We start from the raw sequence: 70,916 nt of genomic DNA on the forward strand, positions 1-70,916 counted from the left end.
GCAACTAATATATACTAGAGTCAACAAAGTCACCTCAGAGCTTGGTTCGGCTAGTTCTCGTTTGCTTTATAGCTTATCCCTGAGGCAGGGGATGGGTGGGCTCGAACTCAGCTGGGCTAGCTCAGCTCCTGGCCTAGTTCGGCTTTGGGCTTTAAATAACAGTTTAGTAGGAGATGACAACTCGGAAAAAAAAAAGATAAAAAAAAAAAGCAGTTTGAAATAAATAACAGGAAAAATTAAGAGTTATTTAGATACTTTAGTAGGTTGTTGTCAATAGTAGGAGTCTAGGAGAATATGGTAGACTTCATACAACTGAATTTTTCATTTTTTTTTTCTTTTTTTAGAATTTTATTTAGGTTGTTAGAGGATGTTAATGAGAATTCAAGGTCTAGCTAGTGTGTTCCTAACACTCTTCCTGATCTCTTGTGGCAACAGTTGGGTTTGCAAAAGCATCAACCTTAAGCTGTGAGAATGTTTATGGGTTGCAGAGTGGCGATACATGCTTCCTGGTCCAGCAATCATTCAACTTGACCGCAGAAGAGTTTAGTCGCATTAACCCTAATCTGAACTGTGATAAGCTTTTTGTGGGTCAGTGGCTTTGCGTTGAGGGATGAAGGGCTCTACTATTTCTACAAGAAATGGAATATTTGCATGTTAGTTATGAATAAAAGGATAGTGGTTTCTCTTTGAGAAGTACTTCCTTCGTTTGTATTTCTTTCAATGAGTAATGAATTCTATGCTGGTCTTGTTGCCATGGTTCCCAAGTAGTTCCTTTACGTGGGTTCAAAAAAATTATTGCCGAGCCTTCCATTGATCTCTCAGAATTTTCCATTCAGTATTGGAGAGTCTCTCTCTTTATTCGTTTGAACCTGCAGGTCCAATTTCTTAAATGAAAGCCCACACTCAGATCACAACTAGAAATGCTAGACTTGAAGGGTCCAATTTTTTAAATGAAAGCCACATAGACTAGTGGAATAAAACATTAGATATCCTCTTATAAAAGTAAATGTTTGTTACTGGAGCAGCCCAGAGACGACTCCCGAGATACAACTGGGTTTGGTGTTCTTCCATCATGTTGGTTCTCCACTTATATGAAAGAGATGGAAGCCACTAGTCTTACAATCCTCTATTCCTGTCTATAGGCACAGAGATCTCTTCTCCATTCTTACGAAGCCGACGTGTCACGAGGTGATGTCAAACTTTTTCAAGTCCAAACTTTTTGCGTGATTACAACGCATTTCCACGTCACTTCATTCTTATCCATTTTTTTATCCACAATCCAACTGGATTTGGGGAGGACGGGTCAAGCAAGCAGTTTATATTGAACCTACGCTCTCAAGCAACTTTTTTCTCCCTTCTCATTGGAAATGCGTGACAAACAACTCGCCCGTCATAGGTTTTTCATGAACTCACATGTAAACAAAAATCCGTGGCCAGAACTTGCGGTTTGACGTAGGAAAATTGGGGCCTTCTAAATATTAGGTGTGACCATGCATGTTTCTCTTAATTAAAAGGACGTCACCTTCACAAGCTGCTCTATAGACTGTTAGAATCATTGTAGGACCATTGATTGCACCAAACATAGTCCATCTTACTAAACTTTATCTTGATTGATTGTGCCAAACTTAGTCGGTCTTACCAAACTTTGTTAGCCTCCAGTATTATATAAAAGTTGCTCCTGTACATTGTAATTGACGTGCAGAAATATAATTCTCTTCTCTTATTCTTCTCTTTCAACGTGTTATCAGAGCCAAACCAAAATCAAAAAAAAAAAAAAACCCCTTCTTGTTGGTGGATTCTCTGGGTTTTTTTTTTGGGTGGAGAGGAGGGACTGCAAGCAAGCTCGTCCACTCGGCGGCGACCCAGCCACCTTTCGTCCGCTCTGATCTTTCTTAGAGCCGATGCGATTCATTGGATTCAGGCTTCCGCATAGAAGAAAGGAAAGTCGTCGGGATCTTTCTATGGCCTTCAACTTCTTCTCGTATTCCGTAGCCTTGTCATTAAATTGTCCTCAACTCTTCCTCTCTCTCTCTCTCTCACGAACTCTTTACCAACCATACACACAGCTAGAATCCGTCTCCTCCTCTCCTCTTCGTGCTCCTTCCTTTTCCTCGAGGAAGATGAGTGGTGGCGCCTCGCCGCCTCTCCATGCGCCCCATCTCCGATCTCTTCGACGAAGACGGGGACCGCGCTGCTACTCCACGGTGCCACCAGGGGCGGCCCAAGCCTTAGGCGACCGGGAGCCTCGGTCGCCTAAGGCCTCGGCCCAAAGGAAGGCCTCCGGGAGTCTCCTACGAGCCAGCATAGCTGCCTACGAACCAAGTCGAAGTCGGAACTCGGAAGCTTACGAGCTGCTCCAGCATAGCTGCCTGCTGCCTACGAGGCTACGATCCAGACGTCTTAGCCCGTTCTCTGTCCTCCTGCCGGCTGCCGTCCATAGCCCATAGGACCACCATAGCCTGTCTTCTCCATCCGCCGTAGTCACCAGAATCCCAGTCTTCCCAGATAACCAGAGTCCAGGGCCCTCTAAAGTTCTAAACTCTTCTTCTTCAATCTTCGGTTCTTCCTTCCTGTTCCTACTATCTAGTTCTTCGGTTCACAGTTCACTTCCTCCTCCATCCTCCTTAGTTCTTCACTTCTTCCGTCCTTCGTCCGTTCGCCGTCCTCTCCAGCCTCTAGGTGGATTAGGATTTATTATTGCTGAAGTAGTTCTCCGCCAGGTCTAGGGCCCTAGACTAGCCGGAAAAGTCTGAAGTAAACTAGTCTCAGGTTGTAGCGCTGGCATTATCACAGTGCAGGATAAATTGATAGCGAAATGGCACCGCTAGATCGCGTAGCAAGTAAGAAAGCCATAACAGAGAGCAAGCAGGGAACCTCTCGTCAGGTTGGTTGGGTTGGCTTGCTTCTTAAGATAAGAGGGAATTCCCAGATAGGTAGTTTACTAAGGACTCCCCCCGAGGGGGTTGGGGGGGAAACGTTCCATAACCTAGTCCTTAGATAGCTTTCCGACTTAGATGCAAATGCACCACTTGATACAGTCACAAGTCTAACTGATTCCCCCCTAGCTGTCTAGTTTATCTATCTCTCTCTGGCAGGTGCTCTTCAGATATTTCCCTGTAAAGACTTCAGTACATGCTTTCCTTATTGTGCTACAGCAACCCAAGTTCCTTGATTAACTTGTTTCATGTTTATGAAATTCAAGGTTTTTTGTTTTTTTTTTTTTTTGTTTGAATTTCATATGCGTGTACTGGTGGTATCGGAATGCCTGTTGGACTTTTTTGGAGCTTGTTATCTGTTAAGTTGTTGTCCCCGTTTTGATGGCACGCCATCTGTTTGATAGTTTGACTGTGAGGATTTGGAGCTTGTTATCTATTAGGCTGTTATCCCCATTCAGTACTTTTGATGCCACGCCATCTGTTTGACAGTTTGACTGTGAGGATTTGGAGCTTGTTATCTGTTAAGCTGTTATCCCTGTTTAGTAGTTTTGAAGGCACGCCATCTGTTTGACAGTTTGACAGTGAGGATTTGGAGCTTGTATGAACATGTGAATGTGAATTTATCCTCGCTGTTCTTTATGAACCAAAAAATAGAATGCTAGCTTTGGAGAAAGTAAAGAGCTTCATAGGTTATGATGTTGGTTTTTCGTCATAATATAAATTGCTACTGCCACTCAGGCAATACTAATGCAGATCCAACAAGAAGGTCCTTGCTGATTGAGAAGCTAGCTAAAGCTCCCAAAGTTCCTAATTACTCTAGATTTCACTTAGAAATTAGGACCTTAATCTTCATCCACACATTAGCAGCTTCAGCCATTATTTGACACTATGATTATTGTCATATATTCAATAGGTTCTGCAATTGCAGTTAAAACAATTCTTCTAGGTTATAGCAAAATATTTGTTCCAGTTTTGGTTTGTAGTTCTGACTTGCTTATCTTGTTTAGGTTTCTTTAAGGCCCAGTACTTTGTCATCTAAATTTGGATTGTGGTGCACTGTTATTTTCTAACTTCTAGTCATGAAAGCCTGCTATCATTTAATGACTTCACATTTTGTTAAGCTCTCGGGAATCGTAGATGGGACCCTTGCCCTATGTTCTTTTTGGCGCATTGCCTTCCCGCGAGTAAATGCTATCATCCTTTCCAGCAGACCCATCAGTAATCCAATCTGTCATCGCCTAGAAATGAATGTAAGGAAACTGGAACCATAATTCAATCCCAAAAACTCTAAAGCAGGCTGAATCCTCTCATTTGTTAAGGTTCAAATATCATCAATATTGTAAGATTCTTCTGTTGCACTTACAATCTGTTAAAGATTCTTCAAATATCATCAATATTGTAAGGTTCAAACAATCTGTTAATTTCTTCTAGAGTCTGCTCTTTCTTTTAAAGAATGTTATCTTTTCTATGTTACAGTTATAACGGGTTGTAAATGTGCTTGTAACTCGTACTGCCAAATTTTGTAGAATTAAGTGTAGTTGGTAGAATTAAGTTTGGTTAGTAATTTTGCATCTTGAAGAATTATTTTTAAATAAAATTTTAAAGTATTTTACACTTATTAAAATTTTTTATTATTATTTTTTAAAAAAGGTCTTTCTTACTGAGTTCGCCTTAGGCTTCCAAATGCATTGGGCCACCCCTGGGTGCCACTCATCCCTCAATCAGTGGTGCTTCATCTACTATGACGAGTTTGTCGACCTCAACGTCCGCACGGTTGACGACTGCGCTGCCCTCGAGGATCTCCATCACGCCTTCTCTATCTTTGACCTCGATCACAACGGCACCATCTCCGCCGACGAGCTCGCTCGCATCCTTCTTTGTATCGACAACACGCCGCTGGGGAGCCTGCCGATGATGGTGAAATTGAACTTTCTGAAGGCCATGAGCAACACACTGGGACACAGCTTAATTAACCGGCAACACATGCATCACGACCGGCTCCGATATATTGAAGCAGCAAGGGATTGCCGACCTCAGCAAGTGGAATTGTTTAATTGTGGATAACCGGGGCCTGGGGGTTCTTCTTTAGAGTGCTCTTCTACTTCACACTGCTCGTGGGGAGCAAAAACAAGAGGAGAGCCAACTCTTCACCTCTTCGTTCTCTTCTCAATTTCCTTGATCGGAGTGTTGGTTCGAGGTAAGGATCCTTGGATGTGCCATGGCTACGGGCGATTCTACTCGGGCAATGGTGATCAGGTGAGCGCGGGATCCAATCTCTCCCTATTGCAGAGCACAATTTTACTGCGCACCTTGATGGGGTTCAAAAGGTGAGGGAGTTAAGCTTCCTGGGCACCTGCTTCCGATGCTCATGTTCCTCTAGAGATTAGGGAGTTAAGCTCCCCCAGCACCCGCTTCCGATGCTCATATTCCTCCAGAGATGAGGGAGTTACGCTCCCTGAACACCAGCTTCCAGTGCTCCTGTTTCTCTGGAGATGAGAGTGTTAAACTCCTTTAGCACCCGCTTTCGGTGCTCCTGTTCCTTCGAAGATGAGGGAGTTAAGCTTCGTGAGTACCTGCTTCCGATGCTCCTGTTCTTCCATTTAGGCGATGGTAATGCATGCCACGCTGTACCGTCAAAAGCTTGACGAAGGTAAACTCGGTAGGTGCGGTCCCGCTCCAAACTCCAGCAATGCATCACACTGTCTTATCAAAAGATTAGTAAAGGTAAACTCAACTGGCACAGTCCCACTCTTGATCATGGAGGCGTATATCTGTTTGGCGTTGCCCCAGTCCTCAATCTCCAATTTTATTTGCTGCATTCGGCTCCATCATCCAGTTCGAGGTCTCTTGCTCTTCTTCTATGGAGCTTTCGTCTATGAGCATTGTTGAGCTTCGGTTGCCTTTTTTTTAGATCTGTCCTCGCTGTGGACGTCTTCACCAAAGCTCATCCTCCTGTCATCTTTCGATCTCTTGTTTTCAAACTCAAGTTGGTGTCCACTTTACCACCTTGAGTTTGAGGGGGATGTTAAAATCATTATAGGACCATGGATTGTGCCAAACATAGTCAGCCTTACCAAACATCACATTGGTTGATTTGTGATTGTTTGTGCTAAATTTAGTCGGACTTACCAAACTTCATCAGCCTTCTAGTACCATATAAAGGCTGCTCTTGTACATTGTAATTGACAGACAGAAATATAATTCTCTCTCTCATTCTTTTTTTTCAACATAAACCAGATGTGTGAATCTAAACCTAATTAGCTGCATGATAAAACCGTATCCTTATCGAGAAGGCTAGAAGGAGAGCATAAAAAAGGAGGAAAAATAAAAGAAAGCAAATAAAGTTGGGGGTGAAGAAAAAGGATATGTAAAGGATTTCATCGGAACACGGGGAATACAATTCCATTTATTACGAGAAAGGTGGCCAAGAACCTTCATGGATAGGTATGTAACAAGGTGACTTCAATTGCGGATTAGGTTTGCCAGCGGTAGAGCGGCATGTCCTCTCCTATAGGCTGACCATGCCCCATGTTTTACGTAATACGTGAGCCTGCATGGTTATGCATGCAAGTAGATGTCATGCACCATAACGGGATTATGTGATACGTGTGGTGCCCAACCTGCCAAGGAGCAAACACATTTTGTTATACCGAAAATAAGCCAATCAAAACATTGTATTTGCTTAAAGCATTCATTGATGCTGCTTAAAAGCTTAATGATGGTTTTGGTTTCAGTATTCGTTGCAGGAGACAGACCTACGAGTCATAGTTGTGTGAGGGAAGCTGCAGATTACAAGGTGAACCACATTGGTATCAATCTAGTGTTTTCTCAATTTGATAAAATCTTGACAAAGGGTGGGCATAGAGCAACAAAGGCTTCAGGTTGTATCTTCCGTGCGAAAGACTAATTCATTTTTTTTTTAATATATATAACATCAAATGTTGGATTGTGCAACAATCACTTCGAGATATGTATAGGCCAAGAAAAGAACAATCACTCTTTCGCACCAAAGATGTAATCTAAACCCAGCAACAAATAAGTCATACCGACTACTTCCTAAGGTAAATCAATCCTGGTGAAGGGTGAGGGAACCGAATGAATTGGACCGTTTTGGAGCCAAAAGAATCATAGATTGGATAGCTAAAGCTTGGATTATATGAAAAGAAATTTGAGAGATGCAAAACAAGATTGCCTGATCTTTGACTGTACTCTTGAATGACAAATCTGGAAGCAGAGATCTTTACATGGGATCCGGTTGGCAAAATTCTCCATTGGGTAACTTCATAATCGCTAATAAAGCAAACATGTGAATTAGCTGACTAAGATATTCATCTACAACACCACAAAACGGAGAGTGCTGGTTGAAAGCACCCTTCTATCCCGGCATGAAATTTGGCGGACTTGGATAATAAAAATAAGTTGGTAGGACGGGATCGACAAAAAGTTGGCCCAATTTGAAAATCGGGCCCGGCTTGAAAAATTATAAATCAGCCTAGATTGGGCCAAAATAATCATATATATTTAATATATTTTATATATTACTAATAATAACTAATTATATATTACAATAACAAAATCTTACGCATATATCAATATTGGGTCTGTTGGGCGGGTCTCGTATTGGCTTTATAGAAATGGGCTGGGCTTGGACAAAAATAGAGGCCCAATGTTTGAGTCGGGCCGGGCTTGGGCCTAAACATCAGGCCTAATTTTTTGCTATAGAGCTCGGCGCAAGTCCGGCCCGGCCTGGCATTTGATCAGCTCTAGTCAAAAGAGCCCATTAATTAAAATGTAGAATTTGCTATTTTAAAATGCGACTTATGGAGAAAGAATAGGTATAAAATGGATATAATGTATTGCCCGTTGATGTTTTATTAGTAAGTCATTGAATGATTAAAAATGTACTTTCATTCCTTAATGTACGAAAACATATATTGTGGTTTATAAATTTTGACAACTTCAAGTACTAACTTGGTAGGTTCTGGTCCAGTCACTCAATTTCCATACACTAATCTATTTTAAGCGATTGCAAAACAGCCAACTCTCATCAGCATCTCTGTTTTCTTTAATTAACCATAGGAAATTGATCCATAATTAGATGAGGGTTCTTGAATCGGATCCCAAGTGAATAATTGCATTCTAGTATATTATCGGTTTATTCTATAGAGTTTCTAGTGATTGATAGCAAGGATTTGAGATCAGTTCCATCCTTATATCCCGATTTTGTCATGGATTATTTCTCCCGTCATAGTTCTTAAAAGAACAAACAAAATTTATATCATTATAGTCCCAGCATGTTTGTGAAGCAAAATGATAAAATCATCTCGGCAAACTAATTATGTTATAGTATTTAGACTTGGGGCAGACAAAATTATTATGATATACTACTAGAAATTTGCTGTCCCGAGCATTCCATGACAAGAAATTGACAAACACAATCAAAGACCATCTTGGGATCTCAACTTGGACAAGCCCGTCCTTACGTCACACAAAGATCTCATGCTTAAATTAACATAGCAATGTACATATTATTGAATCAAGTGTCCAGAATTGAAGCCGGCTTCTTAAACGGAGGTTCCAAAGAGCACCTTTTGGTTTCTTGTTAGCTTATCCCTTCATAGGAGCTCACTATATAAAGGATGAGACCTTGCTCTAACGAACATAAGAATAAACGGGGCTTCAACTTGCGAGGGGAGAGGGAGAAGAAAGAAGATGGCCAAGGCAAACAACAAAGTTGCTGTATTCGTTAACGTGGCCATTATGGTCTCTCTCCTTCTCGCCATCAACATGGCCTAGGGGAGGCTGTTTGACTGTAAGTTTTAGGAGTACTCTTATAAGCAAATAATACTAGGGTCAACAAAGTCACCTCAGAGCTTGGTTCCGCTAGTTCTCGTTTGCTTTATAGCTTGTCCCTGAGGCAGGGGATGGGTGGGCTCGAACTCAGCTGGGCTAGTTTGGCTTTGGGCTTTACTTGAATCCGGATATATTCCCAGGTCACATAGGAGATGACAACTCGGAAAAAAAAAAGATTAAAAAAAAGCAGTTTGAAATAAATAACAGGAAAAATTAAGAGTTATTTAGATACTTTAGTAGGTTGTTGTCAATAGTAGGAGTTTAGGAGAATATGGTAGACACCATACAACTGAACTTATCATTTTTTTTCTTTTTTTTTTTTTTAGAATTTTATTTAGGTTGTTAGAGGATGTTAATGAGAATTCATGGTCCAGTGTGTTCCTAACACTCTTCCTGATCTCTTGTGGCAACAGTTGGGTTTGCAAAACCATCAACCTCAAGCTGCGAGAATGCTTATGGGGTGCAGAGTGGCGATACATGCTTCATGGTCCAACAATCATTCAACTTGACTGCAGAAGAGTTTAGTCGCATCAACCCTAATCTGGACTGTGATAAGCTTTTTGTGGGTCAGTGGCTGTGCGTTGAGGGATGAAGGGCTCTACTATTTCTACAAGAAATGGAATATTTGCATGTTAGTTATGAATAAAAGGATAGTGTGGTTTCTCTTTGAGAAGTACTTCCTTCGTTTGTATTTCTTTCAATGAGTAATGAATTCTATGTTGGTCTTGTTGCCATGGTTCCCTAGTAGTTTATTTACGGGGGTTCAAAAAAATTATTGCCGAGCCATGAGCTTCCATTGATCTCTCAGAATTTTCCATTAAGTATTGGAGAGTCTCCCTCTTTATTCGTTTGAACCTGCAGGTCCAATTTCTTAAATGAAAGCCCACACTCAGATCACAACTAGAAATGCTAGACTTGAAGGGTCCAATTTTTTGAATGAAAGCCACATAGACTAGTGGAACAAAGCATAGATATCCTCTTATAAAAGTAAATGTTTGTTTCTGGAGTAGCCCAGAAGCAAATCCCGAGATACAACTGGGTTTGGTATTCTTTTATCACGTTTGTTCTCCACTTGTATGAGAAGTTGGATGATAACCCTGGATGGTTAGTCGAGTCCTTGTACTAATAAAAGAAAGGACAATTTACCTGTCTTACAATTCCTTTGGTGTGTAAGTTCTCTCTTTGTTCGCTTTATCGGTAGGGGAAGTTGGAAACCATTACCAACTTTCAATGATCACGACGGGTGAAGCCTTGGTTGCTGATGAAAGAGATGGAAGCCACTAGTCTTAACAATCCTCCTGTCTATGTTGGAAGTCTCCTTCCTTTTGGTAGTTTGTAATGTTGAGAGAAGTTTTAGTCCCACATTGCTTATGTAAAGTTTTTTAGATAGCTTTATAAGCATTTATATCCTACACATATTAAAGTAACTTTTTGGTGGAAAGTTGTGGAGAAAAAGCCAATAATTATATTAATCAAAAATTAGCACTTGGCACTTCAAGATTGGTTTGCTGGATCATCAACCTCAACATAGTAGGGGCAAAATTCGTTTTAAGGATAGTGTTAATTCACGCTTCAAGACCGGTTTCAAATACTAGAGATTCCTCTGTATATATCTCTTCAACATTCTTACAGAACATTCTTATCCATTTTTTTATCCACAATCCAACTGGATTTGGGGAGGACGGGTCAAGCAAGCAGTTTATATTGAACCTATGCTCTCATGCAACTTTTTTCTCCCTTTTCTCATCGGAAATGCATGATAAACAACTCGCCCATCATAGGTTTTTCATGAACTCACATATAAACAATAATCCATGCCCAGAACTTGCGGTTTGACGTAGGAGGGCCCTCCAAGTATTGGGTGTGACCATGCATGTTTCTTTTAATTAAAAGGCGTCACCTTCACAACCTGCTCTATAGAGACCATATGTGGTGAATCCAAACCTACTTAGCTGCATGATATGACCGTATCCTTACCAGAAGGAGAGCAGAAAAATGGGGGAAAAATAAAAGAAAGCAAATAAAGTTGGAGGTGAAGAAAAGGATATGCAAAGGATTTCATCGGAACACGGGGAATACGATTCCATTTATTACGAGAAAGGCGGCCAAGAACCTTCATGGATAGATGTAACAAGGTGACTTCAATTGTGGATTAGGTTTGCCGGTGGTAGAGAGGCATGTCCTCTCCCATAGGCTGACCATGCCCCATGTTTTACGTAATACATGAGCCTGCATGGTTATGCAAGTAGATGTCATGCACCATAACGGGATTATGATGCGCGTGGTGCCCAACCTGCCAATGAGCAACGACATTGTGTTATAACGCAAATAAGCCAATCGACACATTGTATTTGTTTAAAGCATTCATTGATGCTGCTTAAAAGCTTAATGATGGTTTTGGTTTCAATCATTGCAGGAGACAGACCTACGAGTCATAGATGTGGGAGGGAAGCTGCAGATAATTACAAGATGAACCACACCGGCATCACTCTAGTGTTCCATTCTTGCATGAAATATTTTCTCAATTTGATAAAATCTTGACAAAGTGTAGGCACAGAGCACCAAAGGGTTTGGGTTGTATCTTTCACGCGAAAGACTAATTCATCATTTTCTTTCTTTTTTATGACATCAATTGTTGAATCGTGCAACAACTACTTCGAGACTTATATAGGCCGAGGGAAGAACAATCATTCTTTCGCGTGAAAGATATAATCTAAACCCAGCAACAAATAAGTCATACCGGCTACTTCCTAAGGTAAATCAATCCTGGTGAAGCGTGGGGGAACCGAATGAATTGGACCGCTTTGGAGCAAAAAAAAATCATAGATTGGATGGTTAAAGTTTGGATTATCTGAAAAGAAATTTGAGACATGCAAATCTAGATTGCCCGATCTTTGACTGTCTTCTCGAATGACAAAATCTGGAAGCACAATGATCATTACAGGGGATCTGGTTGGCAAAATTCTCGATTGGGTAACTTCATAATTGCTAATAAAGCAACCATGTGAATTAGCTGGCTAAGATATTCATCTACAACACCACAAACCGGATAGGGTACAACGTTGCGAATATTGGAAGGGAAACTAGTAATTACATCTCCTGGAACGTAGAAGCAAAATATGGTGCATGATTAGAATAGACGATAATTGAAAATTACAAAGCCTGAAGCCTAGAACTCATTTACAAATATCCATATACACTATGCTGCCTGCTCTAATTAGTCTCATAAGAAAACGAAAACTCTAACCAGAAATTTCTCCGCGGGAAACCTAACATTACTTTCAGAAGCGAAAAAGCTAATCATTTGGTAGCTCAAAGAAGAAAAAGGGAAAAGCAAAGCTAATATTTTGAAATTCTTATTATAAAGGTTCAGAAGAATGACACAATTCTGAAGTTTGGAGGTTTCAAATAACTTTTCAATACCTAACTACCAGAGTAGAACCTTAGCTTGTTAAAGATTCAAAGGTAATTTTGAAGATCAGCATAATAATAAAGAATATTTATTAATAATAGATGATAATGGTTATAATAAGTACACATCTTGCCTGACAGGGTCTACTACAAGAACCATGTAACTTACTAACTTACAACACATTCTTGGTACCACGACAAGAATTCTTCCATGTGCAACTACTTTTTTGATTTTTTTTTTTTTTTTTGGTGTATCGGCGTCTCAATACATACGGCCGTGAATACACTCGAAATAGTTACCGTACAAAATACGCTCTAGTGTCGATGGCACATGCTCTAATGCCTCCATGTAACGGCTCCAGAATGATGTGCTGTAAAGGAAGCAATCCAATCTGTCATACTGTTCGTCTCTCGAAATACATGTATGACACTAAAGAATCAGACTCCTCCAAAAGATGGCAAATATCACTGACTAGAGAGTGGAGAAGAGCAGAAGAGAAATAGGAGCAGAAGCGCAGAAAACCCTTCACATCATCATAACAATAATATAATGATCCAAGCTTTCCTGAGGTCTCTTAATCCTTTCAACATTGATTGATACCGTACATAAGATCAAAAAGAAACAAAAAACTATATCATTAAAAAAGAAATTGAAAGCAAACAACTAAAGTCCTGGTTGAAAGAATCAGACCACTAACTACCACCTATAAGTTCAATCCCTCTGATTTCACGTTCATCACTTGGACGCAGCCTTTGGCATGCCATTGCCCATCTCAATGCCGCCGCCGACGTGGATGTCTTCATCAGCAATGAACTTGCCCCAGAACCAGTGAGCCTTCCAGACCAGAATCATCTCTTCAATTGGCACATTCTTAGTCTCAGGAAGGAAGAAGGCAACAAAAGTGGTCATGATTAAAACCCACCCACCAAAGAAGTAGAACAAGCCAAACTTCATGTGGCAGAGCATCGTTAGGAAAGCCTGGGCGATCATGAAGGTGAAGAGCATGTTAACAGAGACGTTGATGCTTTGCCCAGCTGACCGAATCTCTAGCGGGAATATCTCACTGGGTACCAGGATACCTAATGGGCCCCAAGACCATGCAAAACCAGCAACATAGACACAAATGAAGAGCACCACGAAGGCTGCATAGGTCTTGGAAGGATTTGCCTCCCCACTAGTCCCAAATTTGATTGCAATCAGTGTCCCCACAATGATCTGCACAAAAAAACAACCATGTCTTAGTATATGCACTGAAAAGAGATAATGTGTGCGAATTATAACTTGCCTGCGTGTGGAATCAAAACAGAGTTGGTGTTAAGATACTAATTTCTCTCCAAATTCCAGGAAATTTATTTTTGAATGATCCACATTATGTCCATGACAGTGATGAATAAATAATTGGGTTAATCCAAATAGCATGGCCTTAGATAACAATGATGTTCTGGTTGCTCATGCAATAGATTAGACTTATACCAGATCGCAAAACAAATATTAAAATTGAGCTTCGACAATCATATCTTTATATACAAAACTTTTCAGAAACAACAGTCCAGAACTGGTGAGATGGAAGGACTGAAAAAGGGGGAAGTTAACTATCCATCTGACCGTGCCTTAACTTTTAACCACCATGGACTGGTTTTATAAGATCCAAGCCATAGACAAATGAGTCCTTAAGTTCCTGTCCCTGGAGGATAAAAATGCCTTCCAATCCCCAACCCCTTTTTTCCAAATCATTGGACTCTCCATCTTCCCCAGTTGCATTCCACCACGCGTCCCTCCCCTCACTCTGCCACCTCCCTCCACCCATCCGGCCTCTGACTTGCCGCCTCTCCGGCATGCGTCGATGTAGTGGCCTCACATTGTCCTGGCCAACTGCCTTCGTCCCACCGTCTTCGTCCGCGGTGGTGCGTCCTCCCCTCACTTTGCTACCTCCCTCCACCTATCTAGCCTGCTAGTACAGTCTCCGGCGTGCATCTCCGGCGAACCATGTTCGTTTGCGGCAGTGCATTGACGCTCGACAAAAGGAAGGTAAAAGCCTTGATCAACACAGAATTTTTTAATACATTATCATTATGTAATACATAATTAGCTGAATGCTGCAAAGACTTGATCATTATGTAATACATTATCGTTTTTTTAATGTTTGTTCAATTGTTGAGAGACTTGGTGTTGACTTGGAGGTGTTGTTTCGGGTGTTTGCTACATGGTGTTTGAGGCCTGAAGGCTACTTCCTAAGGCTGTATGAGGGCCTGAGGTTGTTAAAGATGGAGGAGAGGCAGCTCAATGATGAGATGTCAAAGGCAAAGGAGAGATGGATGAGGGAGAATGGTATTAGAACAGCATCTGAGGCAGAAAAAAATAGAGAAAATAGGGTATTTGTGGGTTGATTTTTTTTGAAAAAGGGAAAATGGAGGAAGTAAGACACTTCACGTGGTATGATATCATTCATTCATTAAGAGCAGAATAAACTGACAGCAGTGTTATAAGTTTGAAATGTTCAGCTGGTAAGTTGTTGTACATGGGTCGATGGCTTCCCAAATATGACTTTTCTTCTAGTTCTTTTTCAAATTTTTAAATATCTAAGCTTGATGTCATTTTGTTTATTTTGAAAAATGTAATAATCTTCATAGCTGAATCTTAGCTTTGGTGTGTATGCAATTGTATTAAAAAAACTCTCCCCCACCACCTTGTGCTCTTCAATTGCAGAAATGAATGTTATGCTATTATCTGATGCTAGATGATGTTAACATATTAACTTCCCTAAATTGGAGTGTTTTTCCATTATATTGTCATCTATGCCAAATCTACAAGTTACTGAAAATCCTAGAATTGTCACCAGCAAAGTCAGATGAGGCATTGATGATGGGTAAATGCTTTTGAAGCACTAAGAGTTAGACTGCAACGAGAATGGACTAGAGAAGTTCATGACCGTGCACAGCAAAAGGCTGATAGTATAGACTGCAGGGTATATGTGCTCATGTTTGCAGAGATATTGACAAGAGGAAGCTCGAGACCATTACATGATAAATTTAAGGATCTCTCATTGTATAGGAGCTGGGTTGCAGCACATATTTTGTTTAATGGCCACTGTTTTACCTATGACAGGTTATGGGCATGGTACGAGCAGAGGTTACCCAGCATGAGAAATTAGAGCATGTTGTATAACATAGCAAGTAACTTTATGTCTCAACTGTGTAATATAACATTGTAATAGATTGAGTACGTTATGTAATATAACATTATAACTTTACATCTCATTTATCTTATAAAATACTTGTTACATTGATATAGTTTGAGTATTATTGTTCCAAATGGTATGTTGACGAAGGATTCACTTATGTTGCCAATGTTTAGTTGACAAATGTATATTGACTGTACCGGGATACTTTGCCTTGATAAAGGCATGTGTTAGTATCTTAACTGTGTACAACCAAAATGTAAATATGTAGAAAGAGAAATTAATGTGCAGGTTACTTTTAACTATGTTGACAATAGATATATTAACTGTGTGCACGTAACTACTAATTTTGTGCTGGGGGATATTAGAAAAGAGAATATTGAAACAAAGTGGGAAAATATTTTAATATATTTTCAATGATATAGGAAAGGAGAATGAAGACATAAAGTTGGTATTAAGATTCTGCAGATTTTTTTTAACAATAGATGAAAAGAGAATGATGAAATAAAGTAGGAAGAACTGTTCTTTAGGGATATTTTTTAGGAATTGATGAAATAAGCAGAGGGATCTTTCTGAGGACTTCTTTCAGAGAAAGAGATAACCAAACGCAGAAGAAGGGATTTGGGCATGCATGGGCATGCGTTATTTCCTTAATGGAATGCTTGGATGTTATGCTCCTGTGCAGAATCGCAAGCTGGGGGTATCGTTCCTTAATGGAATGCCTGGATGGTGCGCGCCTATGGGGAACCGGAGGCTGGGGTATGGTTGGCATTTTAACAATTACATCACGTTCTCGGTCTAACCGTGAATTACAACATAACATGCCCTATGGACTGGAAATAGAAATCCCAGTCAACAGGGATTTTTTGTTACGCCGCAATCCATGGCGGGACCAGAAAATAAATAGTCCCAAATGAACTACCTTTCTAGAAAATTTAAACCAAAAAGAAAGACAGGCTGATCATCGAATTCTGATAATATCACTATTAGTAGTGCAGCAAACTCAATAAAAGATTTTAAAATCAAATGCTTATGCAATCCATGACTATGTTTCAGGATCGAATTGTTAATATACCTGACAAGCAAGCATCTGGGATCCACCCTGTAGGAAAAGCTTCCGCCGGCCAAGCTTGTCGACGGTGAAGATGGAGACTACAGTAGCAAGCACATTAACCAACCCCGTGATGACAGCTGACATAAGTGACGCATTGCCTCCAAATCCGATGGTCTTGAAGAGCACAGGAGCATAGAACATGATGACGTTAATGCCAGTTAGCTGCTGGAAGAAAGGAATAAGGATGACCATAATAAGCTGGGGGCGGTACTTCCTCTCAAGAATGTTTCTCCAAGGGTGCTTCACGAGCTTGGCCTCCTCACTGGCAGCAACAAGATCGCTATACTCCTCATGGATGTCTTTAGTTCCACGGATGCGACAGAGCATGCGCATGGCCTCATCAGCATGGCCACGCTCGATGAGGGAGTTCGGGGTGTCAGGAAGGAGTAACGAGCCGAGGGTGATAATTCCAGCAGGGACAGCAGCAAGGCCAAGGCTTATGCGCCAACCCCATCCACCTTTGATCTTGGATGTTCCATAGTTTATGAGATTGGCAGAAAGGATGCCAATGGTGATCATCAATTGGAAGCTAATGTTGAGCATTCCACGCATTCGAGCAGGGGCCATCTCAGAAAGATACACCGGAACGGACTGTAATCACCATCAAAACAAGAAGACACTACAGTCTAAGATACATAAGAAAAAGAGAACTAAGATTTTGTAACTAGACAGACTCCCGAGTTTAATTCTTGCCTCCATGTATGCCCATAAGAAATTAAAGAAGCATCCTCCATGGCAGGAATTGTTTGGATATAAGGATGTGGACGTACTTTTTCACGATAATCGCGACGAGTTCTCTTGTTGAAATATTAGTCCAAAAAATGATCAAAAAGACACAAAAAAAAAAACGTTGGAATTTGGAAGTGTCTATTTCTGAACAGCAATCACTCAGTGCAAAAAATAAATAAAAAAAACTCAAACAATAAAAAAATCCACACAGGTCCAATATGCTCCTAGAGAATTTGCTGTCCGAAGGAAGACAGCAGATCACTGGTTTAACGAGACAAAAAGGTTATGACTAGAGGATGATATTATTGACCTCCAATAATAATGGAGTAGTAATATCAAAACGCTTTGTTTTTTATGACAAATATTCCGTACTTTCTTATTTTAAGAAGTTGCGTGGGCCAACCTTGTGACGGAACCAAGACAACTATTCGGACCCACTCTCCCGGTCTACCGCTTGAGTTGCTTCTATTTTAAAATTATTATTATCAACCTAATATCCCAAAATAAAATCACAAAAACCTCCCCGCTTCAACCCCGGGACCGGAGAGCATTCCGAATATTATTTTTGAAAAATAATATTCAAAAAATAGCTAAAATGAAAGATTTAGATGCGAAACAAGGAATTAAGAGTGGGATATATGACACCCGGAAAAAACCTTTTTCTCCGGGGATCCAAAAACAAACCGGAACTTTTTTTCTCCTTCGTCGGAAATGGGAAAAAAGACAGAACTCAGAATAGGGAAAAAATTCAAAGAAGCACTTTTGCTTCCGATCTTAGAAATTCTCCAAATTTTTGTTTTCTGGAATAGTACCTGACCGGCGAAGCCGACGCCGATGCCGAGGAGGATGCGGCCGAGGATGAGCATGAGGACGTCCTGGGCGAAGCCGTTGAGGGTGGCGCCGACGAGGAAAGTGATCCCACCGCCGAACATCGACCACTTCCGGCCGAACATCCTCGTCACCGCCGACGCGAAGAAGGACGCGATCAGCGCCGCCAGGTACAGCGACGATGTGAACATCTGCAGCACCTGGCTGTCGAACTTGCAGTACTGGTTCGTGCTCTGGTTCTCCTTCTCCTTCCGATACACGGACGGGAAGAACTTCGAAAGAAACGAATCCATCGAAGTCACCCCACCTAACAAAGAGAATCCAACCAGAAAAGAAAGCCCAAATCTCATCAGATCCAGCCATGGAAACCCTATAAGATACCCAGAAAAGGAGAGCTTCTTTGTTACCGGAGATTCCGATATCATAGCCGACGATGAGCCCGCCGGTCGCCGCGACGAAGCTGGCGAACAGCACGAAGAAGGTCAGCTTCGCGGGATAATCCTTCGGCGCCCCGGGGCTCACGATCGCTCCTCCTGCCATTGCCGAAGACCTCCAACCCCCTTGGACTACACGAAACCCTGACGCTAGCCACAAGGAAGATCGAAAGAGAGAGAAAGGAGAAAGTGAAGAAATAGTAGGAGAGTTTGGGAAGGGGATGGGGGCGGGGATTTATAGAGGAGTGAGTGAAAAAGTGGAGTGAAAGAGTGGAGTGAAAAAATGGGTGAGCTACCACCACGTGGTAGCACGGTGGGAATGAAGCTTTGACCCCGCCCGGGGTGGCCCAGATTCCTGCATAGATCGAATGGCTTTTCGCCTTATTTATTTGGTGGAGCCGTTATTTGGTCTATCATTATTTAAATAATTTTGATATGACATATTTATACGGACTGATGGAGCTTTGTCACGGATAAAAATAATATGAGTAAAAAATAGGAGGGAGCCTAATGGGGATTGCTACATGGGTGAGTTTCTCCTCACCTCTCTCTTCCGTTTCTTTTAGCGAAAAAAAAGAAAAAAGTTAAGGCGGCGGGCCTATCCGGTTGGGGGGACGAGGCGATTCGGATCGCCAACTCGCCGATTTTGGACAGTGTGAGCTGGGCTCGCTGGGTGATCGGATGTGGACCGTCGGTCTGGACCGTGATTCCCTTGATCCGCAGTCCCCGCAATGGACAATACTGTTGAAAATATATGACAGTTAATTAATTGGATACGCCCAAAACCTGATTTGCCGACTTCCTAAGTTAATTGATCGGTGGCTTACAAGAACTCGGAATTTCCTAAACCGGCATCTTTGTGATTACAACTACTTCTATAAATATATCCAAAAATAGTTTCCTCTATTCTTTCTATAATGAGGCCAAAAATTACTAGTGCAACTAACTCTATCCGAATGCCATAGTGTCAACCATATCCACATTTATTAACATTGCATGTGCTTACTTCTCTCTCAAAACCCTAAATTATATATTATACATGTATTGCATGTCACCACCATCCATTTGATATTCCTCCTCCAGTATTCATGTTTTGCGCATTACACGTGTTGATCTTCACTTTCTACATGGACGCTCCTAGATGATTTGTGCTATGTATTAGAACGTGTTGCGTATGTTTTCTTATTCAAAAATCAGAAGCTTTAGCTAATGTGTGGATTATTAATTCTATTTGATTGTTAGTTTTCATAGATTTTGCATGTTTGGTAGTCATTAAAATCTAATTTTGTTAACAATGACTAGATTGAACCAAATTTGAACAATTGATTAATAATCTATTACTAAAATAATTAGATTGAACAAATTTATATTACAAACTATATGTTTATTAATGAGTATGAAGATAGAGAAGAACACTCCAACTACATTTGATGTCCATGCAACATTAGCAAGAGACGATAGAGAATGAGAAAAACCATGCAATATAGTGGATCTTGTAATTTCCCAAATCTCTCATAGACTATCTTCTTATAAAATAGCAGTTCAATCATTATAATATTTATATTTTTTCCACAAGAGAAGGGTTAACCCCCTTAGAAAAGCAACCATAGAGCATTAGCTCAAGGAAGATAACAAAATTGTAGGGAAAGAGATCAATCCGGATGCTTGATTGCACCATAAACCCTTCCATATTAACCAGAAAATCGACCATTATGTTACACTCTTGAAATGTACTAGTATATAACCTATGTGATGCGCGGGGTGCCTTTTTTTTTAGTTCTTTCTCCAACTATTCTGAAAATGTAATACAACAATTTAACAAATTACAATAGACACAAGGTTTCAATAACCAAATTCATTTTGTGCATTACGCAATGAACTTTAACAATAGCTAATTACAAACTCTTATCATTAATACCGACTTTATTAATACCCCCCCCCCCCCAACCCAAAGAAAAAAAAGACAAAACAAAACAAAAAAAAGGGAAAATCCCTAACCAATATCTGGATTTAATGTGATCTTTGCTCAACCCATTTAATACATAATTACTCTTGGGCAAAATTTGCCATTTATGCAATCATGCCAGCATTGGTACCCAAATTTTCATTGAAAAGATTATAGAGAACCTCAGTGCAAAGCTTTTTAGTTCTCTCTCTTCTGTTTGTGAGTAAAGGAGGAAGAATTAGTGGTGACATGCAAAGCAGGGGTTTCTAACATTTTTGATTGGGCTGGCCTAATACTGGCCCAAGCAGCGTAAACACCGATTGGGCCGCTCTATTTACATCCTGGGAAGCAATCGAAGGCATTAAAAAGAATGTCCAAGATTATCCAGCCTCCAAAGTCAATGGGCGTTTAGATTTCATCTTAATTGCTATAGAGTCTAGACTGGTGATTTACGGCCCGGCTTAATGGACCTGGAACACGGATCAGGTTGCATCTTTCGCACCAAAGAATGATTCCTCTTCTTGCGCAACGTCGACCATAGTATCGCACAACAGCCACTTCGATATCTACGCAAGCAGAAAGGAAAAAATTGAAGAACTTTAAAATCTGTGCAGGACACGATCCAATAGTTGGATGCCATGAAAGAAGATCAATTAATCATTCTTCCATGGATACAACCTGAACCCCCTAAGACAGGCCTGGGGCATATCCCGAGGTACAACTGGCTTTGGTATTCTTTGGTTAGGTATGAACTCCACTTACATGAGACTTTGGATTATAATCTTGGATGGCTAGTCGTATTAATCAAAGAAAGAACATTTGAGTCCGAGTACAACTCCTCTGATGTAAGTTCTCTCTTTGTTCACTTTATTCGTAGGTGCAGTTGGAAGACCGGTACCAACTTTTAATGATCACCATGGATGAATACAGAAAGCCTTGGTTGCTGGTCAAAGAGATGATGTGGAAAACGGGTGCCAAGCGTGGCCAGTTTGAAAGAACCAATTATACGAGGTTCGATGTATCTTTATTCATCTCGAAGATACGATAGGGACGACATCGTAGGTGCTGCCGATGTATCACGAGGTGATGTCAAACTTTTTCGAGTCCAACTTTTGCGAGATTACACTGCATTTCCACATCACTACATTCTTATCCATTTTGTTTATCCACACCATACACAGTCCACCTGGATTTGTGGAGAGGACGGATCAAGCAAGCACTTTTTATTGAACCTATGCTCCCATGCAAATTTTTCTCCCTTTTTCCCGTTGGAAATGCGTCATAAACAACTCACCCATCATAGGTTTTCCATGAACTCACATATGAATATTAATACATGACCAGAACTTTCGGTCTGACATGTGAAGATTAGGGAACTCCAAATCTTGGGTGTGACCATGCATGTTTCTTTTAATTAAAACGACGTCACCTTCACAAGCTGCTCTATAGAGATCATAACCTCCTTACCTGCATGATATAATCATATCTTGACAGAGTAGAGAAAGGGGAGAAATAAATTAAAGTAGCTAAAGTTGGGGTGAAGAAAAAAGTAATGCAAAGATTTCCATCGGAACGGGGGGAATACGATTCCGTTTATTATGAGAAAGGTGGCAAAGAACCTTCATGGATAGGTTCGTAATAAGGTGACTTGAATTGTGGATTAGGTTTGCCGGACGTGGAGCTGCATGTCCTCACCCCTAGGCTGACCATGTCCCATGTTTTACGTAATACTTGAGCCTTCATGGTTATGCGAGTACATGTCATGCCAACGAGCAACAACATTCTATTACGAAAAAAACAAGGACATCTGTTTTACTGCAAATAGACTGTAAGAGCCACATTTTGAGCCGGGCCGGCCCGCTAACCACAGCACCGGCCCGACCCATGTGAAGGGGAGGGAGACTCCCGAACGGGGTCTTCTCCCTCCCCTGCTTCAATCCCTTCCCGAATCCACCACAAGAGGGGAAAAAAAAAAAAGGAAAAAAAAGGAGAATCAAATCTTACCTAAATTGAACCAATCCTCTTCTATAAAAGACTCCTTTTCCCTCTTCCTAGGGCATCAATCGAGAGCTCTTTCAAAACCAAAAAAAAAAAAAGAGAAAGAGAGAGAGAGAGATCCGTGAGAAGCTTGGATTGTTCGCCGTCGGGCCGGCCGGAGGAGTTCGCCGGAGGTAAGGTAAGGTCCCCCTCCTCCTTCTCCTCGTCTTTAGGCCACTGTTTTTCTTGGGAATCCGGCCGGCAAGCCGCCGGATCGATGTGAACCGAACTCTCCTGTTTCGGTTGCTTTTCCTCTTCCGTTCCGGCCGACCGTCGCCGGTCGTGGCGCACCGCCGGCACCGCCATGGACCGACGACCATGGGGCGTCGCCGGCTATGACCGCCTGCTGCCAAGCACTCTCCCCCTTCCCATTAGGAAGAAGGAAGGAAGAGAGGGAGAGAGAGAGAGAACCAACGATGTCTCTTCCCTGTTATTTTATCCCCCTCTCTCTTTCTCTCTCCTAGTTTCTTCCTCGATGTTTCAATCTCTTGGGACTCTCTCTATAGACTTTCTCCCTCTATGGGTTCTCTCTCTAGATTTTCTCTCTCCAGTTTCTCTCTCTAGATTGGAGTTTTCTCTCTCTAGTTTGATCCGAGGAGATCATTGTTTGTAAGGATTGCTGGATAGTCGTGGGTCAATGGAGGATTTTGGGTTGTCAGATACTCCGGATAATTTTTAATATTGATTTGGTTCTGTAGGGTAATAAACTGTTGGATAAAGAGACATTGAGCAAGGTTCTACGCACCCTAGTTCGTAGATCACGGTGGTCTGTCTGGGTTGTCAGCAAAGAATAAGAATCCTTGTACGCCAATCCTGCATGATATAAATATTTTTGCACCATATATGTTGATATGCTATGATCCCGACAAAGCAAAAATAGGTTTATATTAAATTATATTTTGATCGTTTTGGCTTGTGATTGGTATTATGATGGATGCATGTATGTGTATAACCTATATCTGCATAATTGGATTTATGGATGTGGTGGTGTGGACTAACCATGTTATATTGATTGCCCTGTCACGGGCTGGAAACGTGACCATGGTTAGTCTAGGTCGGAAATAAAGTGGAAAAGAGAATGGATGTGTGTTTGTGAATTGATTAAATGAGCAGGGACTTTGGGCTTATCTCGTTATTATTGATTGCCCCATCACAGGCTGGAAATGTGATATTATCGATTGCCCCGTCACAGGTTGGAAATGTGATACTATCAATTGCCCCATCACAGGCTGAAAATGTGATATTATCGATTGCCCCATCACAGTCTAGAAATGTGATACTATCAATTGCCCCGTCACGGGCCGGAAACGTGACCGGAATGTAGCCCAAAGTCGGAAAAATAATTGATCCGGATCAAGTTAATATAGAATGGAAAGAAAAAGCATTAAAAATATTAATGAAGATTTATGAGCTATCGTATGCTATATCATTCTTGCGTGGTTGGACTTTCATTGATATTTGACGTACATACTTATATTGATTATTTGAGTCTTTTGATAGCCGGTTTATGATTTCAGGAAATGTGCATCGATTTATCGTGGCTTTCAAATTTATACTATTATTGTGTTGGTATGGATGTGTAGGGATTCTTACTGGGCTGTAAAGCTTACCCCCCTTTTTCTTTTTCTTTCAGAGTTGCAGGATGCATAGACATGGATGGGATGAGCGCAAAGTGCGAGTATGAGAGTCATTAGTTACTTAGTCTATCTTGATATCAATGAATATTGAAAGTTTTTTTTTGTAAATGAACCAATTTGATTATCTGGTCATGTTGGATTTATCTATTTGATTTAAGTGATTAACTGTGGAATTATCAGATTTTTATTCATCTTAGGCCTTGCATGATCTTTAGGGCACTGCTCTAGGGCTCATACGGCTGGTCGCGTACTGGATCCGGGTGCTGGGTTCGGGGCGTGACATAGACCAATCAACATATTGTATTTGTTTTAAGCATTCATCGATGTTGCTTACAAGCTTAATGATGGTTTTAGTTTCAATAGTTGCAGGAGACAGACCTACAAGTCATCAATATGTGTGAGGGAAGCTGCAGATTATAAGGTGAACCACACTGGTATCAATCTAGTGTTCCATCCTGAATGTTTTATGTTCTCAATTTGATAAAATCTTGATGAAGGGTGGACATAGAGCAACAAATAAATCATACCGACCATTTCCTAACCTAAATCAATCCCGGTGAAGTGCGACGAAACCGACTGGATTGGACTATTTAGGAGCTGAAAAAAATAGAGAGTGCTTTTTTAAGTAATGGTCTGCTTTTTAAGTAATGCTATTGAGGCATTTTAGTCTTGTTGGAAAGGTGTACCGTATACATACACAAACTAAATTAAATGCTTTAACTTTTTATATGGTATAGGTAAAGTAAATCTAAGAAATATTCATTTAAATACAAACTTACTGTTTAGATCTCAAAAGGCCATAATTTTATTATTCAATGCTTGTAAGCTATTGTTTGTTGTGGCCATTATAACAAGATACTAAAACATTCAGCAAACTGGTTTCTGAAATTTTAGCAAGTGATGATAAATAGCGATGGTCAAATAACTGTTTGTGGATAATGACCATTGAACATGGGCAATGTACTATAGCTATAACAGAGTTAGTAAAATCATGGTCCAAACACATTTGCAATCTCAAAGAACTGGTGGTTAGATGTGATTGGTGGGGAATGTATATATGAGAGATACGTATGTCGGAATTGAACGATGAGGACAGCACATATGATAGCGCATTCTCTGTATTTTGCACCGTTGGGGGGTTTGTGCTAACAAACTCCCAATTTGATGATATCTAGGTCTACTAGTGCTAAAGAAGCAAACATCCCATTTGAAAGGTTAGGATATTTACCTATAAAATCATAGATTGGATACATAAAGTTTGGATTATATGACAAGAAGTTTGAGAGATGCAAAACTAGATTGCCTGATCTTTGACTGTCTTCTCGAATGACAAATCTGGAAGCAGAGATCTTTACATGGGAACTGGTTGGCAAAATTCTCAGTTGGGTAACTTCCTAATTGCTAATAAAGCAAACATGTGATTAGCTGACTAAGATATTCATCTACAACTACCATCAAAAAAAAAAAAAAAAAATCATTTGCAACACCACAAATCAGATAGTGTACCGAGTTGCGCATATTGGAAGGGAAACTAGTAATTACATCTCCTGAAACTTAGAAGAACAATATGGTGTACGATTGAATTTGGATAGACGATAATTGAAAATTACAAAGCTGGAAGTGTAGGACTCATTTACAATATCCGTATACATCATGCTGCCTACTCTAATTAGTCTCATAAGAAAATGAAAACTCTCACCAGAAATGAAGGGAAACCTATCATTGCTTGCAAAGGTGAAAAGCTAATAATTTGATAGCTCAAAAAAAAGGGAAAATCAAAGCTAATCTTTTGAGATCCTGATTATAAGATTTCAGAAGAATGAAACAACTGGGAAGTTTGGAGCTTCGGATAACTTTTCAATACCTACCTACCAGAACAGAACCTTAGCTTGTTAATGATTCAAAGGCAATTTTGAAGATCAGCATAATAATAAACAATCTCTACTAAGAATAGATGATAATGGTTATAAGAAGTCCACATCTTACCTAACAGGGTCCATTACAAGGACCATCTAACTACAAACACATTCTTTGGTACCATGACAATAATTTTTCCATGTGCAACAACTTCTTTGATGCTTCAGAGAAAAGAAAAAGGAGCAAAAGAGAAGAAAATTCCCTTCGTATCATCATAACAATCATATAATGATCCAAGCTTTTCTGTCGTCTCCTAATTCTTTCAACATTCATTGATACCGCATATAAGATCAAAAAGAAACAAAAAACTAGATCAAAATAAAAAAAAAAAGAAGAAAGCAAACAGCTAAAGTCTTGGTTGAAACCACTAACTACCACCTATAAGTTCAATCCGTGTGATTTCACCTTCATCACTTGGACCCAGCCTTCGACCTGCCATTGCCCATCTCAATGCCGCCACCGACATGGATGTCTTCATCAGCAATGAACTTGCCCCAGAACCAGTGAGCCTTCCAGACCAGAATCATCTCTTCAATCGGCACATTCTTAGTCTCCGGAAGGAAGAAGGCAACAAAAGTGGTCATGATTAAAACCCACCCACCAAAGAAGTAGAACAAGCCAAACTTCAAGTGGCAGAGCATCGTTAGGAAAGCCTGGGCGATAATGAAGGTGAAAAGCATGTTAACAGAGACGTTGATACTTTGCCCAGCTGACCGAATCTCTAGTGGAAATATCTCACTGGGTACCAGCCACCCTAAGGGGCCCCAAGACCAAGCGAAACCAGCAACATAGACGCAAATGAAGAGCACCACGAAGGCTGCATAGCTCTTGGAAAGAGTCGCCTCCCCATTAGTCCCAAATTTGATTGCAATCAGTGTCCCCACAATGATCTACACAAAAAAATAAAAAAATGTCTTAGCATATGCACTGAAAAGAGATAATATGTGCAAATTATAACTTGCTTGCTTGTGGAATCAAAACAGAGCTAGTGTTAAGATACTAATCTCTCTCCAAACTCCAGCAGATTTACTTTTGAACGATCCACATTGTGTCAATGAAAGTGATGAATAAATGACTGGGTTAATCCAAATAGCATGGCCTTGATAATGATTATGTTCTGGTAGCTCACACAATAGTTATACTCACACTAGGTCGCAAAACAAAGATTAAAACTGACCATCGACGATCATATTAGCCATCTTAATTGATAGAAAACTTTTCAGAAACAGTCATGAAATGACAAAAAAAAGGCATTTTTATAGAAAATTTAACCCCAAAAGACAGGCTACTCTACGAATTCTGATAAATGTCATTACTCGTAGTGCAGCAACCTCAAATAAAAGATTTTAAAATCAGCGTTTACGCAATCCATGTCTATGTTTCAGGAACAGGTCGCTAATATACCTGACAAACAAGCATCTGGCCTCCACCCTGCAGGAAAAGCTTCCGCCGGCCAAGCTTGTCCACGGTGAAGATGGAGACAACCGTAGCAAACACATTAACCAGTCCTGTGATAACGGCTGACATAAGTGCCGCATTGCCTCCAAATCCGATGGTCTTGAAGAGCACGGGAGCATAGAACATGATGACATTAATGCCAGTTAGCTGCTGGAAGAAGGGAATGAGGATGGCCATAGTAAGCTGGGGGCGGTACTTCCTGTCAAGAATGTTTCTCCAGGGGTGCTTCACGAGCTTCGCCTCCTCACTGGCAGCAACGAGATCGTTGTACTCCTCATGGATGTCATCAGTTCCACGGATGCGGCGGAGCATGTGCACGGCCTCATCAGCATGGCCGCGCTCGATGAGGGAGTTCGGGGTGTCAGGAAGGAATAACGAGCCGAGGGTGATTATCCCAGCAGGGACGGCGGCAAGGCCGAGGCTTACGCGCCAGCCCCATCCGCCTTTGATCTTGGATGTTCCATAGTTTATGAGATTGGCGGCAAGGATGCCGATGGTGATCATCAATTGGAAGCCAATGTTGAGCATTCCGCGCAAACGGGCCGGGGCCATCTCAGAAAGGTACACCGGAACGGACTGTAATCACCATCGAAACAAGAAGACACGATAGTCTAAGATACATAGCAACAAGAGAACTGAAACTTTGTAAACAGACAAAGAAGCCCGAGTTTGATTCTTATCCCCGTGTATGCGTATAAGAAATTAAAGAAGCATCCTCTAAGACAGGAATCGTTTGAATATAAGGATGTGCACGTAATTTTTGAAGATAATCACAAAGAGCTGTCACTTGTTGAAATATTAGTCCAAGAAAACGATCAAAATGGCCAAAAAAAAAGAAGAAGAGTTGGAATTTGGAAGTGTAATAACAGTAATAAAATAAACCTGTGCATTGGAGGGTATTTTAGTCATTAGATATATCAAAAACAAAATATATTATTTTCAATAAAAAAAAAAGATGCTATGTCGCATTCAAGCCTTGGCAATTTTTGGTAAGAAAGAGCCTTTGGTATTATTGAAAGGCGGTTCTCTCTTTATACATATCGGGCAGAGGGATCCGGGAAAGAAAAACATTTATAAGCTGCGGAACTTTGAACCAGAGAAGTCGCAGGGGCAATAATAAACCCCTCCTTTTAGGTGAATGCATTGTCTACAGAAAGACCAATAATGCTCCAAACTGGGTGGCATTCTATATGCCCAGTAATCCAGAGGCATTATCTGAGGGAGATACGACTCCATCCCGTCTTCTTACAAAAAAAATTTCTGCTTTTTTTTGACTTAGTTGTGTCCGAACCGCCGATGTATATAAAAAAAAAAAATAAAGCCCCTCCTCCAATCTTATATTATAATAAATAATTTCAGTAAAAACTTAAGGATATAAAGACAAAGCAATAGATTGTGACTTTATTCAAAAAAAAAAAAAAAATCATGTGGCTCTTAAATATTCGCGTAAAAAGAGTCCGAGCTCTGGAGTCCAAGCCCAGATTGGCGGACTCGGAAAGCTTAATAGACGGAAGTCCTTTTCGATAGTTTGGGATTTGGTGTCTATTTCCGAACAGCAATCACCCAGTGAAAAACCGTCTGCCAATCAATCAAACACTGAAGAAATTCAGACAGGTCCCACATTGCTAGAAGAGTTTTGCTGTTCGAAGGCAGACAGCAGATCACCGGCTTAAGAAGACAAAAAGGGAAAGCGACATGGCTTTCCGGAGGATGATATTTCTGCTACGGTTAGGACAACGTGAAGACAGCATTGGCCTCCGATAATAATGGTGTAGTAATATCAAAACGCCTTTATATGTTTCATATTTTAATATACCGCAGAAAGTAACCAGTTGGTGGACTAAGAAGTCGCGTGGGCCAACCATGTGACGAAACGAAGACAACTATTCCGACCTACTCTCTCGTTTGAATGGCTACTACTTTTACGCCAAAATAAAATCGCAAAAAGCTCCGCGCTTCAACCCCGGACCCGGAGAGCATCCGGACTATTACTCTAAAGTCGGCAAATGTCAAAATTTTATTAAAAAATAACTAAAACGAAAGATTTTGATGCAATAAAAGGAGTAAGTAGTGGGAAATATGACACACAGAAGAAACCCTTTTTCTCCGGGGATGTGAAAACAAACCGGAACTATTTTTTTATTTTGTCGGATATAGGAAAAATACCGAACTCAAAAAAGGAAAAAGATTCAAGGAAGCACTTTGGCTTCCGATCTTAGAAGTTCTAAAAAAAATTGTTTGGTGGAATAATACCTGATTGGCGAAGCCGACGCCGATGCCGAGGAGGATGCGGCCGAGGATGAGCATGAGGATGTTCTTGGCGAAGCCGTTGAGGGCGGCGCCGACGAGGAAGGTGATCCCGCCGCCGAACATCGACCACTTCCGGCCGAACATCCTCGTCACCACCGATGCGAAGAAGGACGCGATCAGCGCCGCCAGGTACAGCGACGACGTGAACATCTGCAGCACCTGGCTGTCGAACTTGCAGTACTGGTTCGTGCTCTGGTTCTCGTGCTCCTTCCGGTACACCGACGGGAAGAACTTCAAAAGAAACGAATTCATCGAAGTCACCCCACCTAACAAAGAAAATCCAACCCAAAAAAAAACCCAAATCTGGTCAGATCCGGCAGAGGAAACCCTAAAACGATCCGCGAAAAAAGAGAGCTTTTGTTGTACCGGAGATTCCGATATCATAGCCGAAGATGAGCCCGCCGGTGGCCGCGACGATGCTGGTGAACAACACGAAGAAAGTCAGCTTCCCGGGATAGTCCTTCGACGCCCCGGTGCTCACGATCGCTCCTCCCGCCATTGTCAAGGAGCTCCAACCTCTTTGGACTACACGAAACCCTGACCCTAACCACAAACAAGATCGCCGAGAGAGAGAAATAAGAGAGTTTGGGAAGAGGGAAGGGGTGGGGATTTATAGTGGAGTCAAAACGTGGGGTGAGAGAGAGAGAGAGAGAGAGAGAGAGAGAGAGATGAGGGAGTTTGGGAAGAGGGGAGGGGTGGGGATTTATAGAGGAGCGAGTCAAAACGTGGGGCGAAAAAATTAGGTGAGCTGTGGGGTGTAGCGTATCAGGCTAGCGGGCGCGGTGATTCGGATCGCCAACTCGCCGATTTTGGAAAGCATGAGTTGCGCCCTCTCGGTGGTCGGATCTCGACCGTTGGATTGGAACAATCAGTGATTCCCTCGATTCCAAGTCCCCGCAACCGCAATTGACGGTACTGTTGAAAATATATGGCAATTAATTAATTCGATACGCCAATTTGCCGACTGCCTTAGCTAATTGATCGGCGACTTGAAAGTGTGCGGAATTTCCCAAGATGGCCTCTTTGTAATTACAACTACTTCTTTAAGTATTCTTTCTAATGATGGTACCCACATTTATTTATTTTATTATTATTATTATTATTTTTTTTGGGGGGGGGGAGGGGGGAGGAAGGGACAAGCCCACCCCCATGTAGCAGCCCCCACTGGACCCCCACCCCGCCAGAAGAATGTTCGATGCGGGCAGAAATGACTGTGTATTGGGCACCCCAGCCGGTTTTACTCATATTCTCCCCACCCGTGGGCCCGGCTTGGTTACCCTTCTAGGCTCCGGCACGAATACCACGTGTGAGTACGTCACACCTAGCACCACCGAGGCTACCAATAGAGCGATACGACCTTCCAGACCTCGTATCCGAGCAGAAAACATCCGGCCTCCACAATTTAATCGACGCCCGTGCGTTTCGAACTTGGAACCACTTGGTTGGAAGTAAGGCCACGCTCCCATTGGGCTACCACCTCAATGGCTGGTACCCACATTTATTAACATTGCATGTACTTCTCTCTCAAAACCCTAAGTTACATACTATACATGCATCGACTTATCATGACCATCCACTTGATAGTTCCTCCTTATGTATATGGGTTTTGTGCATTACACATGTTGATTGTTGCTTTCTTCTTATACGTGGAGGCTCCTAGATGATTTGTTTTGAGTGTTGGAAAGCGTTGTGTGTGTTTTCTTTCTCTCTTTTTTTTTGGTACATCGGTAGTTCACAATAGTCGCGCGTGAGCATAATCATCTGAATCATGGGACAAAATACTTCACAGAGTCAAAGAAACAGATACAAGGTAGGTTTAGAAAATCTCTCCAAAAATAGTGAACAGTAAAGAAGACAACCCAATCAGCAACTCTGTTTGCCTTCCAAAACACATGGACAACCTAGAATGCATCACACCCGTCAAAAACCTTCGAATTTTCTCTAGAAGCGGGTGGTCGAATACCTTCGGCCCCTCCTGTAGGATTTGCTCAATCACCTCCATTGAGTCTCCCTCCAAAATGATGCTCCGGGCCCCCAAAACTTCCCTCGCATAAGAGACTTCCTCCTAGGCGGCCTTGAGTTCCACTCCGAAACTGATGATTCGAGGGTGCGCTGCCCTTCTGCCGCAATCAACTTTGACTCATGATTCCTAATTGCAAAGGCAACACTTGTGCAGCCTCCGCCAACTAGCAGACTACCATCAAAGTTCACCTTAAGGTGGCCGGAGGGTGGGGGCTTCTAAAATGTGGGGATATACCTAGGCGCTATAGCAGCGGGGGGAATCCAGATGTCCCTAGCCAGCCCAGATGAAACAGTCATAGTAGCTGTTGCTGGTGGTCCAAACCGAGAACGATTGGCACAGCGGTGTGAACGGGGTTCCGTTTGAGTTGCCTTGGTTGGTGTTGATTGCGCTCCACCTTCCACCGGAAAACCTGCAAGCAAGCCTCGCACCACCACTGGGGTAGTGGGGGCCCTCCGACGATCAAGTCAGAGGAGATTGGAGGAGAAGGAGAGATAATCGTAGCAAGTAAGAGAATGCTCTGGAAGTTCTTGCTTACCCCCCCTTCTCCCCCCCAGCCGCATATATACCAGGCTGGGGGGTCCTTTTGGGGGGTTGGTCATCGTGTAGCACGATGGAGCTGCCACTGACATGGCCGTTACAGGGCGTCGTGGGGCAGCGCTGGGTACGGCCATGACAGGGCGTAGTGGAGCTCCGCTTTGTACGGCTGTTACAGGGGATCGTGGAGCAGCGCCGGATACGACCGTTGCTGGGTGTAGTGGAGCGAGGGCCGCGGCGTGCCTCTGGGGAATAGCCTGTCGTTGTCGAGAGATGTCCGACTCGGGGTCGGGCTGCGGAGACGAAGATGTCCGACTCGGGGTCGGATTGCTGGATCAAGGGGTTGCCGACTCGGGGTCGGGCTGCGGAGCCGAAGATGTCCGACTCGGGGTCGGATTGCTGGATCAAGGGGCAGCCGACTCGGGGTCGGGCTGCGGAGCCGAAGATGTCCGACTCGGGGTCGGATTGCTGGATCAAGGGGCTGCCGTAGTCTTCCTGGGCGCGCGTGCCGGTCACGTGGGGCATGGTGGCTAAGTTCCCCCGTAACAGTAGCCCCCCACTTCCGAGCCTGGAACCAGAAGGGGAACGGGTGAAGGGAGTGATGCTTCGAGATTGCCGCCATCCCTCGGAGAGGCGCGCGCGCTTCGAGCTCCCCGCCTTCTTTATGGCGTATGGCGGTTGTTGCTGACCTGGCAGTCTGAGGATTTCGGCGGACATCCTTCCTTAATGGCGTCGATTCGCCTTTGGGGCGCGAGCGACCCTTCGGCAGCCAGGCGTCCTCTGGCGTCACCGAGGCGTCACCCACCTTTCCGCCTATTTAACCGGGGGCCCTCCTCCGTCCGCCTTTCTCTTTACAGACATCTTCGAGTTTCTCCTTTGCGCTGCCGTCATTGCCGTCGGACTGTTCGCTTGCTCCTCCTTTGACGCTCTCGGAGCCGTTCTTCCTTCTCTTCCGGTGAGTTGCCCCATTCTTCAATTTAAGGCTCTCCATACTTTCTCCTTTTGTATTAGTGTACTCCAGTCGTTCCGGTCCTTTCCCCCTTCTTGACCCCGTCCTGACCGTAGATTCACTGGCCATTAGGGATGGGCGAAGTGAGAGCAGACCGCATTAAGTCGGAGCTGGTCGCCGAAGACCTAGATAGGTTCGTGGCTCGATACCACCTTCCCGAGGCCTGCAATGTTACGCTCCCGGGGCCTGAGGAGAGGATGTCCCATCCTCCTCCAGGGAAGGTTGCCATCAATGAGGGCATTTTTCAGGCCGGGTTCCGCTTTCCCCCCTCGGACTTAGTCGTTCAGGTGCTTCGGGGTTTAAGAGTGGCGCCGACGCAACTGGTGCCGAACTCATGGCGCGCCCTGACGGCCTTTCAGGTTCTCTGCCGCATGCACGAGGTTCCCGCCACCCTGAATGTCTTTTCGGAATGCTACGCCTGAGCGGCCACCCCCAGGACAAAGGGTGGTGGTGCTTTGCGGCGCGGCGAGGGTGCGGCCTCGTCAAGGAGGCTCCTACCTCCATTCACGGCTGGAAGGGGCGCTTCTTTTTCGTTGACGCAGATCCCTCTTGGGGAATCAGGGCAACCTGGGAGACGCCGATGAAGTCCCCGATTGGCCTATCGAGGTTGTCGAGGGAGGAATCCGATGGCGTCGCCGTCTTGAAGGGGTTGGTCGCCGAGGGCCGGCTCCCCCCGGTGGCTCGCCTTATTTCCGAGGATACCTTGGTGAACGTCGGTCTGAGCTCGGTCCCCGCTGACCGTGAGCCCGCCACCATTTCTTTTTTAGCTCTTTTCTCCTCTTTCGTCTCGTTCTTTCCTTCAGTTTCTCAACCTCCGACCACCTCGTCCTTTTTGCAGAGATCGACGACGTCATGCGGTCGGACAAGGCAACGGCTGTTGGTAGGACGTCCCTACTGGAAGCAGTCCGGAGGAAGAAACGAGCTCCTCCGAGCGGGGCCCCACCGGCGAAGAAGTCCCGCCGGCAGGCGACTCCGACGCCGTCAGACGGGTCCGGACCCACCGATCAGGGGACGCCGCGGGCGCGGATCGGCAGTTGACGCTGTATCAGCCCTCCGATGCCGAGACTACCATTTTTCCGGAGGCATCACCCGGGCGCGCCCGAGATGGACGGGTCAGACGTGATCGGTCCCCAGCCCAGCCTTCGACTCGGTCGGCTCCGGATGATACGAGGAGGGACGCGCCGAGTCCCCGGCCGAGCGGGACCCTGTCAATTCCAGGGGCGGTCCCCGCCCCGAGCATGGTCAGCATGACTCTTCCCCAAGCGATGGGTAAGGGTAAGGCTGCAGAACCACCGTCCGACTCCGGGGAGAAGTCGGGGTCGGCCTTCACTTTCGCCGGCGCCCGAAACCTCATCGAGACGGTGCTGCTGGAGAAGGACCGCAGGCAGGTCCGGGAGATGAGGGTCCCTGACGTTGGGGCTGCCAGCTGCGTCTGTCTCATGTCGGTGAGTGTTCTTTTGGTCGCTTTCATCATTTATAGGCTCTGTTGATCCATGCCTGACGCCCTCGTTTTTCCTATCTCTTAGCTCGCCCAGTACATGATCCGCCTGGAGGAGTGCTACGAGGAACAGGCGAGGCTTCTGGCGAGGGCCGAGAGCCAACTGAAGGCAGTAGAGGAGGGAGGTCAGGCTGCGGCGGGGAGGACGACCAGGGACCTCGAGATGAGGCTCCAGGTGGCCGAAGAGCGGGCACTCGGCTTCGTCACCCTCGAGAAGCAACTGTTGGAGGCTCAGGAGCAACTCAAGGTTGCCTCGGGTCTCGAGGGCGAGATCAAGAAGGCGGAGGAGCGGGCCGAGAAGCAGTCCCGGAAGGCTGCCGACTACCGGGAGAGGTGGGAGAAGGCCCAGCGGTCAGCCGACAACGCCCGCAACCGAACCCGGTCTCTTGGAGCCAAGCTGGGCGAATTGGAGTCGGCCTTGGAGAAGTCCCGCGCGAGCGACCAGGAGCTTCATTCGCGCCTGGAGGAGGCTGAGGCTGCTTGCATTGCTGCCGAGGCGAAGCACAAGGAGGCTCAGGCTGATCTGCTGAGGGTCTCCTCCGAGGCGGACGACCGGATTGTGGCGAAGGTCTTGGAGGCGAAAGCTCAGATTATGGAGCGGGCAGAGGCGGCGCTGGCCGAGAAGAGTGCGGAAATCGGGCGTCAGGCGGTACAGGCTTATCGTCAGTCCGCCGAGTTCACCCGCGATATGTCGGAGGCGGTACAGGCCTATCGTCAGTCTGACGAGTTCGTCCGTGACATGTCGGACGCGGGGTCCGACTCCTTTATCTTAGGCTTCGAGGAAGGCCTGACAAGGGTGTCGGCTAAGTACCCCGAAATTGACCTGAGTGGGATCTCTCTTCTAGACTCCTCTCCGGCGCCATTGCCTGCTGATTCTCCAACCGCCTCCCTACCCCCTGCGGACGTGCCCGGCGTTCCCGACCCGGGGGTTCCTCCAAGCAGACCTTCTGTATTTTTGTTCTTTTCTTTGTGTGTTGGCGTTTTACCAAGTTGTATGGGTCTCGGCCCTGAAACAATGAAAGTTAATGCAAATAGAGTTTCTTCATTTCACTTTCGTCCTTCTTCTTTTTAACTCTTGGTAGCGTCTCGCCGACTCCTGACTCTCGAAGTTCTTCCGGCGCTAGGCCAGGCATCCGAGGGTTAGGCCTCAGGAGATTCTTCCGGCGCTAAGCCAGGCATCCGAGGGTTAGGCCTCAGGAAATTCTTCCGGCGCTAAGCCAGGCATCCGAGGGTTAGGCCTCAGGAAATCCTTCCGGCGCTAAGCCAGGCATCCGAGGGTTAGGCCTCAGGAAATTCGTCCGGCGCTAGGCCAGGCATCCGAGGGTTAGGCCTCAGGAAATTCTTCCGGCGCTAGGCCAGGCATCCGAGGGTTAGGCCTCAGGAAATTCTTCCGGCGCTTAGCCAGGCATCCGAGGGTTAGGCCTCAGGAAATTCTTCCGGCGCTAAGCTAGGCATCCGAGGGTTAGGCCTCAGGAAATTCGTCCGGCGCTAGGCCAGGCATCCGAGGGTTAGGCCTCAGGAAATTCTTCCGGCGCTAAGCCAGGCATCCGAGGGTTAGGCCTCAGAAAATTCGTCCGGAGCTAGGCCAGGCATCCGAGGGTTAGGCCTCAGGAAATTCTTCCGGCGCTAAGCCAGGCATCCGAGGGTTAGGCCTCAGGAAATTCGTCCGGCGCTAAGCCAGGCATCCGAGGGTTAGGCCTCAGAAAATTCGTCCGGCGCCAGGCCAGGCATCCGAGGGTTAGGCCTCGGGAAATTCCGCTCGTTGGTCGGCCAAGGCTGGCGCAAGCCGAGGCGACCGGTCGGGGCTTCAGGCTAGTCTGCTCCCGGGATGATCATCGGGTTAGCCTGGCATCCGAGGGCCGAGCCTCGGAAAATTCCGCTCGTTGGTCGGCCAAGGCTGGCGCAAGCCGAGGCGACCGGTCGGGGCTTCAGGCTAGTCTGCTCCCGGGATGATCATCGGGTTAGCCTGGCATCCGAGGGCCGAGCCTCGGGAAATTCCGCTCGTTGGTCGGCCAAGGCTGGCGCAAGCCGAGGCGACCGGTCGGGGCTTCAGGCTAGTCTGCTCCCGGGATGATCATCGGGTTAGCCTGGCATCCGAGGGCCGAGCCTCGGGAAATTCCGCTCGTTGGTCGGCCAAGGCTGGCGCAAGCCGAGGCGACCGGTCGGGGCTTCAGGCTAGTCTGCTCCCGGGATGATCATCGGGTTAGCCTGGCATCCGAGGGCCGAGCCTCGGGAAATTCCGCTCGTTGGTCGGCCAAGGCTGGCGCAAGCCGAGGCGACCGGTCGGGGCTTCAGGCTAGTCTGCTCCCGGGATGATTATCGGGTTAGCCTGGCATTCGAGGGCCGAGCCTCGGGAAATTCCGCTCGCTGGTCGGCCAAGGCTGGCGCAAGCCGAGGCGACCGGTCGGGGCTTCAGGCTAGTCTGCTCCCGGGATGATCATCGGGTTAGCCTGGCATCCGAGGGCCGAGCCTCGGGAAATTCTGCTCGTTGGTCGGCCAAGGCTGGCGCAAGCCGAGGCGACCGGTCGGGGCTTCAGGCTAGTCTGCTCCCGGGATGATCATCGGGTTAGCCTGGCATCCGAGGGCCGAGCCTCGGGAGATTCCGCTCGTTGGTCGGCCAAGGCTGGCGCAAGCCGAGGCGACCGGTCGGGGCTTCAGGCTAGTCTGCTCCCGGGATGATCATCGGGTTAGCCTGGCATCCGAGGGCCGAGCCTCGGGAGATTCCGCTCGTTGGTCGGCCAAGGCTGGCGCAAGCCGAGGCGACCGGTCGGGGCTTGATTACGCCCAAAGAATAACGCGGCTATCGCAGTATATATTGGGGTGTCGATTCCACAGGGAGAAGGTAGGAACACTAAAAGGAACTACAAAACTAAAAAGAAATATCAAAGCAGTAAAATGTGATGTGAATGTTTAAAAGTAAATTGACAATTAGATTGTAGTAGTGAAAAGATGTGACCAGAATTAATGGCAGCAAAGCATCGGAAATTTCTCACTTGAATCAGGTAATTCCATTCATATTTGATCCATTGGATAACTCAATTAGAGATCATAGCACCAGATTCTCTAATTGGAGGATATAGCATTACAATCAAAATATTTAGTGGTAATTCTAGAAAATCATTCTCCTCTTTTAAAACCAAGGATTGTTATCCTTTTAGACTCAGATTCAAAGACAAAAATATACCCAATGGCAATATTTCAGCAAAAAATCACACTAACTGGATAAACAATCAAATCTAGATATAATCAAGCACCTCAACAATTCTATAGAAAAAGACATGGCTGAATCTATGAAAAGAATAGGTTCAAGATTATTCCAACACAAGAAAGATCTATTGATGAGAAATGATAAACAAAAATTGTATCAACATGAGAATCTATTACATAGATCAAATATAAATGAAACTACCATCATTCAAGCGAGTTCATCCCTAGCTTCACCAAAGAATTAGCTCTCCATGAATTTTTGGCTCCTCTTGATGATTTCTTTGTAATGCAGCCTTTTTTCTGCTTAGAACGGCGTGCTACCCAAGTATATATATGATTTTGGGGCTAAAAACCCTAGGAAACACAACTTAGACACGTTTGCATGTGTTTTTCCGACTTTACCCTCGAGCACCAACATCAGCATGAGGTTCGGGAGACTCTCCAGATCGCATCTGATCTTCAAATTTTATGTTCTTATAGTCATTTGAAAGCTCTGGAAGTCTAGTTTCCAACAAAATTTGAATCATCTCAATTGGACTTCTGTAGCTCCCGAAATCATCAAAATACTACACAAAGGTCTGATCTGTCAGGGCCCAGGCTAGTGGTTTAGGGAAACCTAACTTTGCAACTTCATAACTTTCTCTCTGGAGCTCCAATTGACCTGATTCTTGATGCATATGAAACCTCAACATGTCGACTTCATCTCCACCAAGTTTCATTTCATTCGGACTACAATGGGATATTCAATCTTCTTAACTCCATTCCTACAATAAAATCACCAAAATCAATTAAGACTTGGACACTTTGTGAAGTAAAGTTCAGATTAGAAAAATATCATAAAAATATCCAAATCATGCTTAAGTCTTAACAATTTAGCCTAAAGTGGTAGTGTTAAAAGGTACATTTTCATGCACCTATCACACCTCCCAACCAGCTTATTGCTAGTCCCTAGCAATTTAAGCGAAGAAAAAGAACGGACTATATCCAACCCAGTGTAGACAGCTTTTGCATGAGCTAAGCAATAATATTCAAGTATAACAAACAAAGTACTTGCAAGAGATCAACAATACTATCAAAATCAGTCCATCAAGAGCAACTCCCAGAATTCGTGTGTGTGTGTACTCTAAGCCGTAACCATCTTACCACCAACCCTGACACATACAACGTCGAGAACATTTCAAACAAAAGCTTCAACTCCATATCTCACAGGTATAATATTCAATAGTAGACTGGTGTAAGGGGTCTCTCTATGGAGTTGAGAAAGGGTGTTCACACAAATATATGAGAAGGCAAGTGTTCATGAACAAGCAACAAACAAGCATTGATCTTATGATAGGATCACCAACCATTGGGAACTCAACCATTCTTACCACAAACCCACTTAGGATCAAAAAGGTCAATAATAAAAGGTTGTAATGAGGCTAAAGTTAAGTAAAATAAAAATAATAAAAGGATGGATAAGAGAATTCAAAAGAACTTTCCAGTACATGCTAGAGGTCTTCACAAGATATAACATCAAGCACAACTTCCTCAAACCGCTTGTACCTTTTTTTTTTTCTTTTCTCTTTTTTTTTCCTTTTTTTTCACGCTAGTCATACCATTTGGTTATTTCATCAACAACTTCATACTAGCATTTTGAACCTGTGACAAGCAGTTTGGGAACCAATAGAATCATTTTCAGAATGGAGATTAGAGCCTGAGACATTTTCAAGGCCTGTGGTAATAGAAAGCTGAAGCTGCTGGTGGAGTTGATTTGTTTCTTTCTTTTCTTTTTCTTCTTCCTTTTTTTTTTTTTTTAACACAACCTTTGGTTGCAATTATGGAGTCCATTTCAGCAACCCTGACAGCACCAATGAGAAACCACCACAGTACATCCCTTTTCTTGTCTTCATTATTTGCGGACCAATTATTTATCATCCCTAGCATGTACTTGAAAGTAAAAGGTAGGAAAGATATAATAATTTAGGCTCAACTCCAATGTGGAGGGGGGGGTAAGGACATATGGGTTTACAAAGGAAAGGGTTCTTTTTTTTTCGGCTCAAAATGGCTTCTAATGGATAAAACATGGGTTAGCTTGAAAGGCTCAAACGTTCATCCTAAATTGACCTTCATCATCTCCTAAGTATAATCAACCAACATACCACAAACTGTGCAATAAAAATTCCCAATAGAGCAACCAATTCAAAAAAATCAATGAACGCATGCCACAAGTCTCTGAACATGATGAACTCTCTCTCTCTCTCTAATACTCACCAATGCGTAAATACTTAAGTTTGAGAGTTCTCTAATTGTATGCATTGAACATCCATCAAACCACAAGGCTTAGATGCGTGCATAAAAAAAGAATTCAAAGGGTGTCTTAATAGTGTGACTAAGATAGAAAAATTGACTCCAGCAAAAATACTCTGTAATCATTTGTTTTTTTTTTAAAGCAAATTCATGCAAAAACATATACACATGGGCTGCCCTCCCCCAACTAAAACATGACATTGTCCTCAATGTATGGAAATAAAAGCATAGAAAACAAAATAGGATAGAGGTCACCTGATTAGCGGAGCACAAATCCATGGTAAAAACAGGAAGCTGGCAAACCTGAAAATTAAACTAAGGAAACCAAACGAAATAAAACAAAACAAGCAAAAACAAAAACTGAAACAAAGACAAAATAAAGAAAAACAAAAAGAAACAAGGAAAAAGAGAAACGTACCTGCATGGGCATAGCATCACTGTTCGTAGACGGGGTCCATGAGAAGAATATCTTCCTCTACTGGAGCCTCTTTCTCAAGGACCGGCTTGAGTCTCTGGCCATTTACCTTAAGCATCCGACCATCTCTAGGATCTTCTATCTCTACCGCTCCATTCTCAAATGTATGCTTTACCACAAAAGGACCAGTCCACCTAGATCGTAATTTACCAGGGTGTTTATGAAGCCTAGAATCATATAAGTATACTCGTTGATTAGGTGCAAATGTTTTTCGAAGAATATTTCTATCATGAAATGCCTTCATCTTAGCCTTGTAAATTTTAGAATTTTCATAAGCTTCATTTCGCAACTCTTCTAACTCGGTCATCTGGAACTTCCTAAGCTCACCGGCTTCAGGTAAATCAAAGTTAAAGTTCTTAATAGCCCAATAGGCTCTATGTTCTAGCTCTACCGGTAGGTGGCAAGGTTTACCAAAAACAAGCCTATAAGGTGACATGCCTAGGGGGGTCTTGAAAGCTGTACGGTATGCCCAAAGTGCATCAGTTAATCGCAATGACCAATCCTTCCGGTCGGGGTTAACCGTTTTCTCTAAAATACGCTTAATCTCTCTATTAGCAAGCTCTACCTGCCCACTTGTTTGAGGATGGTAAGCTGTAGAAATCTTATGCACCACCCCATACTTCCTCATCAATGCTTCAAAGGAACGGTTACAAAAATGTGTACCCCGGTCACTAATGATAACACGTGGTGTACCAAAACGAGACAACACATTTTCCTTTAGAAATTTAATTACTGTCTTATTGTCATTGTTCCTACAAGTTGCAGCCTCTACCCATTTGGACACATAATCTACTGCAACAATAATATATAGATAACCAAAAGAAGGAGGAAACGGTCCCATAAAATCTATACCCCAGCAATCAAAAATTTCTATCACTAAAATTGGATTCAAAGGCATCATATTACGACGGGACAAAGCTCCTAATTTTTGACATTTCTCACAAGAACGACAATAAACATTTGTGTCTCGAAACAATGATGGCCAATAAAATCCACACTGCAAAATTTTTGCAGCGGTTTTCTTCATAGAGAAATGGCCTCCACAAGCTTGGGAATGACAGAATTCTAAGACACTTGCTATCTCATCATCTGGGACACATCTCCTCATAATTTGGTCAGCACAGTACTTAAAAAGATGTGGATCATCCCAATAAAAAGAACGTACCTCTGTTAAGAACTTCTGCTTATCCTGTGCATTCCAGTCTGATGGCATCTCACCTGTTACCAAATAATTGACAATATGTGCAAACCACGGCATGGAGGTGATAGAAAATAATTGTTCATCTGGAAAATCATCACGGATCGGTGGTGTATCTGTAGTATCCTCAAATATTAACCTTGAGAGGTGATCAGCCACCCCATTCTCTAAACCCTTCTTGTCCTTGATGGTTAGATTAGATTCCTGCAAAAGCAAGATCCACCTAATTAATCGCGCCTTAGCATCCTTCTTTGCGAGAAGGTACTTAAGGGCTGCATGATCTGTAAAAATTGTAATAGGCGAGCCAATCAAATAAGCACGAAATTTATCTAATGCAAATACTACAGCTAGTAGTTCTTTTTCAGTAGTAGAATAATTCATTTGAGCACTATTTAAAGTCCTACTAGCATAATAAATGACAAAGGGTTTTCCCTCTCTCCGTTGACCTAAGACAGCCCCTACTGCGTAATCACTTGCATCACACATAATTTCAAAAGGTAAACTCCAATCTGGTGGCTGCATAATGGGAGCTGAAGTGAGCTTCCCAATAAGCGTTTGGAATGCCACTTGGCACTCTTGTGTCCACTCAAATGGGGTATCCTTAACTAGAAGGTTACACAATGGTCTAGATATGGCAGAAAAATTCTGGATAAACCTCCTATAGAAACCAGCATGACCAAGGAATGATCTAACATCCTTCACAGTCTTAGGTGTGGGCAACTTAGAGATCAACTCAATTTTGGATTGATCAACCTCTATTCCCCTAGAGGAAACAATATGGCCCAAAACAATACCCGAAGGCACCATAAAATGGCATTTCTCCCAATTCAATACAAGGCCTTTCTCTTTGCAACGAGCTAGAACCCTTTTTAAATTAAACAAACATACATCAAAGGAGTCACCAAAAATAGTCAAGTCATCCATAAACACCTCCATGCAATTCTCAACCATATCACTAAAAATACTCATCATGCACCTTTGAAAGGTAGCTGGAGCATTACACAAACCAAATGGCATACGACGAAATGCATAAGTTCCAAAGGGACATGTAAAAGTGGTCTTATCTTGGTCCTCTAAAGCAATTTCAATTTGATAATAACCAGAATAACCATCTAAAAAACAATAAAAGGGATGACCAGCTACACGCTCTAAGATTTGGTCGATGAATGGAAGGGGAAAATGATCTTTGCGAGTGGCAGCATTTAACTTCCTATAATCAATGCACATGCGCCACCCGGTTGCTGCTTTGGTAGGGACTAATTCTCCTACATCATTCTTCACTACTGTGACACCTGACTTTTTAGGAACTACCTGCGTAGGACTAACCCACTTGCTATCGGCAATCGGATAAATAATATCCGCATCTAACAGTTTTAAGACTTCATTTTTCACAACTTCTTTCATGGTAGGGTTTAGCCTGCGTTGGGGGTCTCTACGAGGGTTAGCTCCCTCCTCCAAGTGAATCCTATGAGAACAAATTAAAGGGCTGATGCCTTTAATGTCGGCCATGGTCCAACCAAGTGCAGATTTATGCTCATTCAAAGTTGTAAGTAATTTTTTACCTTGTGATGCACTTAAGTCAGAAGAAATTATTACAGGAAAGGTATCACCTGGACCAAGAAATGCATGTTTTAAACCCTTAGGCAGTGGCTTTAACTCGACTTTTGGGGCTTCAATGGTAGATGGCTTCGGTTGTTCTCGCATCAAGGGCAGCTCCTCAAATCTTGGTTGCCATGTCCTCGTCCCATAATCCTGAGATGAATCAAAAACAGCACAAATATTAGTAACATCATTAGAGTCAAATGTGCTATCAAACCCAGAATTAATAAGAAAATATTCAAGAGGATCGGGGTCATGTTTTGTGATGGCTTCCTCTTGCATAAGTGTGTTTATCAGGTAAGTTTGGTGACACTCATCGTCCTCCTGTGGCTGTTTGCTTATGTGGAAGATATTGACCTCAAGGGTCATATGCCCAAAGGACAACTTCATCAATCCATTCCTGCAATTAATAAGAGCATTAGCGGTGGCAAGAAAAGGTCTACCTAAAATAATGGGGATTTTTGATTCAGAAATAACAACAGAGTGTGTGTCTAGAATCAAGAAATCAACAGGATAGTAAAATTTATCAACTTGAATTAACACATCCTCAACTATCCCCCTTGGTATCTTTACTGACCGATCAGCTAACTGTAAGACCACAGAGGTGGGTTTGATCTCTCCTAATCCCAATTGCAAGTAAACAGAATAAGGCATGAGATTGACACTAGCTCCCAAATCAAGTAAGGCCTGTGCAAACTCATGATTCCCAATAATACAAGAAATTGTGGGGCATCCTGGGTCCTTATATTTTGGTGGGATTCTCTGTTCAATCAAAGCACTTACTTGTTCCGTTAGAAAAGCTGTTTTCTTAACATGGTGTTTTCTTTTTACAGTGCACAAATCTTTAAGGACCTTTGCATAAGTTGGAACCTGTTTTATCACATGTAACAAAGGAAGATTAATTTTCACTTGCCTTAGGTTCTCTAGGATCTCGCTACTATGGTCCATAACTCTTGAGGTAGACTTGAGAGCTTGAGGAAAGGGCACTCTAACTGGACTCTTCACTATCTCTTCCTCTCTTGGAACATCAACTACATCACTACTCAACTTCTCTTGTGTGTCCTTAGGCTTGGGAACCCTTTCTATAACCTTACCACTTCGAGTAGTTATGGAATTAACCTCCTTAAGATCTTGCCTATCAGGATTAGAAGTTTGTGCCATATGCTGACCTTGGGGATTGGGTTGAGCTTGCGATGGAAATTTTCCTCGCTCATTTACGGTTAAAGCACTAATCAACTTAGACACTTGACTCCTAATCTCTTTATTTTCCTCAACCACCTGAGTAATCATTGATTCAAACTTCTGGTTTGTCTTATTCTGAGCCTCAATAGAAGCATGTAGTGTGTCCTCTAAAGGATTCCTAGAAGATGGGGCATGGTATGGAGGTGTAGAATAAGCTCTAGGCAGCTGTGGTTGTGCAGGATGTTGCGGGTCAGATTTCCAACTAAAGTGAGGATGGTTCCTCCAACCAGGATTATAGGTATCTGAAAAGGGTGTAAAAGGCTTCTTGTACATACCTAGGGCATTACAATGTTCCTCATACACACCCCTCATTTCAGCAAATGTGGGACAATCCTGAGCTAGGTGATCCACTCCACCACATACAAAACAGGGTCCATGGGACTCAACACGAGAAACAGTATGTGTAACCTTTGTATCCTTTGTTTTTAAGGCCTCTAACTCCCTAGTCAGAATTTCTATCCGGGCCTTGAGATTATCCTCCTCTCTAAGATGGTAAATTCCTCCACTAGAAGGAGTAGCTGTAGGTCGTGACCTACTAGTACTATCAGTCGCACTAGGTCCTGTCCAAGTATGAGCTTTCTCAGCTAGATCATTCAGGTACTCTATGGCCTCATCCGGATCTTTCTGTAAGAACTCACCATTACACATCATCTCTACAAATTGGCGCTCTCTAGGTGTAAGTCCCTCATAAAAGTAACTAACTAAACGCCAACTCTCATAGCCGTGATGAGGACACAAGTTCAACAAATCTTTAAACCTCTCCCACACCTGATACAAAGTCTCACTATCCTTTTGTGCAAAGGTTGAAATCTGTCTCTTCAAACCACTGGTCTTATGGTGGGGGAAGTATTTGTTAAAGAAAACCTGTGTCATCTCATCCCAAGATCCTATTGACCGCGGTCTCAGTGAATACAACCAACTTTTCGCTCTATCTTTCAGAGAAAATGGAAAAAACTTAAGTCTAACTGTATCTATTGTACCGGGTTGACTATGAAAAGTCGCCACTACCTCCTCAAACTCTCTAATGTGCACGTAAGGATTTTCATTCTCTAAGCCATGAAAGGTAGGAAGTAACTGTATCATTCCTGGTTTAAAATCCTGTTGTGGGACATTGGGTGGGAACATAATGCATGACGGTGTGGCTGTGCGTGTAGGATGGAGATAGTCCTGGAGAGTCCTAATGGGCTGATCTTCGTGATTGCTCATGGTGTTAGAATTAGATGGCGTATCGGGCAAATTCACAGGAAAAGTGTCAGGTTCTAATTCCGGTCTTCTTGCAAATCTACCTAACTCGTCTCTATGCCTACGCATGCAACACAAAATATATGTATATTATTTTTATTTTATTTTATTTTATTTTTTTTGCACAATCAAATCAAAACTATGAATGAAATAAACTGAAGACAAAAAGCAAGAGAAAAAAAAAAAGAAGAAGGAACGAGGTTACCGCTTTGACGAATTAATTCAGCAAACCTATTCCTTGAAGCGCTTCTTGTACCGTTCTCCCCGGCAACGGCGCCAAAATTTGATTACGCCCAAAGAATAACGCGGCTATCGCAGTATATATTGGGGTGTCGATTCCACAGGGAGAAGGTAGGAACACTAAAAGGAACTACAAAACTAAAAAGAAATATCAAAGCAGTAAAATGTGATGTGAATGTTTAAAAGTAAATTGACAATTAGATTGTAGTAGTGAAAAGATGTGACCAGAATTAATGGCAGCAAAGCATCGGAAATTTCTCACTTGAATCAGGTAATTCCATTCATATTTGATCCATTGGATAACTCAATTAGAGATCATAGCACCAGATTCTCTAATTGGAGGATATAGCATTACAATCAAAATATTTAGTGGTAATTCTAGAAAATCATTCTCCTCTTTTAAAACCAAGGATTGTTATCCTTTTAGACTCAGATTCAAAGACAAAAATATACCCAATGGCAATATTTCAGCAAAAAATCACACTAACTGGATAAACAATCAAATCTAGATATAATCAAGCACCTCAACAATTCTATAGAAAAAGACATGGCTGAATCTATGAAAAGAATAGGTTCAAGATTATTCCAACACAAGAAAGATCTATTGATGAGAAATGATAAACAAAAATTGTATCAACATGAGAATCTATTACATAGATCAAATATAAATGAAACTACCATCATTCAAGCGAGTTCATCCCTAGCTTCACCAAAGAATTAGCTCTCCATGAATTTTTGGCTCCTCTTGATGATTTCTTTGTAATGCAGCCTTTTTTCTGCTTAGAACGGCGTGCTACCCAAGTATATATATGATTTTGGGGCTAAAAACCCTAGGAAACACAACTTAGACACGTTTGCATGTGTTTTTCCGACTTTACCCTCGAGCACCAACGTCAGCATGAGGTTCGGGAGACTCTCCAGATCGCATCTGATCTTCAAATTTTATGTTCTTATAGTCATTTGAAAGCTCTGGAAGTCTAGTTTCCAACAAAATTTGAATCATCTCAATTGGACTTCTGTAGCTCCCGAAATCATCAAAATACTACACAAAGGTCTGATCTGTCAGGGCCCAGGCTAGTGGTTTAGGGAAACCTAACTTTGCAACTTCATAACTTTCTCTCTGGAGCTCCAATTGACCTGATTCTTGATGCATATGAAACCTCAACATGTCGACTTCATCTCCACCAAGTTTCATTTCATTCGGACTACAATGGGATATTCAATCTTCTTAACTCCATTCCTACAATAAAATCACCAAAATCAATTAAGACTTGGACACTTTGTGAAGTAAAGTTCAGATTAGAAAAATATCATAAAAATATCCAAATCATGCTTAAGTCTTAACAATTTAGCCTAAAGTGGTAGTGTTAAAAGGTACATTTTCATGCACCTATCAGGGCTTCAGGCTAGTCTGCTCCCGGGATGATCATCGGGTTAGCCTGGCATCCGAGGGCCGAGCCTCGGGAGATTCCGCTCGCTGGTCGGCCAAGGCTGGCGCAAGCCGAGGCGACCGGTCGGGGCTTCAGGCTTGTCTGCTCCCGGGATGATCATCGGGTTAGCCTGGCATCCGAGGGCCGAGCCTCGGGAGATTCCGCTCGTTGGTCGGCCAAGGCTGGCGCAAGCCAAGGCGACCGGTCGGGGCTTCAGGCTAGTCTGCTCCCGGGATGATTATCGGGTTAGCCTGGCATCCGAGGGCCGAGCCTCGGGAAATTCCGCTCGCTGGTCGGCCAAGGCTGGCGCAAGCCGAGGCGACCGGTCGGGGCTTCAGGCTAGTCTGCTCCCGGGATGATCATCGGGTTAGCCTGGCATCCGAGGGCCGAGTCTCGGAAAATTCCGCTCGTTGGTCGGCCAAGGCTGGCGCAAGCCGAGGCGACCGGTCGGAGTTTCAGGCTAGTCTGCTCCCGGAATGATCATCGGGTTAGCCTGGCATCCGAGGGCCGAGCCTCGGGAGATTCCGCTCGTTGGTCGGCCAAGGCTGGCGCAAGCCGAGGCGACCGGTCGGGGCTTCAGGCTAGTCTGCTCCCGGGATGATCATCGGGTTAGCCTGGCATCCGAGGGCCGAGCCTCGGGAAATTCCGCTCGCTGGTCGGCCAAGGCTGGCGCAAGCCGAGGCGACCGGTCGGGGCTTCAGGCTAGTCTGCTCCCGGGATGATCATCAGGTTAGCCTGGCATCCGAGGGCCGAGCCTCGGAAAATTCCGCTCGTTGGTCGGCCAAGGCTGGCGCAAGCCGAGGCGACCGGTCGGGGCTTCAGGCTAGTCTGCTCCCGGGATGATCATCGGGTTAGCCTGGCATCCGAGGGCCGAGCCTCGGAAAATTCTGCTCGTTGGTCGGCCAAGGCTGGCGCAAGCCGAGGCGACCGGTCGGGGCTTCAGGCTAGTCTGCTCCCGGGATGATCATCGGGTTAGCCTGGCATCCGAGGGCCGAGCCTCGGGAGATTCCGCTCGTTGGTCGGCCAAGGCTGGCGCAAGCCGAGGCGACCGGTCGGGGCTTTAGGCCAGTCTGCTCCCGGGATGATCATCGGGTTAGCCTGGCATCTGAGGGCCGAGCCTCGGGAGATTCCGCTTGTTGGTCGGCCAAGGCTGGCGCAAGCCGAGGCGACCGGTCGGGGCTTCAGGCTAGTCTGCTCCCGGGATGATCATCGGGTTAGCCTGGCATCCGAGGGCCGAGCCTCGGAAAATTCCGCTCGTTGGTCGGCCAAGGCTGGCGCAAGCCGAGGCGACCGGTCGGGGCTTCAGGCTAGTCTGCTCCCGGGATGATCATCGGGTTAGCCTGGCATCCGAGGGCCGAGCCTCGGAAAATTCCGCTCGTTGGTCGGCCAAGGCTGGCGCAAGCCGAGGCGACCGGTCGGGGCTTCAGGCTAGTCTGCTCCCAGGATGATCATCGGGTTAGCCTGGCATCCGAGGGCCGAGCCTCGGGAGATTCCGCTCGTTGGTCGGCCAAGGCTGGCGCAAGCCGAGGCGACCGGTCGGGGCTTCAGGCTAGTCTGCTCCCGGGATGATCATCGGGTTAGCCTGGCATCCGAGGGCCGAGCCTCGGGAGATTCCGCTCGCTGGTCGGCCAAGGCTGGCGCAAGCCGAGGCGACCGGTCGGGGCTTCAGGCTAGTCTGCTCCCGGGATGATCATCGGGTTAGCCTGGCATCCGAGGGCCGAGCCTCGGGAAATTCCGCTCGCTGGTCGTGCGCCTGTCGCTTGCCGCCCGACGGGATTTCTCCGTGGCCAGCTGCGATCGTGTTTCTCCTCCTCTCCAAGCGTCGCCTGGGGAACACCAGATGGGCATTAAATGCTAATTGAGGGGTTACCTGGGAAATCGGATCGCCAGTTGCTGCTTGCGAGGAGTGTCAGTTAAGCGGCCGCGATACGCGCGTTCTTCGAGGCGGATGCGGCCTGGGCGCGAGCGGAGATATGTGGACCTAGGGGTACAGGCCACCCGGAGTGTCCTGCACAAAGAATGCGATTAAGGAGAATAACGCTTAGAAAATCGCGGGAAGATACGCCTCGAGAGCCGGATCGGCTCCGGATTCAATGCGCCCGCATTTATTGGAGCCACCCGCATCGGAACGACCGGGGGGCCGCAGTTTGGCTATAAATATAGGTGCAGGTGCGATGGAGCCTGCCAAGCCGGAGCTGTTCAGGTTGCCATGGATCGTGGGCCTCCTCTCCGGCGCATGGTTGAGAGACCCCTACCGAAGGAACGGGAGGCGCGCCCTTCGTGACTTCCGCCAACTAGCCATTTCATCTGGAATCAACAAGGAGGTTCTCCCCGGCGGAACTCCGCTCTAGGCGTTTCATCCGGGATCACGTCTCCCCTCCTTGAAGTTCAGCCTCCCGATTGAGCTCCGCACCAGACGCTTGATCCGGGACCGCGCCTCCATATGCTCTTCTCCTTTGTATCCCTTCTCTCCCCTAACACTGGGGAGGACCGGAATATCCCTTGGAGGTGGCGTTCCCCTGGAGGCAGCGGGAGCTTCTTCTGCGGCGGCTCCTCGTCTTTTTCGTGAGGCGTGGATGGCGCCTCTGGGTAGGAGCAGTGTGGACTTCTCCTTCGTCCACTTCTTCTTCATCCGCGCCGGCTCTTCGTCTTTTTCGTGAGACGTCGATGGCGCCTCCGGTTGGAAGCACCCACTTTCGGTGGGATTGCAGCCACTTCGGATGGAGGTTTCGGGATCCCAGATCTTCAGCTCCTCGGAGTCTCCACCTCTTCTTTACTTTCTTTACACCCTAATTCCCCTCTGAGAATTTCTTGTAATCACACGAGCACGCCATTGTAACCAGAAATTATTGAAATGAAAAGTGTTATACATTTTTGAACTGTCTTTCTGGCATTGTTGTTCTACTGGTAATACATCCGCAGGTTAGCGGAATTCCAGCTCCTTAGAATTTCTCGACCATCTAGGGCCTCCAACTGGTAGGAGCCAGGTCGGTTTACCCAGCGAACCCTATACGGGCCTTTCCAATTTGGCGCTAGCTTCCCACCTTCCGCAGGTTGAGATGCTTTAGCTCGCCTTAGCACCAGATCTCCGATTCTGAAAAGCTTCGGTCGGACCTTGGAGTTGTAATATCGGGCCACCCTCCGCTGATACATCGCCATCCGAACCTGCGCCATTTTCCTCGCCTCTTCCAAGAGATCCAGGTTCCCTCGGAGTTGCTCCGAATTGGCCTCGGGTCGGTGCGCGGCCACCCGAGGTGAGGGGAGTCCGAGCTCCACGGGGACAACGGCTTCCGTGCCATAGGTTAGGCTGAAAGGCGTTTCCCCGGTAGGGGTCCGATGCGTGGTCCGATACGCCCAAAGGACATTCTCGAGTTCTTCGACCCAAGCTTGCCCCGTCCGACCGATTCGCGCTTTGATTTCTTGGAGAATTGTCCGATTTGTGACCTCGGCCTCGCCGTTGGTTTGGGGATGCGACACAGATGTGAACCGATGCTCGATCCCGAACTCTTCGCAGAAGTCACGGAAATGCTTGTTGTCGAACTGTCGACCATTATCCGAGATGAGGACCCGAGGTACCCCAAATCGGACAATGATGTTCTTCTTCACGAACTTCCGGACTTGCGCCTCCGTGATAGTGGCCAGCGGCTCTGCTTGCACCCACTTGGTGAAGTAATCGATTGCAACAATCAAAAATATCAGCTGAGCTTCCACTATCCACAAGAACACGCCTTACATCATAGTTTGCCATAGTGAGGGAGATCACCATGGCGTCATCGTGGGGGGTCTGAACCCCCTTTACATCTTCATCACAAAAAGTGATTACATTACCGACCCTCTGCCTCTTTGCGACGGCTGCCCCTGACGCTTCAGTCGAGCCCCCTGCGTTCCTCTCGGGCCGGGGGCAGCCCCCAGTGACAGTGTGGATCACGCCCGCGACGGGTCGATTCTGCTCTCGAGGCTCCTGAGGGGCCGGGTCGGCCGGACGCGGGTCTGCAGGGGGACGTCGGTCGTTCACATATCGATCGAGACGCCCTCGGCGGATGAGAGCCTCGATCTCGTCCCGAAGCTGGAAGCAGTCTTCGGTGTCGTGGCCGTGGTCCCGGTGGTACTCACAGTACGCCCGAGAGGGCCTCCTCCCAGGAATCTTCTTCATCTGTCTCGGGACCGGGAGGTCCTCCCGCCCCTTGATTTCCATGAGGATCTGGGCCCGTGGAGTCAGGAGAGGAGTGTACCGGTTGAAACGTCGGGGCGGAGAACGAGGGCGTAGGGCGCCGTGGTTCCTCGCTGGCGACAGGCTTTTGCGCCGACGTTGAGGCGTCGGGCTCCTCCTCTGGCGTGCCTCTTTTCGCCTTTTCTTTCCGAGCTTTGGAGGGATCTCGGCGGCCTTCTTGCTCCGGTGGGCGGCCGCCTCCTCGGCGTCCGCATACTGGTTCGCCCGGGACAACAGCTCCGGGAAGCTCCGCGGCAGGCGTTTGTCCAGGGAGAAGGTGAGTCTGCCCTTTCGGAAGCCACGCTTCAGGGCTGAAAGAGCCACCTCCTGGCTCAGGTTCCGGACTTCCAGCGTAGCCTTGTTGAAGCAGGTAAGATAATCCAGCAAGCTTTCTCCCTCGTTTTGCCGGACATCAAAGAGGGAGTCGGAGACCAGTCGCCGCCGGCTACTGACGGCGAAATGGGTGATGAAGAGGCGAGTAAACTGGTCGAAGGACTGGATTGAGTTAGCCTCCAAGCCGGCGAACCACGCCCTTGCTGGGCCACGGAGGGTCGCCGGGAAGGCCTTGCAGAGGAGAGGATCTGATGCTCCGTGGAGGAGCATAAGGGTCCTGAAACTCTCGACGTGATCCCGCGGGTCCGCCGCCCCGTCATAGGGCTCGATCGCCGGCATTTTAAACCCCGGCGGATTCGGGGTCCGCAGGATCCTCGAGGCAAGCGCCGGCTGGGAGGAGATCTCCAAGTCGGCGAAGGGATCTTTGGAGTGGCCCTTCAGGACCTGGAGTTGTCGGTGGAGATCGTCCACCCGCCGGTCCAGGGAGCGCGACCGATGGGTGGGAGACAAGGAGCACCGAGAGGGGGACCGACTGGAGCGCGGGTTCCTTGAGGACTGGGGGATCTGGGAACGCGCCCGGGCCCGCCTCTCGTACCCCGCGCAGCTCCGATGGGAAGGTCCCGGCAGAATGGACCGTGCTCGAGAATCTTCCTCGCGCCGGCGCTCCTCCCCATGGGAGAGGAAGGAGCGCGGGTTGAGGAGGACAGGTAAGCGCTCAGGGAGCAGCGGCTCCTGGGCCCGCTGCGGCGCCCGAGACATCACACCCTGCAGGTTCTGCACTGCCTCCGCGAGGGTGCGAACCTGCTGGGCTAACTGGTCGAACTGAGCGGCTTCGACCATCTGAATGGGAGGTGGAGCGGTGGAGTGTTGCTGAGAATGTGTTGGAGACGCAGCGGCCTCCCGGCCGGAGGCGCGAGAGGCCCCGCGACCGGAGGCATTGGAAGCTCCACGACCACCTCGCCGTGCCATTACGATCGCTCTGAGATTCGGGCCCTTCCTCTAGCGCCAACTGTTGCTGGTGGTCCAAACCGAGAACGATTGGCACAGCGGTGTGAACGGGGTTCCGTTTGAGTTGCCTTGGTTGGTGTTGATTGCGCTCCACCTTCCACCGGGAAACCTGCAAGCAAGCCTCGCACCACCACTGGGGTAGTGGGGGCCCTCCGACGATCAAGTCAGAGGAGATTGGAGGAGAAGGAGAGATAATCGTAGCAAGTAAGAGAATGCTCTGGAAGTTCTTGCTTACCCCCCCTTCTCCCCCCCAGCCGCATATATACCAGGCTGGGGGGTCCTTTTGGGGGGTTGGTCATCGTGTAGCACGATGGAGCTGCCACTGACATGGCCGTTATAGGGCGTCGTGGGGCAGCGCTAGGTACGGCCATGACAGGGCGTAGTGGAGCTCCGCTTTGTACGGCTGTTACAGGGGATCGTGGAGCAGCGCCGGATACGACCGTTGCTGGGTGTAGTGGAGCAGAGGGCCGCGGCGTGCCTCTGGGGAATAGCCTGTCGTTGTCGAGAGATGTCCGACTCGGGGTCGGGCTGCGGAGACGAAGATGTCCGACTCGGGGTCGGATTGCTGGATCAAGGGGCTGCCGACTCGGGGTCGGGCTGCGGAGCCGAAGATGTCCGACTCGGGGTCGGATTGCTGGATCAAGGGGCAGCCGACTCGGGGTCGGGCTGCAGAGCCGAAGATGTCCGACTCGGGGTCGGATTGCTGGATCAAGAGGCTGTCGTAGTCTTCCTGGGCGCGCGTGCCGGTCACGTGGGGCATGGTGGCTAAGTTCCCCCGTAACAGTAGCCTCAGTGACTTCAATGGCTAGACGGATAACTCTATCCATCACAACCCTCAGGGGAGCCCTAGCCTTGGTGTTGATTATTGATTCTATTTGATTACTAGTTTTGGTGGACTTTGTATATTGGGTTGTCATTAACCAAATTTGAACAATTGATTAATAATGTATTGCTAGAATAATCAGTTTTAACTAATTTATATTACAGATTATATGTTTGTTAATAAGTATGAAGATAGCTCTAGCTAATGTGTTGATTATTGATTCTATTTGATTACTAGTTTTGGTGGACTTTGTATGTTGGGTTGTCGTTATATTTAACTTTGTTAATTACGACCACATCGAACAAAATTTGAACAATTGAGTAATAACGCATTGCTAGAATAACCATATTTAACTAATTTATATTACAAATTATATATTTATTAATAAATATGAAGATAGCGAAGAACACTCCAACTTTACTTGATGTCCATGCAACATTATCGGGAGACAATGGAGCATGAGAGAAACCCTCTAGTTTAGTGGATCTTGCAATTCCCTGAATCTCTCTATTGGACTCGCCTTATAACATAGCATTTCACTCATTACAATATTTATATTTTTCCCGCAAGAGAAGGGTTAACCTTCTTAGAAAAGAACAATAGACCATTAGCCTAAGAAAGATAACAAACATGCAGAGAAAGAGATCCATCTAGATGCATGGTTGCACCATAAACTCTTCCATATTAGCTAGAAAATCTACTATGATGTTGCACTTTCGAAATATACTGCTATATAACCTACACGATGTGCAAGGTGCAATTTTTTTTAAAATTTTTTCCAACTATTCTCAAAAAGCAATATAGTATGTGTTACGGGGGAACTTAGCCACCATGCCCCACGTGACCGGCACGCGCGCCCAGGAAGACTACGGCAGCCCCTTGATCTAGCAATCCGACCCCGAGTCGGACATCTTCGGCTCTACAGCCTGACCCCGAGTCGGCTGCCCCTTGATCCAGCAATCCGACCCCGAGTCGGACATCTTCGGCTCCGCAGCCCGACCCCGAGTCGGCTGCCCCTTGATCCAGCAATCCGACCCCGAGTCGGACATCTTCGGCTCCGCAGCCTGACCCCGAGTCGGCTGCCCCTTGATCCAGCAATCCGACCCCGAGTCGGACATCTTCGGCTCCGCAGCCCGACCCCGAGTCGGCAGCCCCTTGATCCAGCAATCCGACCCCGAGTCGGACATCTTCGTCTCCGCAGCCCGACCCCGAGTCGGATATCTCTCGACAACGACAGGCTATTCGCCAGAGGCACACCGCAGCCTCCTGCTCCACTACTCCCTGCAACGGTTGTATCTGGCGCTGCTCCACGATCCCCTGCAACAGCCGTACAAGGCGGAGCTCCACTACGCCCTGTCATGGCCGTACCCAGCGCTGCCCCACGACGCCCTGTAACGGCCGTGTCAGTGGCAGCTTCCATCGTGCCCCACGATGACGAACCCTCCTGAAAGACCCCCCAGCCTGGTATATATGCGGCTGGGAGGAGAAGGGGGGGGTAAGCAAGAACTTCCAGAGCATTCTCTTACTTGCTACTATTATCTCTCTCCAATCTCCTCTGACTTGATCGTCGGAGGGCCCCCACTACCCCAGTGGTGGTGCGAGGCTTGCTTGCAGGTTTCCCGGTGGAAGGTGGAGCGCAATCAACACCAACCAAGGCAACTCAAACGGAACCCCGTTCACACCGCTGTGCCAATCGTTCTCAGTTTGGACCACCAGCAACAGTTGGCGCTAGAGGAAGGGCCGAATCTCAGAGCGATCGTAATGGCACGGCGAGGTGGTCGTGGAGCTTCCAATGCCTCCGGTCGCGGGGCCTCTCGCGCCTCCGGCCGGGAGGCCGCTGCGTCTCCAACACATTCTCAGCAACACTCCACCGCTCCACCTCCCATTCAGATGGTCGAAGCCGCTCAGTTCGACCAGTTAGCCCAGCAGGTTTGCACCCTCGCGGAGGCAGTGCAGAACCTGCAGGGTGTGATGTCTCGGGCGCCGCAGCGGGCCCAGGAGCCGCTGCTCCCTGAGCGCTCACCTGTCCTCCTCAACCCGCGCTCCTTCCTCTCCCATGGGGAGGAGCGCCGGCGCGAGGAAGATTCTCGAGCACGGTCCATTCTGCCGGGACCTTCCCATCGGAGCTGCGCGGGGTACGAGAGGCGGGCCCGGGCGCGTTCCCAGATCCCCCAGTCCTCAAGGAACCCGTGCTCCAGTCGGTCCCCCTCTCGGTGCTCCTTGTCTTCCACCCATCGGTCGCGCTCCCTGGACCGGCGGGTGGACGATCTCCACCGACAACTCCAGGTCCTGAAGGGCCACTCCAAAGATCCCTTCGCCGACTTGGAGATCTCCTCCCAGCCGGCGCTTGCCTCGAGGATCCTGCGGACCCCGAATCCGCCGAGGTTTAAAATGCCGGCGATCGAGCCCTATGACGGGGCGGCGGACCCGCGGGATCACGTCGAAAGTTTCAGGACCCTTATGCTCCTCCACGGAGCATCAGATCCTCTCCTCTGCAAGGCCTTCCCGGCGACCCTCCGTGGCCCGGCAAGGGCGTGGTTCGCCGGCTTGGAGGCTAACTCAATCCAGTCCTTCGACCAGTTTACTCGCCTCTTCATCACCCATTTCGCCGGCGGCGACTGGTCTCCGACTCCCTCTTTGATGTCCGGCAAAACGAGGGAGAAAGCTTGCTGGATTATCTTACCCGCTTCAACAAGGCTACGCTGGAAGTCCGGAACCTGAGCCAGGAGGTGGCTCTTTCAGCCCTGAAGCGTGGCTTCCGAAAGGGCAGACTCACCTTCTCCCTGGACAAACGCCTGCCGCGGAGCTTCCCGGAGCTGTTGTCCCGGGCGAACCAGTATGCGGACGCCGAGGAGGCGGCCGCCCACCGGAGCAAGGAGGCCGCCGAGATCCCTCCAAAGCTCGGGAAGAAAAGGCGAAAAGAGGCACGCCAGAGGAGGAGCCCGACGCCTCAACGTCGGCGCAGAAGCCTGTCGCCGGCGAGGAACCACGGCGCCCTACGCCCTCGTTCTCCGCCCCGACGTTTCAACCGGTACACTCCTCTCCTGACTCCCCGGGCCCAGATCCTCATGGAAATCAAGGGGCGGGAGGACCTCCCGGTCCCGAGACAGATGAAGAAGATTCCTGGGAGGAGGCCCTCTCGGGCGTACTGTGAGTACCACCGGGACCACGGCCACGACACCGAAGACTGCTTCCAGCTTTGGGACGAGATCGAGGCTCTCATCCGCCGGGGGCGTCTCGGACGATATGTGAACGACCGACGTCCCCCCGCGGACCCGCGTCCAGCCGACCCGGCTCCTCCGGAGCCTCGGGAGCAGAATCGACCCGTTGCGGGCGTGATCCACACTATCACTGGGGGCTGCTCACGGCCCGTGAGGAACGCAGGGGGCTAGGTCCTTAGCGCACAAGATCATGAGGCAAGGCTATTATTGGCCTACCTTGTTGGAGGACTCAAAGGATCATGTACGGAAATGCGACGCCTGCCAGCGCCACGCCAACGTCCAGAGAGTCCCTTCTGTCCCCTTGGCACCAATCACTGCACCCTGGCCCTTCGCCCAGTGGGGAATGGATATCCTCGGACCATTCCCCGTCGCTTCAGCTCAGCGGAAATTTTTGATTGTTGCAATCGACTACTTCACCAAGTGGGTGGAGGCAGAGCCGCTGGCCACTATCACGGAGGCGCAAGTCCGGAAGTTCGTGAAGAAGAACATCATTGTCCGATTTGGGGTACCTCGGGTCCTCATCTCGGATAATGGTCGACAGTTCGACAACAAGCATTTCCGTGTCTTCTGCGAGGAGTTCGGGATCGAGCATCGGTTCACATCTGTGTCGCATCCCCAAACCAACGGCGAGGCCGAGGTCACAAATCGGACAATCCTCCAAGGAATCAAAGCACGAATCGGTCGGACGGGGCAAGCTTGGGTCGAAGAACTCGAGAATGTCCTTTGGGCGTATCGGACCACGCATCGGACCCCTACCGGGGAAACGCCTTTCAGCCTAACCTATGGCACGGAAGCCGTTGTCCCCGTGGAGCTCGGACTCCCCTCACCTCGGGTGGCCGCGCACCGACCCGAGGCCAATTCGGAGCAACTCCGAGGGAACCTGGATCTCTTGGAAGAAGCGAGGGAAATGGCGTAGGTTCGAATGGCGATGTATCTGCGGAGGGTGGCCCGATATTACAACTCAAAGGTCCGACCGAAGCTTTTCAGAATCGGAGATCTGGTGCTAAGGCGAGCTAAAGCATCTCAACCTGCGGAAGGTGGGAAGCTAGCGCCAAATTGGGAAGGCCCGTATAGGGTTCGCTGGGTAAACCGACCTGGCTCCTACCAGTTGGAGGCCCTAGATGGTCGAGAAATTCCAAGGAGCTGGAATTCCGCTAACCTGCGGATGTATTACCAGTAGAACAACAATGCCAGAAAGACAGTTCAAAAATGTATAACACTTTTCATTTCAATAATTTCTGGTTACAATGGCGTGCTCGTGTGATTACAAGGAATTCCCAGAGGGGAATTAGGGTGTAAAGAAAGTAAAGAAGAGGTGGAGACTCCGAGGAGCTGAAGATCTGGGATCCCGAAACCTCCATCCGAAGCGGCTGCAATCCCACCGGAAGTGGGTGCTTCCAACCGGAGGCGCCATCGACGTCTCACGAAAAAGACGAAGAGCCGGCGCGGATGAAGAAGAAGTGGACGAATGAGAAGTCCACACTGCTCCTAACCAGAGGCGCCATCCACGCCTCACGAAAAAGACGAGGAGCCGCCGCAGAAGAAGCTCCCGCTGCCTCCAGGGGAACGCCACCTCCAAGGGATATTCCGGTCCTCCCCAGTGTTAGGGGAGAGAAGGGATACAAGGGAGAAGAGCATATGGAGGCGCGGTCCCGGATCAAGCGTCTGGTGCGGAGCTCAATCGGGAGGCTGAACTTCAAGGAGGGGAGACGTGATCCCGGATGAAACGCCTAGAGCAGAGTTCCGCCGGGGAGAACCTCCGCCGCAGAAGAAGCTCCCGCTGCCTCCAGGGGAACGCCACCTCCAAGGGATATTCCGGTCCTCCCCAGTGTTAGGGGAGAGAAGGGATACAAGGGAGAAGAGCATATGGAGGCGCGGTCCCGGATCAAGCGTCTGGTGCGGAGCTCAATCGGGAGGCTGAACTTCAAGGAGGGGAGACGTGATCCCGGATGAAACGCCTAGAGCGGAGTTCCGCCGGGGAGAACCTCCTTGTTGATCCCAGATGAAACGGCTAGTTGGCGGAAGTCGCGAGGGCGCGCCTCCCGTTCCTTCGGTAGGGGTCTCTCAACCATGCGTCGGAGAGGAGGCCCACGATCCATGGCAACCTGAACAGCTCCGGCTTGGCAGGCTCCATCGCACCTGCACCTATATTTATAGCCAAACTGCGGCCCCCCGGTCGTTCCGATGCGGGTGGCTCCAATAAATGCGGGCGCATTGAATTCGGAGCCGATCCGGCTCTCGAGGCGTATCTTTCCGCGATTTCCTAAGCGTTATTCTCCTTAATCGCATTCTTTGTGCAGGACACTCCGGGTGGCCTGTACCCCTAGGTCCACATATCTCCGCTCGCGCCCAGGCCGCATCCGCCTCGAAGAACGCGCGTATCGCGGCCGCTTAACTGACACTCCTCGCAAGCAGCAACTGGCGATCCGATTTCCCAGGTAACCCCTCAATTAGCATTTAATGCCCATCTGGTGTTCCCCAGGCGACGCTTGGAGAGGAGGAGAAACACGATTGCAGCTGGCCACGGAGAAATCCCGTCGGGCGGCAAGCGACAGGCGCACGACCAGCGAGCGGAATTTCCCGAGGCTCGGCCCTCGGATGCCAGGCTAACCCGATGATCATCCCGGGAGCAGACTAGCCTGAAGCCCCGACCGGTCGCCTCGGCTTGCGCCAGCCTTGGCCGACCAGCGAGCGGAATCTCCCGAGGCTCGGCCCTCGGATGCCAGGCTAACCCGATGATCATCCCGGGAGCAGACTAGCCTGAAGCCCCGACCGGTCGCCTCGGCTTGCGCCAGCCTTGGGCGACCAGCGAGCGGAATTTTCCGAGGCTCGGCCCTCGGATGCCAGGCTAACCCGATGATCATCCCGGGAGCAGACTAGCCTGAAGCCCCGACCGGTCGCCTCGGCTTGCGCCAGCCTTGGCCGACCAGCGGGCGGAATTTCCCGAGGCTCGGCCCTCGGATGCCAGGCTAACCCGATGATCATCCCGGGAGCAGACTAGCCTGAAGCCCCGACCGGTCGCCTCGGCTTGCGCCAGTCTTGGCCGACCAACGAGCGGAATCTCCCGAGGCTCGGCCCTCGGATGCCAGGCTAACCCGATGATCATCCCGGGAGCAGACTAGCCTGAAGCCCCGACCGGTCGCCTCGGCTTGCGCCAGCCTTGGCCGACCAACGAGCGGAATTTCCCGAGGCTCGGCCCTCGGATGCCAGGCTAACCCGATGATCATCCCGGGAGCAGACTAGCCTGAAGCCCCGACCGGTCGCCTCGGCTTGCGCCAGCCTTGGCCGACCAACGAGCGGAATTTCCCGAGGCTCGGCCCTCGGATGCCAGGCTAACCCGATGATCATCCCGGAAGCAGACTAGCCTGAAGCCCCGACCGGTCGCCTCGGCTTGCGCCAGCCTTGGCCGACCAGCGAGCGGAATTTTCCGAGGCTCGGCCCTCGGATGCCAGGCTAACCCGATGATCATCCCGGGAGCAGACTAGCCTGAAGCCCCGACCGGTCGCCTCGGCTTGCGCCAGCCTTGGCCGACCAACGAGCGGAATCTCCCGAGGCTCGGCCCTCGGATGCCAGGCTAACCCGATGATCATCCCGGGAGCAGACTAGCCTGAAGCCCCGACCGGTCGCCTCGGCTTGCGCCAGCCTTGGCCGACCAACGAGCGGAATCTCCCGAGGCTCGGTTCTCGGATGCCAGGCTAACCCGATGATCATCCCGGGAGCAGACTAGCCTGAAGCCCCGACCGGTCGCCTCGGCTTGCGCCAGCCTTGGCCGACCAACGAGCGGAATCTCCCGAGGCTTGGCCCTCGGATGCCAGGCTAACCCGGTGATCATCCCGGGAGCAAACTAGCCTGAAGCCCCGACCGGTCGCCTCGGCTTGCGCCAGCCTTGGCCGACCAACGAGCGGAATTTCCTGAGGCCTAACCCTCGGATGCCTGGCTTAGCGCCGGAAGAAGTTCCTGAGGCCTAACCCTCGGATGCCTGGCTTAGCGCCGGAAGAATTTCCTGAGGCCTAACCCTCGGATGCCTGGCTTAGTGCCGGAAGAAGTTCCTGAGGCCTAACCCTCGGATGCCTGGCTTAGCGCCGGAAGAAGTTCCTGAGGCCTAACCCTCGGATGCCCGGCTTAGCGCCGGAAGAAGTTCCTGAGGTCTAACCCTCGGATGCCTGGCTTAGTGCCGGAAGAATTTCCTGAGGCCTAACCCTCGGATGCCTGGCCTAGTGCCGGAAGAATTTCCTGAGGCCTAACCCTCGGATGCCTGGCCTAGTGCCGGAAGAATTTCCTGAGGCCCAACCCTCGGATGCCTGGCTTAGCGCCGGAAGAATTTCCTGAGGCCTAACCCTCGGATGCCTGGCTTAGTGCCGGAAGAATTTTCTGAGGCCTAACCCTCGAATGCCCGGCTTAGCGCCGGAAGAAGTTCCTGAGGCCTAACCCTCGGATGCCTGGCTTAGCGCCGGAAGAATTCCCTGAGGCCTAACCCTCAGATACCTGGCCTAGCGCCAGAAGAATTTCAAGAGTCGGGAGTCAGCGAGACGCTACCAAGAGTTAAAAAGAAGGACGAAAGTGAAATGAAGAAACTCTATTTGCATTAACTTTCATTGTTTCAGGGCCGAGACCCATACAACTTGGCAAAACGCCAACACACAAAGAAAAGAACAAAAATACAGAAGGTCAGCTTGGAGGAACCCCCGGGTCGGGAACGCCGGGCACGTCCGCAGGGGGTAGGGAGGCGGTTGGAGAATCAGCAGGCAATGGCGCCGGAGAGGAGTCTAGAAGAGAGATCCCACTCAGGTCAATTTCGGGGTACTTAGCCGACACCCTTGTCAGGCCTTCCTCGAAGCCTAAGATAAAGGAGTCGGACCCCGCGTCCGACATGTCACGGACGAACTCGTCAGACTGACGATAGGCCTGTACCGCCTCCGACATATCATGGGTGAACTCGGCGGACTGACGATAAGCCTGTACCGCCTGACGCCCGATTTCCGCACTCTTCTCGGCCAGCGCCGCCTCTGCCCGCTCCATAATCTGAGCTTTCGCCTCCAAGACCTTCGCCACAATCCGGTCGTCCGCCTCGGAGGAGACCCTCAGCAGATCAGCCTGAGCCTCCTTGTGCTTCGCCTCGGCAGCAATGCGAGCAGCCTCGGCAGCCTCCTCCAGGCGCGAATGAAGCTCCTGGTCGCTCGCGCGGGACTTCTCCAAGGCCGACTCCAATTCGCCCAGCTTGGCTTCAAGAGACCGGGTTCGGTTGCGGGCGTTGTCGGCTGACCGCTGGGCCTTCTCCCACCTCTCCCGGTAGTCGGCAGCCTTCCGGGACAGCTTCTCGGCCCGCTCCTCCGCCTTCTTGATCTCGCCCTCGAGACCCGAGGCAACCTTGAGTTGCTTCTGAGCCTTCAACAGTTGCTTCTCGAGGGTGACGAAGCCGAGTGCCCGCTCTTCGGCCACCTGGAGCCTCATCTCGAGGTCCCTGGTCGTCCTCCCCGCCGCAGCCTGACCTCCCTCCTCTACTGCCTTCAGTTGGCTCTCGGCCCTCGCCAGAAGCCTCGCCTGTTCCTCGTAGCACTCCTCCAGGCGGATCATGTACTGGGCGAGCTAAGAGATAGGAAAAACGGGGGTGTCAGGCGGGGATCAACAGAGCCTATAAATGATGAAAGCGACCAAAAGAACACTCACCGACATGAGACAGACGCAGCTGGCAGCTGATAGTCAATTTTAAAGACCACGCAATAGCACGTATCTGGTAGGATAGTGATTACGGGTATCGATCCACAGGGATTGGGGTATAGTTATTTTTCTTAAAAATAAAAATATTTAAAATGATGAATCTGTGAAGACTATTAAACTAAACAATTCAATAAAAGAAAATGCAATTAAAGGGATATCAGTTTGGGAGAACCTAGGGCAAGGAATTCACCACTAACATCGGAACAAGGGTTATTTATATTTTATTTTATTCTTGGATAAACATGCAAATTGGCTACAAGCCTAATAAGCATTTAAATAAAAATTCACAAAAGTAATTTGGGCATAATCCATCTTCGGTTGGCATGAAATGTCTACCCTAATCTAAGGTGGCAGCACATCGCATCTTCCCTAAGCATGGACTATCTTATATTTACTTAGTGATCATGAAGAACAGTTGTACGAACATCATACTTAAAATCACAGAAATTAAATATGATTCAAAAGAAGATTTCCATTAAAAACAATAAGTTCATACAACCCCAAGAATATAAAATCAAATATAAAACCCTTATCCCTTTGTTAGGGCTGCATCCAGCCCTAGAGAGGAGCTCAAGCTTCCATGCAGTGGTGGACAGCGGCAGCAGCACAGCAGCAGGCCTCCATCTCTTCCTTCCGCCGGCTTCCTCTCCCTCTTGAACTTCTATGGAAATTCATTCCCGAAATACCCAAAAGTTCTCTCTCTCCCCTTTTATTCTTGTGGGAACTCCACCCGAGAAGAGAGCTCGGTGGGAGAAGAAGGAAAAAGGGAGCAGCCCCCTCCCCTGGTGGGGAAGAGGAGGAATGCCCCCCCCCCCCCCCCGGTGGGGAAGGAGGAATCTGAGGAGAGATGCCTCTTCTCGGTTCACGCTGGGCCTTTTATAGGCTGCACCTCCCCCTCGCTCCTCCTCTCTTTCTTCACGTGCGTGGGAGGATAAGGTCGTTGAAGATTGATCTGATCCGCTGCGTATCTGACCCGGACGCTGGGAAGAGCATGAGCTGTAAGCTGATCGCGGAGTACTCGGATGCGGAAGCTGATCTTGCGAACAGGAAGAAGCTTGAAGTTGGTTGGCAGCGGGATAAAGATTGGAGCCGATCCGGAAGTTGGTGTGCTGTTGGGATCGGGGACGACGCGGAAGAAGGTGATGATGTTGAGCATATCCCGGGATGAAACTGAACTTCGGTTGAGCAGCTGAGAACGGAAGAACGGCTGGGACGTTGGGACTGTTGTGATATGATGGGAAGAGGATAAGCTCTGTTTGGATGCCGTGAAGGCAGTGGGTGAGAGGAAGATGATAAATCGCGGAGAATGGGGAGGATCTTGGTTTTGTTCCTTAGATGCGGAAGGGAAGAATGCTATCGTGGAGAGGATGGGATCTGAATCGTGGATGCAGAAGGATGGAGCTTACAGCTGATGGCTTGGAGCTAAGATATGATCTGTGGATGATTCGGGAGGAACTCACGAACGGGATGTACATGAAACAGGGGAGCTGGGATTCTTATGTTTTAATCTAGATTTGGTTTTGGATGACTGTCATAGAACAGGAAAGAGATGCGGGGGATTTGATGATGGTGGAGTTCGGGAGGATGAGCTCGATTCGGTTGGGAACAGGGGAGATGATCCATGGGATTCGGTTGGTTACGGGATGAAGGCTGGAACTGGATGATTACGAATGGAGTGCGCGTGAAACAGGGGAAAGTAGCTGGGAACGGATGCTTGGGCTTTATCCCGTGGGTGATGGAAGATGAGATTCTGGCTATAGGATAAGGATGAAGCTTGAGCCGATCTGGTTGTTGGAACAGATGGGGTGCTGGGAGATGATCTGGAAGGAAGTTGAAGAAGCTGGGAGGTTGACGATGCTGTTCACGGTTGGAAAATCGCGTGGACGAGCAGCTGGGAGGATGGAATCGAATCCATGCGGCTGATGAGCTGGGGGATGGTCCTTGAATCGCGGACGGGAGAGAAGCTGGATATGGGAGAATCAACGTGGAGGAGATGAGCTGGACTTTGCTCTGTTCCGTGGATAATGGAAGGTTAGATTCGGGAGCTGGGAGTTTAGATCATGACGAGATGAGTGCTGGTTTGGTTCTGTTTGGGGGAGATCTGATCGGAAGCTGGGAGGAGTGGTTGGATGGAACTGGATCGTGGATGCTGGGGATGTGAATCTATTTGGGATTGGTCGGTTTGGGATGCAGGGGCTTTGGGTGAGAGAAATCCGGAAGAATGGGGAGATGGAGTGCGGAATGAAGTGATCGCAATATGAAGCTTGGGACTCGGCTTGATTTGAACGGGTGAAGAGGATTTGGCTCAATCTCGGGAACTGGGAAGTACGTGATTCGTGGGAGTGAAGAGGAAGCTTGGACACGTGGAAGGAAAGGCTTTGGCTGATTTGTGAAACTCGGGCAATTTCATGCGGGTGGCTGGGATGATCATTCTTACTTTTGAAATCCCATGTACTTTGGCATGTGTCACTTAGGATGGCTGCCACGTGTACTCTGGCATGATCAGGCTTCATGGTTATGAGTTAGATGATGGGTATGACCCGACCTGCATATGTTGAATTTGACCCAAAATAATTAAATCAAACTCGAATTACTAAATAATTTATTAAGATGCAATGATGAAGGGAAACATATTTTTTTATGTTTATATTTAAAATATGTGCATAAAAATAATAATAAGTGCTATGTAAATTAGATAAATTTATTTATTATTTAGCACTTATCACACCCCCCAACTTACATTTTGCTAGTCCTCAAGCAAAATAAAAACTAACTCACTTTCGCAGGAATCGCGATTGCATTTACCGTATGCAATAAGGCTTTAAACCCCTAGGTGGCCCTAGTGGACGAGTTTTGTCTCGTGAGGGTTTCCGGCTCAGATACCCACAAACTGTTGTCTCTACCTAATGAATTTGTTTTATTGCTTTATAAAATCTAATTTCAAATGCATAAGTGCTAAAAATTTCAAAAGCACACAAAGTTTTAATCACTAAGTCAGCCCAAATCCTAGGTCAAGATGCAACTTAAGTTGAAGTCATTAAATTTCCGTTAGAGAGTTGTAAGGCTAATTTATACTTGGGTGCTCGGTGATGTCTGGACCATACACAAGCTAAGGCTTTAGATTCTCCAAAATACTGCTAAAACTAGTAGCTTCCAAGAATTGGTCAGGTAAGACCTAATCACTGATTCAAAATCATCCTACCTTGCAGGATTTCGAGAGTTGTGGATGTTTACTTTAATACCTCATGGGCTTTATCTGTAATATTCCAGTTTACTCGAATTTTTACAACGACGGCTTTCACACTATCGTCTTTTTTCAAGGTCAATATTATTTTCTTTTTCTTTCATTTTTTTATTTATTTTTTTTTATTTTTTTTATTATATTTTTTTTATTTTATATTTATTACGCACTTTTACTCTTGTAATGATTCCTCCATGTAACGAGCATTCAGTCAACACTCCCACACCAGATGGCATAAGGTGTTAGGCATCAAGACTCCCCTACGGACCTATGCTCGGGTTCCTCATTACAAGCCCGCTGACCTTTGACGATAGGTAGCCCTTTTCGATGTACCTGACTAAATTCACCTTTTTTTTTTAACAATAAATATGGGATAATAGTGAATTAGATAGGAATGATTCATCAGGACTCAAGGTTGCTACTAGACTTAGCAACATAATGTTGAACCTAATCCTTAGAAGTGTAGGCCATGTGTGTTGTGAAATTCCAAAGTAAAAATTATCTTACGACTCGCTAAAAGAATATTTAATAAAAGAACTCAAATTGACTTACTCCTGACTAGTTATTGGGCTTTTTAGATTTTATATACTTTGTGTGTTTATCATTTCAGCACTAAGGCATAGAAATTAGGTTTTTTTTTTTTTTTTTGAAATTCACTTTAAAAATGTGAAAATGCGAAAAACTTCTTCAAAAATTTTCTTCAAAAATTCGAATCCTATACCCCCCAACCTAGATCAGACATTGTCCTCAATGTTTTTTTTTGATGATTTTTTTTTGAATATTATATTATTATTTTTATTGTTTTATATATTTTTTTTATTTTGGACGAAAATATGATGCATATGGAGGATAGAAGCATTTTACCTTAGTTGCATCAGTAATATGAGGACTCCTGAAAAAAAAATGCGACAAGAAAATATGCAAAACTAACCTATGAGAATTGGGTTGCCTCCCAACAAGCGCTAAGTTTAACGTCTTCAGCCAGACACATCAGGTGCAGTTAAGCATGTATTAAAAGAAAAACACATCAATTCCTTATGTTTGCCCTAAAATTACTAGATAGCTCCTAACTGGTTTGAAGAGGGCACCTAAGCCTCCAATCCGGTCTAATGAATTGAGTTGACCAGGTAAGCTCCCAGGTAAGTGGAGGGGTCACGATGCGTTTGCAAAGGTCCCACTTAAAACCCACTTGCCTCGAACAGATGAACTGTCTCCCTTAAAGGGACAAAGCTTGCCTAGACATCAACTGAGCCACAGAGCGAAATTGGTGCAACTTTCGGTGATCTTCGTCCTATTGAGCTCGAATGTCCCTAGGGGCCAACGTCTAATTAATTTTAATTAGGGTGATAGCTATGTGAGAATTGATTTACCTAGTTCGGGCAAGAATCTGGTGATGAAATCCAGTTCTTATCTTGTGGGGTGATTGCCCTTACTATGTGCAAATTAATTGGTGTATGTGTATCAAGCATGCATTCACACTTTTGCTAAAATTAAAATCAAACAATCACCACAAAATTTCAGGCTATTTAGGAATCAATTTAAATATGAAAGGCTCAGATGTTACCAAGAGGAATTTTTCCAGCAATTTTTAAAGCAAACCTTTACAGCATTCCTTTGCCAATAGTTCCCTTTTTGATCGCTCCAGATTTTTTTCTTTGATTCCTGATCAAATAATATCAAAAGAAAAATCAAAAATTAGTAAGAGGTAAAAGAGATAAGGAAAGTAACAAAAATAGAAAATATTTTTTTTTATTTTTTTTATTTTTCGAAATTTTTTTTTTGAAATTTTTTTTAATAAAAAGAAAAACAACTATGCTACCAATCCCCGGCAACGGCGCCAAAAATTGATAGTCAATTTTAAAGACCACGCAATAGCACGTATCTGGTAGGATAGTGATTACGGGTATCGATCCACAGGGATTGGGGTATAGTTATTTTTCTTAAAAATAAAAATATTTAAAATGATGAATCTGTGAAGACTATTAAACTAAACAATTCAATAAAAGAAAATGCAATTAAAGGGATATCAGTTTGGGAGAACCTAGGGCAAGAAATTCACCACTAACATCGGAACAAGGGTTATTTATATTTTATTTTATTCTTGGATAAACATGCAAATTGGCTACAAGCCTAATAAGCATTTAAATAAAAATTCACAAAAGTAATTTGGGCATAATCCATCTTCGGTTGGCATGAAATGTCTACCCTAATCTAAGGTGGCAGCACATCGCATCTTCCCTAAGCATGGACTATCTTATATTTACTTAGTGATCATGAAGAACAGTTGTACGAACATCATACTTAAAATCACAGAAATTAAATATGATTCAAAAGAAGATTTCCATTAAAAACAATAAGTTCATACAACCCCAAGAATATAAAATCAAATATAAAACCCTTATCCCTTTGTTAGGGCTGCATCCAGCCCTAGAGAGGAGCTCAAGCTTCCATGCAGTGGTGGACAGCGGCAGCAGCACAGCAGCAGGCCTCCATCTCTTCCTTCCGCCGGCTTCCTCTCCCTCTTGAACTTCTATGGAAATTCATTCCCGAAATACCCAAAAGTTCTCTCTCTCCCCTTTTATTCTTGTGGGAACTCCACCCGAGAAGAGAGCTCGGTGGGAGAAGAAGGAAAAAGGGAGCAGCCCCCTCCCCTGGTGGGGAAGAGGAGGAATGCCCCCCCCCCCCCCCGATGGGGAAGGAGGAATCTGAGGAGAGATGCCTCTTCTCGGTTCACGCTGGGCCTTTTATAGGCTGCACCTCCCCCTCGCTCCTCCTCTCTTTCTTCACGTGCGTGGGAGGATAAGGTCGTTGAAGATTGATCTGATCCGCTGCGTATCTGACCCGGACGCTGGGAAGAGCATGAGCTGTAAGCTGATCGCGGAGTACTCGGATGCGGAAGCTGATCTTGCGAACGGGAAGAAGCTTGAAGTTGGTTGGCAGCGGGATAAAGATTGGAGCCGATCCGGAAGTTGGTGTGCTGTTGGGATCGGGGACGACGCAGAAGAAGGTGATGATGTTGAGCATATCCCGGGATGAAACTGAACTTCGGTTGAGCAGCTGAGAACGGAAGAACGGCTGGGACGTTGGGACTGTTGTGATATGATGGGAAGAGGATAAGCTCTGTTTGGATGCCGTGAAGGCAGTGGGTGAGAGGAAGATGATAAATCACGGAGAATGGGGAGGATCTTGGTTTTGTTCCTTAGATGCGGAAGGGAAGAATGCTATCGTGGAGAGGATGGGATCTGAATCGTGGATGCAGAAGGATGGAGCTTACAGCTGATGGCTTGGAGCTAAGATATGATCTGTGGATGATTCGGGAGGAACTCACGAACGGGATGTACATGAAACAGGGGAGCTGGGATTCTTATGTTTTAATCTAGATTTGGTTTTGGATGACTGTCATAGAACAGGAAAGAGATGCGGGGGATTTGATGATGGTGGAGTTCGGGAGGATGAGCTCGATTCGGTTGGGAACAGGGGAGATGATCCATGGGATTCGGTTGGTTACGGGATGAAGGCTGGAACTGGATGATTACGAATGGAGTGCGCGTGAAACAGGGGAAAGTAGCTGGGAACGGATGCTTGGGCTTTATCCCGTGGGTGATGGAAGATGAGATTCTGGCTATAGGATAAGGATGAAGCTTGAGCCGATCTGGTTGTTGGAACAGATGGGGTGCTGGGAGATGATCTGGAAGGAAGTTGAAGAAGCTGGGAGGTTGACGATGCTGTTCACGGTTGGAAAATCGCGTGGACGAGCAGCTGGGAGGATGGAATCGAATCCATGCGGCTGATGAGCTGGGGGATGGTCCTTGAATCGCGGACGGGAGAGAAGCTGGATATGGGAGAATCAACGTGGAGGAGATGAGCTGGACTTTGCTCTGTTCCGTGGATAATGGAAGGTTAGATTCGGGAGCTGGGAGTTTAGATCATGACGAGATGAGTGCTGGTTTGGTTCTGTTTGGGGGAGATCTGATCGGAAGCTGGGAGGAGTGGTTGGATGGAACTGGATCGTGGATGCTGGGGATGTGAATCTATTTGGGATTGGTCGGTTTGGGATGCAGGGGCTTTGGGTGAGAGAAATCCGGAAGAATGGGGAGATGGAGTGCGGAATGAAGTGATCGCAATATGAAGCTTGGGACTCGGCTTGATTTGAACGGGTGAAGAGGATTTGGCTCAATCTCGGGAACTGGGAAGTACGTGATTCGTGGGAGTGAAGAGGAAGCTTGGACACGTGGAAGGAAAGGCTTTGGCTGATTTGTGAAACTCGGGCAATTTCATGCGGGTGGCTGGGATGATCATTCTTACTTTTGAAATCCCATGTACTTTGGCATGTGTCACTTAGGATGGCTGCCACGTGTACTCTGGCATGATCAGGCTTCATGGTTATGAGTTAGATGATGGGTATGACCCGACCTGCATATGTTGAATTTGACCCAAAATAATTAAATCAAACTCGAATTACTAAATAATTTATTAAGATGCAATGATGAAGGGAAACATATTTTTTTATGTTTATATTTAAAATATGTGCATAAAAATAATAATAAGTGCTATGTAAATTAGATAAATTTATTTATTATTTAGCACT

General features: G+C 46.7%; 3 protein-coding genes, 2 long non-coding RNA genes and 1 other non-coding gene across 6 annotated transcripts; 3 read left to right on the top strand and 3 right to left on the bottom strand.

Moving 5' to 3' along the window:
• The first annotated feature begins 1,850 nt into the window (after positions 1–1,850).
• Positions 1,851–6,163, top strand: LOC148702527 (uncharacterized). The gene is made up of 2 exons (XR_016396475.1): positions 1,851–3,095; positions 4,587–6,163. It is a non-coding gene; the product is annotated as an uncharacterized LOC148702527 (long non-coding RNA).
• A 6,570-nt stretch (positions 6,164–12,733) lies between these two features.
• On the bottom strand, positions 12,734–18,707 carry LOC103714765 (sugar transport protein MST6-like). Its single transcript, XM_088704468.2, has 4 exons — positions 18,458–18,707; positions 18,035–18,357; positions 16,455–17,084; positions 12,734–13,416 (listed from the first exon to the last, which is right to left on the bottom strand). The coding sequence occupies exons 1-4, from the start codon at positions 18,588–18,590 to the stop codon at positions 12,937–12,939; spliced, it is 1,566 nt and encodes a 521-aa protein (XP_088560594.2). The 5' UTR covers positions 18,591–18,707; the 3' UTR covers positions 12,734–12,936.
• Positions 18,708–22,040: 3,333 nt separating this feature from the next.
• On the top strand, positions 22,041–24,250 carry LOC149752894 (uncharacterized). The gene is made up of 2 exons (XR_016396476.1): positions 22,041–22,605; positions 24,100–24,250. It is a non-coding gene; the product is annotated as an uncharacterized LOC149752894 (long non-coding RNA).
• A 1,780-nt stretch (positions 24,251–26,030) lies between these two features.
• Positions 26,031–30,475, bottom strand: LOC103714766 (sugar transport protein MST6-like). Its single transcript, XM_039131775.3, has 4 exons — positions 30,155–30,475; positions 29,732–30,054; positions 27,425–28,054; positions 26,031–26,910 (listed from the first exon to the last, which is right to left on the bottom strand). The coding sequence occupies exons 1-4, from the start codon at positions 30,285–30,287 to the stop codon at positions 26,431–26,433; spliced, it is 1,566 nt and encodes a 521-aa protein (XP_038987703.3). The 5' UTR covers positions 30,288–30,475; the 3' UTR covers positions 26,031–26,430.
• Positions 30,476–40,714: 10,239 nt separating this feature from the next.
• Positions 40,715–47,748, bottom strand: LOC148702787 (uncharacterized). The gene has a single exon (XM_089925437.1). It carries the CDS (start codon positions 46,171–46,173, stop codon positions 40,783–40,785), a length of 5,391 nt encoding a protein of 1,796 aa, XP_089781563.1. The 5' UTR covers positions 46,174–47,748; the 3' UTR covers positions 40,715–40,782.
• On the top strand, positions 45,581–45,688 carry LOC120110032 (small nucleolar RNA R71). The gene has a single exon (XR_005510809.1). It is a non-coding gene; the product is annotated as a small nucleolar RNA R71 (small nucleolar RNA).
• Positions 47,749–70,916: the final 23,168 nt, after the last annotated feature.

This window comes from Phoenix dactylifera, chromosome 9, assembly GCF_051530095.1.
Source record: "Phoenix dactylifera cultivar Ajwa chromosome 9, Ajwa_hap1_PhDact_Kaust_v1.1, whole genome shotgun sequence".
Taxonomy (NCBI): domain Eukaryota; kingdom Viridiplantae; phylum Streptophyta; class Magnoliopsida; order Arecales; family Arecaceae; genus Phoenix; species Phoenix dactylifera.

Excerpts from the sequence above, each read along its gene's own strand:
- LOC103714766 (XM_039131775.3), bottom strand. The coding sequence starts at position 30,287 with ATGGCGGGAGGAGCGATCGTGAGCACCGGGGCGTCGAAGGACTATCCC. Across the intron at positions 28,055-29,731 it reads GCGTCGGCTTCGCCAATCAG|TCCGTTCCGGTGTACCTTTC; the intron begins GTATTATTCCAC and ends TGGTGATTACAG. Across the intron at positions 26,911-27,424 it reads GCCAGATGCTTGTTTGTCAG|ATCATTGTGGGGACACTGAT; the intron begins GTATATTAGCGA and ends TTTTTTGTGTAG.
- LOC103714765 (XM_088704468.2), bottom strand. The coding sequence starts at position 18,590 with ATGGCAGGAGGAGCGATCGTGAGCCCCGGGGCGCCGAAGGATTATCCC. Across the intron at positions 17,085-18,034 it reads GCGTCGGCTTCGCCGGTCAG|TCCGTTCCGGTGTATCTTTC; the intron begins GTACTATTCCAG and ends TGGTGATTACAG. Across the intron at positions 13,417-16,454 it reads CCCAGATGCTTGCTTGTCAG|ATCATTGTGGGGACACTGAT; the intron begins GTATATTAACAA and ends TTTTTTGTGCAG.
- LOC148702787 (XM_089925437.1), bottom strand. The coding sequence starts at position 46,173 with ATGCGTAGGCATAGAGACGAGTTAGGTAGATTTGCAAGAAGACCGGAA.